Raw genomic sequence first — 72,089 nt, forward strand, 5'->3', positions numbered from 1 at the left:
ACCTTTGTGTGCCCTGTAGTTCCACCACTGTCAGTATTTTTATTTTTATTTATTTTTAGGTGCCCCATTGGGGGACTGTCCCTAGGCAGGATGGGGTCCCCGTCCCCAGAAGAGATGAGGTCCTTTTCTCCAGGGCAGATGAAGTTACTGCCCCGAGGTGAGAAGGGGTCCCTGTCCCCAGGGGAAGTGGGGGTCCCTGTCCCCATGTGAGAAGGGGTCCCTGTCCCCAGGGGGAGATGGAGGGGGTATGTAATGGTGTGTGGGGGATGGGGTCCTCTCACTCACCATGACCAAGCTGTAGGCCATGCACTCATCCATGTTGGCCTGGGCTCCATCCAGTGTGCTGCACGGGCGATCAGCATATCTCCCAGAAAGACCTTTCATCATCTGTGTATGATGGGAAGGAGGGGGGGCTGGCAGACAAGCCTGCAGTGTCCTCCGGGGAGCCGGCTCTCATAGGGCTGCACTGCATCTGTGTGCTTAAAGTTTGTTTACCCGGGAAAAGTTTGCAGTGCAGAGTGGGCCGGACTCGGGGTGGGCGGGACTCTGGCTGGGGAGAACAGACATCGGACTGAGTGGCAATGCATGGAGCAGGAGAGGGGTACTCTGAGGAGCCGGCTGAGGACACAGGTCATGCGGGGAATGCACAACTAAAGAGCAGCCATATGTAGAGGGGGCTGCATGGGCCCCCTGCATCACAGGGCCCGGTTGCGGTCGCAACTGCTGCACCCCCTATAGTTACGCCCCTGCTAAAACATCAGTAAATTGCTGCTAAAGCGAGCAGCGCTTTACCGACAACGCTGCGCAGTGGGAATGTAGCCATAGTGTCAGATTTGCCTGCCACAATGTTGCAGTCCGACTAAAAATCGCTGATCGCCACCATTACTAGTAAAAAAAAAAATTCTATAAAAATAACCCATATTTTGATTTGCGCAAAAGTTATAGCATCTACTATCGATATATGCTTATTGGGATTTTCTTTTACCAAAAATATGTAGAAGAATACATATTGGCCTAAACTTTTGCATTTTGTTACTGCAAATGTTTATAGCAGAAAGTTAATTTTTTTTATCTATATATCTTTTTTTTTTTTTTTTTTTTTAATTGTCAGTCTTCTTTTTTTATTTTTAGCTCAAAAAATAAAAAAAACAGAGGTGATCAAATACCACCAAAAGAAAGCTCTATTTGTGGGAAAAAGGGACATCAATTTTATCTGTGTACAGCATCACATGCCCGCGCAATTGTCAGTTAAAATAACGTAGTGCCGTATCACAAAAAATGGCCTGGTCATGAAGGAGGTAAAACCTTCCGGGGCTGAAAAGGTTAAAGTGAATCTAAACTGAAGAGCAGAAAATGTAATATATTGCAGTTTCTCAGTCCTTTAGTGCATTGGTGTCATTTGTTGTTATTTTCCAGACCTTTTCAATTTTTATTTTGCCCATGAAACTTAACAATTATACTAGTTATTACTTAACCTGTCCCTTTATGACTTATTTTGGTGGAAGCTCCAAGGTTAGCATCCTGCCTCCATTACTTGTTGGATGATTGGTCGGAGCAAACAAAAGCAGACCAGGCATTCTTTTCTCCCTGAGAATGATGAGTGGTAGAAGAGAAGACCTCCTCCTTTCTAACCATCTACTGGCTGTCATCTCTCAATAGGGCCCTGTTCAGGAGTATGGTACACCTTCTCCCAGCATGCACCATGTCCTACATTGAATATTTGGCTCCCAGTACACCAGTGTGTTTGTTTATAGCTTTAGTGTATCTGCTGGCACCAGGAACTAATGCTCCTCACTCAACATCTTCTGTGGAGCGAGCCCAATGTAATTCAGGGGGAAAAAAACAGATGCTTAATCAGCTTAAGAAGCTTAACCATCGTCTGTATTTACTGGAGACATTGTAAAGAAAGAATACATCGAAATGCAACTTATTAACACTTTAAAGGACTGATACATAGAACTATATTAGACAATAAAGTTAATGAACCTGCTTATACAAAATTGAATTTCCCCAAATTTCCAAAAACCCTTTACTCTACATGTTTGGTCATTATGGCCAAGACAATCATCCTATCTTTAAGGTCAACAGAGCTCTGCGATGTGAAGATTTCCTCCAACTCCTGCTACTGCCATGGCCTGGCCACTAGGGGCAGCGTCTACTGTCTGCACAGCTTTGTGGGACAAGGACACCTCTCCAAGGACCTGTAAAGGATAAAAAATATTTAACATGAATCATTTTTGTTTTTGAAGATGTTGGAGAGTTTATGTTTCCTTTTTATAGTGTCTCTTATATCTCTCAGTCCTGCATATTCACTGCAGTTGTTACAAAGGGTTAACTGGCTCAAACGTTGTTCCAGGTCAATAATTCACTACATAGGAGGACCAGCATGGAGATAAGAGTGCTGCAGCCTTGAAGCAGTTCGGTTTAGAGAAAAAAAACCTTAGCTGTACTGGAGACACACAAGAGGTCAGCTGCTTGGCAGGATGGGGAGTGTGACATCACTGTGCGGCCTCGTCACTTCGCCCAATCAGAGAATGTGAAAAGCATGCGCTGAATGGTGCCCACGCAACCTTCTGTGTCCATAATGCAGCTGGCCAGCCAATCAACGCAGAACTCTGAAGCTAATGGAAACTGCTGGAGTAACAATGTATACTACAGTGATTTCCAGCTTCTATAGGGAACCCACAGGTATGGTATATGCATAGTTACATTGGTATATGCTGGACCCATGTAACTATGTAAAACGTAGAATTCAACTTTAAGGAAAATGCAAGACAATGCACTGCCTCTCCGGCAACAGCCAATGAGGCAGTGAAACCATACAGAACTCCAGGGCAGTTAGAAACAATGCCAGAAACTATGGCAGATTGATCTCTGTAGCCACATAATGCCTTGATAAAGGGACCATGCACAGTCCCCAAACATTGGCTATTATAACTAGAGTTGTAATATATCACACGGCATACCAAGAAGGTGTACTGGCATAAATGTAATTTGTAAGCTTTAAGAGGAATAACACACCAAATGTTAACTCCACTAATCATGCTCCACCTCTAAATAACATACACTATGGCTAAAAGTTTATGGACCCATCACACTTATATGAGCTTACTGGACATCCCATTCCAAAACCATGGTCATTAATATGGAGTTGGTCCCCCTATAACAGATTTCATTGTTCAGGGAGAGCTTTCCACATGATTTTGGAGGGTGTCTATGGGAATCTGTGCTCCAAAAGAAATGGGCAGTTTACTATTCTTCAAACTTTAGAGGGGCCAGACTGTGGCCAGTGGGAGTAGAAAATGTCTTGGCATCAATAACACCATTTGTGAGAGCAATGGTGCCCCATCATTGTTGTCAGTGGGATGAATCATATCCCATTGTTGGTGTCAGTGGCCAGAATTGTGCTCCATTGTTGGTGTCAGTGCCAGGAATTATGCCCCATTGTTAATGTCAGTGGGAGAAACAGTGCCTTGTAACAGTGGGAGATAAAGTCCCCTAAGAGCCAGATAGAGGCAAGCATAGGGCTATATTTGACCCCCAGGCTGCAGTTTGGAGACCACTGATCTAAAGCATCTATGGATCTTAATCCAAACCCACCTGAGATATATCGCTGGAAAGACCGACAATCATAAATGGCCAAGGCATACCTCCACCCTACATATAGAAGGGGGTGTATACCTGTGGTTGCCAGACAGGGAATGCCTCAGCTGCTTATTATCGGCAATCCACAGCTTCCTGGCAAGATAGTTCTAGTGGGTGCTCACTAAGATCTTAAAATTTCTGAATTCTTCCATGCTTGTGGGCAATGCTGACCCTTTAGCCTAGGTTCACACTTGTGTGGGTTAGGAATGCTCTCAAATTTACACGCATTCCTGACCCACAGGCAAAATGTGCTGCTCTTAATTCTTAATGGCACCCCCACGCATCGGCAAAATGCCATGGCGCAATTTAAAAAAAACGTCAGCGATTTTTTTTTTCCACTTTTCTGCAGGTAGGGCATCCCGTTAACATGAATAGACTCCCTTACATGCAGAATGCCGTGCGCAGTGATGTGAACCCGAGGCTTAGAGAGTAATCAGCTTCAATCAGTTGTAGTTATCAGAGTTTCTCTGGGATTGGAGTTGATATGTACAATGGGAATGGGATTATCCAGGAATGTGACCTCCGCGCTGAATACTAAACACACACGCATGTTCCATACACAAACCCAAGACTGTGCGTCTTTGTTTGGAGTCACATTACATGTCTGAATTAGAGCACGTTATGTTCTATACCTTCCCCGAATCTTACACCTTCGCTCCTTGTTCAGAGTGTTGAGAAATAGGAGTAAAGCCTGTAATTAATCCTAGATTATCTGTGCTCACAGCAACCAGAAAATACAATAAAGACGCTATGTGACATAAAATACGATATCATCTAAATCTCCCCTAATACCCTTCTACCAGAGAGCCATTCAACGTAAATGTAAAACGCATTGTTAAAGTTATCTAAACCCTGACCATGAACTTCTCCTATTTGCTTCCTTTTGGCCTGGTCAAGTCTATTCTACCTGTAATGCCGCGTACACACAACCGGACTTTCCGTCAGAAAAGGTCCGATGGAATCATTTCATCGGATATTCCGATCATGTGTGGGCTTCATCTGACTTTTTTTTTTTCAAAAATTCTGACGGACCTAGAAATAGAACATGTTTTAAATCTTTCCGACGCAATCAATTCCTATCGGGAAAACCGTTTTTCTGTATGCTGTTTCCGACTAACTAAAAACGACGCAAGGGCAGCTATTGGCTACTGGCTATTGAACTTCCTTTTTCTAGTCCCCGTCGTACGTCATCACGTTCTAAACGAACGGACTTTGGTGTGATTGTGTGTCGGCAAGTCCGTTTCAGCGGAACTCCGTCGGAAAGACCGTCAGAGTTTATTTTGGTGGAAAAAATGGTCGTGTGTACGCGGCATAAATTTAAGTCAGCTAAATACATTCCCAGAGTATCAAAATAAAATTTGCGCAAAGTCTAAAAGTTTTTTTCTTTTTTTAAATAACATGTTTTATACGCACTTAGTCTGTGTAATAGTATTGCACAGAGCATCCCAATCCTCCTCTTCTTAGGTTCCCCGCCGGCGCTCCTGGCTCCTGCTCCCTTCTGAGTGCCCCCCAAGGAAGCCACTTTCTATGAGGGCACTTGTTTGGGCTCACTCCTGAGCCAGGCTATGTGTGTCTATTGACACACACACAGTGCCACTAAGCCCCGCCCTCTGCCACTACTTTTTGTGCTTTCCGGTGCAATTTGAATTGGTTGCCAGATTGCACTGCAGGAGATTGCACAAGAATCGTATAGAACGCAAAAAAAAAAGTTCCTGTGTGATTCTGGAATGAACCAGCCCTTAAGCCTAGTACACAGGGGGCGAATGTCGGGGGGCATCGGCAGGTTCAATAGAAACCGGCTAAAATTTCACCCGTGTGTACTGCAGCTGGTCCGACAGAAGCCAGGCATTCAGCCTGGCGTCTGTTATAGGAGCATGACCCAAAAAGTCTGCTGATTAGCTCCTGATCAATTAGATATGTGCACCACTGAAAAATGTGTTTAGTTTAATTTTCGGTTCATTTGTTTTTTTGCTTTTTTTTCATTTATCGGATCGGCATTCGTTACTTCGGATAATTCGTAACTTCGGATGCATTCATATTTGTTACGTTCACTAATGCCGCGTACACGTGACCGGACTTTCCGGCAGAAAAGGTCAGACGGCCTTGCCGACGGACTTTCGACTGAGTTACGACAGACTTCCGAACGAACGGACTTGCCCATACATGAACGGACTAAAGTCTGTTCGTTTTTAACATGATGGCGTATGACGGGACTAGAAAAAGAAGTTCAATAGCCAATAGCTGCCCTTGCGTTGTATTTGGTCTGTCGGACCAGCATACAGACGAACGGTTTTCTCGATAGGAATTGAATCCGTCGGACAGATTTGAAACATGTTCTATTTCTAGGTCCGTCTGAATTTTTTAAAGAAAAACTATCGTACTATCCCACACACGATCGGACTATCCGGACCTGTTCTGATGGAAAGTCCGGTCACGTGTACACGGCATTACAGTTACTTTAGCCAAATTTGGAAGGAAATTACAATAAAAATGTAAATCGAATCTATCCCAAATTAGCTGCTATGGTGCAGAGACCCAAATAGAAGAATTACTGACTTCAGCTATTTTACCTATAATTTCATAGTTCATAATAATAAATAATAAAAATTATAATAATAGTCAATAATTAAATTATAATAGAAGATATGAAAAACTAAATTATCCGAAAGTAATCAATTTGTTAAACTCATAGTTTGAATCCTTTTTCGTTCTTTCGGATTTTCATTTTTTCTGACAATTCGTTTTTAATATGCATTCATTAAAAGAAACTTTTGTTTATTCTGATGCTTTCAATATGCCGAATTTCATCCAAAAACTAATTTGCAACTAAACGAATTGGACATGTCTACTGATCAGCACTCTCAGCTAATGGCCGAGAGTGCTGACCGGAGTGTTCTGGTGGGGGGTGTTGCGTTCCTTGTCAGATCACAACAGCTTAGCAGGGTGGGTTACTGTACTAAAATCATGTAGTTAGTACATCGGCTCCTCCTGAGCTGTCAGGTTTTTTTTTTGTTCAGCCCTGCTGAGTTGAACAAAACAAAGAGTAGTCTGTACCAGGCTTTAGAGCACAGATATGCAATTAGCGGACCTCCAGCTGTTGTAAAACTACAAGTCCCATCATGCTTCTGCCTTTGGGTGTCATGCTTGTGGCTGTCAGAGTCTTGCTATGCCTCATGGGAGTTGTAGTTCTGCAACAGCTGGAGGTCCGCTAATTGCATATCCCTGCTTTAGAGTGAAGGTCCAATTTAATTTATCATCTCATCGCAGTACATGAATGAGAAGATATGCAGACAAATGGTTATTGTACTGGTGAGAAGTGCGTAGGTGAGATAATTATTATCTGTTATTATCTTACCTCTTGAGTCTTGATATTGGCTGCACGAGCGCTGCAAGTTCCGCTTCCCCCAGCCAGCACCACGCTATCCGTACAGAATCTGGCTGCGTACAGGAACTCGCCCTGAAGGTGGGCCGCTGGAAACGGGATGTCTTGTAGCAGATTACCGGTGCGGAAGTCCCACAGCTGCAAAGCGTTGCGTGCCACCCAGGAGGCGGTGAGGACATAGTTGTTCTGTATGTGGGAGAAAATATCGCAAATGACAAACAATAGCAACAGCACAAAAACCAATCAAAACCTTTGTCTCCATATGTGTGAATGCGGTTTGTGGTGGAAAAAGAAGCTTACAGTGCAATTGCTCTTCCCTGATGGAACGTGCTACAGAAGTCATATTGGTGAAAAAATTGTCTTCCTAATGCCGGAGATGCTCCGGGGTGAGCTCTGTTCACAGGCCTGGACTTCTCAGAGCTTTATACACTTCACTATCCAAAAGATCCAGAGTTAGGTTCTTTCACACTGCTTCATTGAAGAAAGAAACGCAGTAATAACGCATATGGGTTTTTTCTGCGTTTTTTTGCACTCCTGATTTCAATTATGCACCTGTGAAACTTAGACATGTGGCTCAAAAAATGCACCAAAATTGTGTTGTTTTTTTAATGCATTTTCCATTTTTTTTCAATGGGGAGGTGGGTTTTTAGTCCAGTTTTAACCAGTTCCTGCTCAGCCTATAGTCAAATGACGGCTGGGCAGGACTTTCCTCATTCTGGGTGGATGTCCTATGACTTCCTCCCAGAACGCGCCACAATCGTGGCCCTGCGGGAGAAATCTGCCACCCGCCAATGACAGATCACTGTACGGGCCCGCTGCCAGTACCATGTGATCGCTGTGATCAATCACAGCAGATCACATGACAATTGTAAACAATGGATGGTTTCCTTTCATGCCAACTAATGTATACAATTGTGTTGCTAGCTGTGATTGGTCACAGTGATCACATGGTACAGACAGGGCCAATCACAGCTAATCACAGCAGTACTCACTGAATGAATCAGTTTCATTCAGTAAAAATGATTGCTTTTAACAATAAAATGTATTGGTATAAGCAATCATAATGTGTAAAAAGAAAAAAATCCTGATCACTTCCACAGAGTAGTACAATGTTACTATGGTAAAAATAAAGAGTATTAAAGAAAAAAACTTACTACATTTTTTTTTCTTTTTACATAATGTCACCAGTCAGTGTCCCTGATCACAACCACACCAATTATATGATGACCCTGTACTGCACAGGTGACAGTATGGAAAAAAAAAAAGAGAGAAAAAAAAATGACAACATAAAAAAAATCATCATGCCTCTTACTAAATACCTTGAACCTACAGATCAAAAAGGGGTCATTTGGGGATAATTGTACTGTCTTGGTCTTAAAAAATGAGTAAGGCCATCAGTACATTGATCAATTTTCAGATACATACATTAGTTTGTGGACTCTCTAACTTTCTTACAGTCTAAAAAATATACACCGATTTGGGTTATTTTCACCAAAGAAATGTAGCAGAATACATGTTGGCCCCAATTCAGGAAGAAAGATTATTTATTTGCAAAATTTTAAAACAGAAACAAAGAAAAACACTTTTTTTGGCATAATTTTCAATCGTTGTTTATTTAGCAAAAGATAAAAAATCTAGTAGTAATTAAATACCACTAATGCCGCGTACACACGATCGGAATTTTGGCCAGAAAAAGCTCTGATGGTTTTCCTGACGGAATTCCGACGGGATTTTGCTTAAGCTGTCTTGCATACATGGTCACACCAAATTCCAACCATCAAGAACGCAGTTACGTACAACACGTACGAGGGACTAGAAAAAGGAAGTTCAATAGCCAGTAGCCAATAGCTTCCGTCTCGTAGTTGAATCTGAGCATGCGTGAGTTTTTGCACGTCGGAATTGCATACACACGAATGGATTTTCAGATAGGAACTTTTTCCGACCGAAAAATTGAGAACATGCTCTCAATCTTTTGCTGGTCGAAATTTGGCCAGCAAAAATCCAATGGAGCATACGCACGATCACATGATCACATTTTCTGACCAAAAGCTCTCATCGGTCTTTTGCTGCCTGAATTTCTGACCGTGTGTATGTGGCATAAAAGAAAGCTTTGTTTGTATGAAAAAAATGATAAAAATGTAGTATGAGTAAAATGTTGCATGACCATGCAATTCATTCAGTGTGACAGCACTGAAAGTAAAAAAATTGGCCTGGGCAGGAAGTGGGGGGGGGGGGGAGGTTAAGTGCCCGGTATTGAAATGGTTAAGCACGCACAAAAAAGGAAGTATGCAGGACTTTTAAAAACGCCCCGTACCCACAGCGCACTAGTGTGAAGAGTACCATAGGTTTTCAAGGGATGCATTTTTCTTCTGCTTTTTTACCCAAAAAACACATAAAAAAACAGATCAGTGTGAAAGAGCCCTTAGCAACACTGTACACAGTACGGCACCTGAAGGTACCAGCATGGCTGATCCAAGCCCATGATGAGCTGAGGGCTTAAACTGACACTAAACAATATCCTTATTCTCCAAAAATCATTGTAGCACCTTCTACCTTTAGGTAGGTGCTAGAGTAGGATTTTTCTGGGTCTTAGACCCCCTTCACACCAGGGCGTTTTGCAGGCGCTATAGTGTTAGAAATAGCGACTGCAATCCGCCCTAAAGAAGCTGCACCATTGTGTGTAATGTGAAAGCCTGAGGGTTTTCACACTACAGCGGTGCGCTGGCAGGACGTCAGGAAAAGTCCTGCCAGCAGCTTCTTTGGAGCGGTGAAGGAGCGGTGTGTTTACCGCTGCTCCCCATTGAAATCAATGGGGCAACGCTGTAATACTTTTACTCCCCGCTAGTGGCAGATTAAGGGTTAAAACCGCCGGCAATACGCTGCAATAGCGGCGTTTTGCCGGCGGTTTTAACCCTTTCTCTGCCACTAGCGGGGAGTAAAAGCGCCCCGCTAGCAGTCGAAATGCTCCGCAAATGCGCCCCAAATCCGGCGGTAAAACACTGCTAAAATTAGTGGCGTTTTACCGCCAGCGCTATGGGCGGTGTGGTGTGAAAGGGGTCCAAGATATCAGTGTAGACAAATTTAGACAGGCCTGTGCTTTAGGCTAGGCCTGTTTGTTTTGATTTGAGATTGGGAGTGTTTAGTGTAGTGGTGGGTGTGCTTTAAGCACAGAGACGCCTCCCCTGATTTCCGGAAGATTGTTCTGGAACAGAGGTTGGACCTGAGGTTTGAGTGGCAGGCAGCTCATGTGAGGAGCTTTGACCAATTACCATTCCTTGTTGGCAGGCGGCAGGCCTCTCATATAAGCGTCACATGCTGCCCGGGAGGTTCTGACGGTGTAGGAAAAAGGAGAATGGACTATTAGGTAGCTGCCACAGGGTGTCTCCATGTGGGGGGTGCGCCGAGCGCGGAGGAGGGCTGGAGGAGCTACTAGGATGTATTCCTCGATAAAGATCTTCACCATGGTGTTGGTGTCAGGCTGCTGTGACTGGGGAACACAGGACTTGCTCTTTGGGGAAGATCAGAGAAGAAGAAGCAACAGTAGGACTGAGGAGGGTAAAACAAAGTTCTGTGACCGGGGGACACAGAACTTGCCCTTTGGAGAAGGTCAGTGTGAAAGAAGCAAAAGGAGAATTGTTGAGAGTAGTGCAAAATGCTGTGGCCGGGGAACCCATTGTTTGCAGTTATAGACTGGCTGGGACTAGTAGTCCGCTTATTACCATGTGCTAGGCCGTCAGGGTGAGGTACCGAGTATCTCTGGCATGGTAAAGCATTCTGGTGATATCATTCAAGAGACTGTGTAGCTACCAAATTCACTGAGCCACCCGGGAGAGGTACTGTATGCCTCTGGCTTATTGATTTGCTCAAGCAACACCATTAAGAGACTTTAGTAGAGTAACAAAGTACAGCCAGCAAGCTGGGGTTATTCAGAGTGATCCCTTATTGTCTTACTGAAAGTGAAGCAACGGGAATCTAACAGTTTTGCAGTAAAGGATTTGTACAAGAATAGTGATAATCTGCAGGAGTGAGTGCAGAGGAAGAGGAGCAATAGTCTGCAGTGGAGAAATGCAGAGGAAATAGACTGTGAATGTTAGAAGTGCATCATTTTTCAGGGCTAAAGCTGCTAATCAATGTTCTACAAATGTGATGACAATTCAGTAAGTGCTATGGGCATCTTCCTTTACCCCAACCAAAAACTACGCAAATGACTGTTCATTGTCTCAGATGTGATAGATGGGGGTCTGGCCGCAGGGTGATTTGGTGGATGTTAGTAACTAGTGGTAACCAACCGCTACATCATCTATACACATTAACTACTTAAAGTGGTTGTAAATCCTTTACAACCACTTTAACCTACAGTTAAGCCTAGATTAAGGTTTACCTGTAGGTGCTTGAAATATCTCCCAGACCTGCACGGTCTAGGAGATATTTGCAAATCGGTGTACGGCAATTTCTTCTGCGCATGCGCCGGAGTTAGAAAGGGCACGCTGCACCATTTCCAGCTCGGGTCATGCCCTCAAAGGTGGCTCCCGCGCCCATTTGCGGGAGTGACGTCACGCGACTCGGGCCAATCACAAAGCCGGAGTTTGCAGCCCCGGAAAAAAGAGGGGTGAAGAAAGGACGCTCGCTGGTAGCGAGGAAGACAGGGACATCGCAGGCTTCTCTTGCAGGTAAGTGTCACATAATGGGCTACTATGCGATCCATGGTAGCCCATTTCAGGGAAACAAAGACGAAGTAACACCCATCAGGTAATTAAACCCAAGACACTATATGTGGTCTCCCACAGTACACAGAACATGGAAATGCAATAGTTTTAGTAAATAGAAACTGCTAAATACCTTTTCTCATCACAAGTATATTGCAGTCATGTGACTTCTATCAGTGTCTGGTTAAAGCTTCTAGGAGTAGTTTTCATTCTCTTCTGACTGTCCTATGAGGCTGTAGGACCTCTGACCCTCTGTCTGGACAGTGCTGATTGGCCCTCTAGCAATACACACCAAACTGAGCATGTGCAGCTTGTCCCCTAGGCTCTGTTCTATCAGCAGATGGATGGGGGAGAGTAAAAAGAATGGGAGAATCAGAAGACTGGGTCAAACAGCCTTTTTACACAATGTGGAGGATTTACCCCTTAGGTTCCACAGTGAGTATAACAAGCATATTTACTGCATATACAGACTGATTTTACTGTTGTGGGTTTAGTAACACTTTAATGTCCCTCTAATCTTGTTTTCATGAAATGTGTTTTTTACTGTATTTTTCTGCCTCCTTGTAATGTAATGAGCTCCTGAACCTATACCCCCACCTCTATGTATTGGGAAAGAGCAGCGCATGTTAGTTGCTCTATATACACAATGCATCCTGTAGTCCATAGTCTATCTGGGGAGTGAGCAAAAGGGGCTGGCTACATTCCTACATATAGAGGACAAGCATAGCCATCCTCCAATAGGAAGTCAGATCACAATAGCAAAAAAATAGCAATTTGGAGATATGGAGGAGACTGGGAGCAATAGAGGGGTGGATATGAATGAAAAAAAAAAAAAAGGAGGAAACTAAGGACCAAGTCAGAGAGGCAATTTGGCCCAGTACTCAACTGGAAATTTGTGTATCACACCTGTGGTGCCATTCATTGTTCATGTCGCTCCAAATGCACTAAGCAAGAAGTGTGGTTCTGGCATGTGCGGGAACACGCAGCAGACGCAATGAAACTTGCCATTAAAACCCGTATAAAAAACCCAAGGCACAAAAAACTGATTTTGACACATTTGTCATGTGTAGGGTGGCCCACTGAAATGAATACTGCCTTACATGCAAAGTCTGATATCGTATAAGTGTAAATAAAGGCTTATACAGTATAGTCCCATTATAGAAAAACTCAAGCCACTAACGAAACAACCTGTATTCAAGCAGTTATTATTATACTGCCATCTAGTGGTCAGAATAGATATATATTTTCGGTAAAGATTTTTTTGCTGCAAACTGATCTTTCTGAGCCATTCTATGTATGGAGTTTTCATGTTAAAGTGAAACTCTCCCAATCATCATTCATTATTTTTAACCCTCATGCTGATAGCATTAGTAAATAGATTGTATAATGTAAATATATTACTAGATTACTATTACTACTATTAATTACTTGTTTTAAACTTCGTTTTTTTTTTTTTTACAGTTCTTCAGTTACTTCTTGGTTGCTTGCATAGGCAAACAAAGTCATACATCCCAGGAGACTTCAGAAGGGGAGGAGAGGAGAAAGGGTTTTCCCAGCTAAGCACACTCTCCTGCATGCATGCTTGAGCTAGGTGCAGATGGATTCCAGGAAGTAAATGCTACATGAACATACTTGCCAACAGTCCCGATTTTTCCCAGGACAGTCCCAATTTTGGGACCCTCATCCCGATCGGAGCTCATCCCGATTAATTTCTCGGGATTTTGCCTTTGCCCTGGGAAAAATCTGGAATGTTTTAGGAAAAGACGGTTCAGTGGAGAGGGGAGGGAACTGCCGGGAACTGTAGCTGCCACGCTGCTGGGGGACACAGATCGCTCTGTAAGGAGGGCTCTGCTGCTGCTGCCAGGGACACTGAAGTAAGGCGGGCTCTGTTGCTTGAGGACACAGATTGCTCTGTAAGGAGGGCTCCACTGCTGCCAGCTGCTGGGGACACCAGATATAAAGGAGGGATCCGCTGCCAGGGACATCAGATGTAAAGGAGGGCTCCGCTGCTGGAGGACACAAGATGTAAAGGAGGGCTCCGCTGCCAGGGACATCAGATGTAAAGGAGGGCTCCGCTGCTGGGGGACACCAGATGTAACGGAGGGCTCCGCTGCTGGGGGACACCAGATGTAACGGAGGGCTCTGCTGCTGGGGGACACCAGATGTAAAGGAGGGCTCCGCTGCTGGGGGACACCAGATGTAAAGGAGGGCTCCGCTGCTGGAGTTTCCAGATGTAAGGAGGGGCTCTGCAGCCATGGACACAGATCTGTAAGGTGGGTCTCTGCTTCTGGGGGAACCTGATGTAAGGACAGACTCTGTTGGGGGCACCTGATGTAAGGACAGACTCTGTTGGGGGCACTTGATGTAAGGACAGACTCTGTTGGGGGCACCTGATGTAAGGACAGACTCTGTTGGGGGCACCTGATGTAAGGACAGACTCTGTTGGGGGCACCTGATGTAAGGACAGACTCTGTTGGGGGCACCTGATGTAAGGACAGACTCTGTTGGGGGCACCTGATGTAAGGACAGACTCTGTTGGGGGCACCTGATGTAAGGACAGACTCTGCTGGGGGCACCTGATGCAAGGACAGACTCTGCTGGGGGCACCTGATGCAAGGACAGACTCTGCTGGGGGCACCTGATGGCATCTGGTGGCAAGCGACGTGGCAGGTGACACACTCAGGGGTCCAACTGATTCTGGATTATGGTGAGTTGAATGATTTCATTCGATATTATAATGTAATAATAGTAATAATGCGCTTCAATCATCCTGACACCACAACAACCATGGTGTTGGGATGATTGAAGCGCTAACATCAGGTGTTTGGAGTATCTTTATCTGCTGATTTGTTTAATTCTGGAATAAGCATTTCTATTGTGGTGTAGGATCTGGGCCTGCTGTCCCTCCATCCCTCTTTCCTTCCTTCTCTCTGCTTCCTTCCTTCTTTCTCTCTCTTCCTCCCTCTTTTCCCCTTTCTTTCTCCATCTCTCATTCATCTCAGACTCTAACCACACCCCATTTGAACCACACCCATATAAGCCATGCCCACCATTCCACGTAAACCACGCCCATTTTCAGCACGTCACGTCACTTTTTTTTCCTGCACCTCCCCCTTTTTCACTTTAGATTGTAAGCTACACGAGCAGATCCCTCCTAATTTTACTATAGTGAGCTGTATTGTAATTGTACAGTCTCCCTTTATATAGTAAAGAGCTGTGCACACTGTAGGTTCTATATCATTCCATAATAATAATTATAATAATATCGTCAATAATATGATGCACAAGCCTCATAGTAAGGAAAAAAAAAACTTCCTTCATCTTCTCTTACTGAGCCAAATCCTACTTCATTTATGTCTCACATGCTCCCCCTCCCAGGCTCTGCAGCTCACACTGGGAGGGCCTCAACAACAGAGGCAGTGTTGTCAATCTAGAAAGCAGTGGACTAGGTGTGGCCAGGTGCTGACTGACAGGCTTGTGACTCAGCAGTGACAATAATGATAGTTAAACCCCTGCAACATTTGTATATTGCGCTGTAGCGTAAGCAGGCACAGCCAACCTGAGAGTGACAACTCTACTCTGAATTCAGGAGCAGTGCAGCATTGTTGCCATCCCATCACAGAAAGCTGCATGGCATTTGTATGGGTTTCCTTCCACACTCTGAAGACATGCTGGTCAGTTAGTTGGCTCCTGTCTAATCTGGCCCTAGCCATGTGTGTATGCATGTGAGACTCTAGATTGTAAGCTCCTTGGGGGCAGGGACTAATGTGAATGTACAATATGTAGCACACTGCATGAATTATCAGTGCTTTATAAACTGCTATAATAAGAAATATGTTATTAATTTTTGGTTGCATTTTTCAACCAAAGTGCCAATGGTAGTTTTGTATAATTGTGCAACCAAACAATAAATGTCCACCACTTTTTTTTCCTATTTTGTCACCGTACTGGTGACCCCACAATAGGGGGTGTACTTTAACCTCAGAGCTGTCCTAGAAATGAAAAGTACTATTCTGCCTCCAGTAGGCAAATCCGGACTGCAAAATTAAATTTGGCCACTAGATGGAGCCCTGCATTAATTCACTGTTTTGCAGAAGCCTAAGACTGTTCAACTTTAATAAAATCTCCCATCATCTTTCAAGCTAAGAAAATGAAACAGGTGCATCATGGGAGCTCAGGCTCCATTTTAGGTACTGGCATCATATCTGCAGCAAATGTTGTGGACTGAACTTACATTCCCTGCAAGCAGCATTGCTAGTAAGCATGGACGTGTTCTGTATGTTTTATACATTGTATGCATCATACTTCACAACTTTCTGAGATGGGAACGAGGGACACCTATTAGCAAAAGTATGTAGGCATAGGACACAACCATTGCCACGGCCCTTAAAGGAGAATTGTACAAAAAAAAAAGTTAAGTTAAACCCACAAGTGCTTTTTTAACCACTATTATTCCTTTATATTGGCTTTACAAATTTGCAAATGCAGCAATTTAGAAATTGGATGAAAAATTTAGCACTGGGAAATACTTTTTTGAAAGATAAGTAGTGCATTTTATATACAATTCTATAGATCAGACCAAAATGAGGGACAAATGAGGAAGAAAGAGGGACAGGAGGACAATTCTCCAAATCAGAGACAGTCCCTCGAAATCAGGGAAAGTTGGGAGATGTATGCATACCTCCCGCCTTTTTGAGATGGGAACGAGGGACATCTGTTAGAAAAAGTATGTAGGCATAGGACACACCCCCGCCACACCCCGTTAAATGCCAAAAAAAAAAAGATTAAGAACCCACAAGTGCTTTTTTTCCGTCTATTATTCCTTTATATTGGCTTTTCAAATTTACAAATGCAGCAATTTAGAAATTTGGTGAAAAGGTTTAACACTGGGAAACTTTTTGAAAGATAAAAAGTGCAAATTATATACAACTATATAGATCTGACCAAAATGAGGGACAAATGGGCAGGAAGGAGGGACAGAGGGACATTGCTCCAAATCAGGGACAGTCCCTCAAAATCAGGGACAGTTGGGAGCTATGATTGTATCTATTTCTTATCTGTTTTTTTTCTAATAGTTTTACCTCCCAGCCTGTTTGTTAACTGCTTACCGACCGCCCATCTGCAATGTACTGTGGATGAGTGGCTGCTGTAAGCAAAGCACATACCTCCCAACATTTTGAGATGAGAATGAGGGACACCTACTAGCAAACTAGAGTTGCCACCTCATCCCTTTAAACCCAAACACATATTAATTACACATGTTCTGAGGCTAATTAAATGCAGATAAGGCACCAAGTGAGTTTAATTACCTCCTTAATCAGCCTCAGAACCTGTGTAATTAATATGTGTTCAGGTTTAAAGGGATGAGGTGGCAACCATATAGCAAACGTAAGTATAGGGCATGTCCCCTGCCACACCCCCTTAAAGGAGATTTAACCAAAAAAAAGGTTAATTAAATCCACAAGGGTTTTTTTTTACCACTACTATTCCTTTATATTGGCTTTTAAAATTTACAAATGCAGCAATTTAGAATTTGTATGAAAGGTTTAGCCCTGGGAAACACTTTTTGAATGATAAAAAGTACATTTTATGTACGACTATATAGATCAGACCAAAATGAGGGACAAATGAGGAGGAAAGAGGGACATTGCTCCAAATCAGGGACAGTCCCTTGAAATCAGTGACAATTGGGAGCTATGAAAGCAATGTGCCTGTATGTCGCTACCTACTTCCGGGTTTAGGGCACGCCCATGTGTACAATCATGGCCTACAGCTCTGTGCTGGTAAGAGAAACACTAAGGCTGGGTTTACACTGGTACGACAAACGCTCCGACATTGGGAGCTCATGTGACATGACGTGTGCAAATCAATGTGTCCTTATGGGAGCCATCTTAACTGGTCCAACTTTGAAAATGCTCCCCGCACTACTTTGGTCCGACTTTGATTCTACTTCAGCCCATTCAGTATTATTGATGTTGGATCAAAGTAGGATCCTTGTCCTAACCATCCAAATTGTGACATCCGACATTGTGATTACAGCAGCAGTAGAATTTATGTCACATTGGGACTGTTTTGATTGGTCACAAAGTTGGATCAAAGTAGTATCCCGTTCATTCAAGTCGGATGGATGTAGGACCGATGTACTGTAGGACTGATGTAGGACCGATGTAGGACTGATGTAGGACTGATGTAGCAGATCAAAGTAGGATGACAGTTGCATGACTGTCATGTAATATCAGTTTGAAACCAGATAAGTTGATAAAAGCAGCACTCTGTATACACATTACACATAGTTAGATACATATTTAACCCCTTAATCGCCCTAGATGTTAACCCCTTCTAGATGTTAACCCCTATTCCAGTATGTATACCATAGTTTGTAGGCGTTATAACTTTCATGCAAACCAATCATTATACGCTTATTGGGATTTTTTGTTATCACAATCAAATATGTGGCAGATTACATTCTGGGCAAAATTTATGAATAAATTACATTTTTTTAATTGTATTTGATGTGTTTTATAGCAGAAAGTAAAAAATATAGATTTTTTTTTTCAAAAGTTTCGTTTTTTTTCCTGTTTATATCTCAAATAATAAAAAACCCAATGGTGATCGAGTACCACCAAAAGAAGGCTTTATTTGTGTAAAAAAAAAAAAAATATATATATATATATATATTAATTTTGTTTGGGTACAGCATTGCATGACCGTGTAATTGTCTATTAACCAATTTTCAGCTTTCAGCGCTGTTGCACTTTGAATGACAATTGCGCGGTCATGCGACACTGCACCCAAACAAAATTTTTTATAATTTTTTTCCACACAAATAGAGCTTTCTTTTGGTGGTACCTGATCATCTCTGCGTTTTTCCAAAATTTGGAAGAAAAAAAAAGTTTTCATAGTTTGTTATAAAATTTTGCAAACAGGTTATTTTTATCCTTCACTTATGTGCGCTGATGAAGCTGCACTGATGGCCATTGACAGGCTGCACTGATAGGCACTGATGAAGCTGCAGTGATGGGCACTATTAGATCGCACTGATAGACTGTACTGATGGGCACTGATGCGGCTGCTCTGATGGGCACTTATAGACTGCACTGATGGGCACTGATAGACTGCACTGATGGGCACTGATAGACTGCACTGATGGGCACTGATGAGACTGCAGTGATGGGCACTGATGAGGTGGCCCTGGTGGGCACTGATGCAGCGACTCTGGTGGGCACTGATAGGTGGCACTAATGGGCACTTATTGGTAGCACTGATGGGCACTGTTGGGACTGCACTGATAATCAGTGCCCTGGCTGCACCTGGAGTACGTTGTCCAGTTCTGGGCACCAGTCCTCAGGAAAGATGTACTGGAAATGGAGCGAGTACAAAGAAGGGCAACAAAGCTAATAAAGGGTCTGGAGGATATTAGTTATGAAGAAAGGTTGCGAGCACTGAACTTGTTGTCTCTGGAGAAGAGACGCTTGAGAGTAGATATGATTTCAATTTACAAATACCATACTGGTGACCCCACAATAGGGATAAAACCTTTACATGGAAGGGAGTTTAGTAAGACACGTGGCCACTAAAAGAAAAGAGGTTTAACCTTAAACTACGTAGAGGATTCTTTACTGTAATGCCGCATACACACGATCGGAATTTTGGTTGGAAAAAGCTCTCTTGGAATTCCGACAGGATTTCGCTCAAGCTGTCTTGCATACACACGGTCACACCAAATTCCGACCGTCAAGAATGCGGTGATGTACAACACGTACGACGGCACTAGAAAAAGGAAGTTCAATAGCCAGTAGCCAATAGATTCCGTCTCGTAGTTGAATCTGTGCATGCGTGAGTTTTTGCGTATCGGAATTACATACACACGATCAAAATTTCCGATAGAAACTTTTTCCATCAGAAAAATTGAGAACCTGCTCTCAATCTTTTGCTGGCGGAAATTCAGCCAACAAAATTCCTATGGAGCATACACACGGTCGCATTTTCAGACGAAAAGCTCTCATTGGTCTTTTGCTGCCCAAAATTCTGACCGTGTGTAAGCGGCATAAGAGTGGCAAGGATGTGAAATTCCCTTCCACAGGCGGTGGTCTCAACGGGGAGCATCGATAGTTTTTTGAAACTATTAGATAAGCACCTGAACGACCGCAACATACAGGGATATACAATGTAATATTGACATATAATCACACACATAGGTTGGACTTGATGGACTTGTGTCTTTTTTCAACCTCATCTAATATTTAACTATGATTATCAGTGTACATGTCCATTTTATCAGCTTTCTTCTCCTCTCCTCATGCTGTCAGCATGAGGAAAGGAGTGCCGATAACTGGCTTTTATTTACATCTGTGATCAGCTGTGATTGGACACAGCTGATCATATGGTAAAGAGCCGCTGATTGGCTCTTTACCTCAATCAATACCTCCAGACAATTTAATCACAGACTGTGCTGCCCACACCCCGCAGGGGGCGTGATCACGGGAGGCCGCCATATGGCGGCCTCCCAGGACTAGCCGCCCTTGGCTGTTAAATGGCCTGGTCCTGAAGGGAGTAAAACCTTCCGGTGCTGAATTGGTTAATAAAGCTTCAAGATTACATTCAGTCTGGCTTATTGCAGAATAGGAGGGATTAGCTGCATGTTGAGTTGAACATAGGGAAATGTATAGCGTGGACTGAGCAAGTACCTAGGAGCACTTTTATATTAACTTTCTTATGGGCGCAATTATTATGCAAATGCCGATTTACATTCATTTTTTTATGGGCTCGTTTATTAATAATAAATCTGTACCTAAATTACTTTTAAGATAGGACAAGCAACAGATTAACGACAGCACATAAAAAGACAGTTTTTTTCATTAATGTCCCCCTGTGTACCATGAGATCAGTCCGAGACACACTCACCCTGATGTCAATTCCAGGGCCGCAGATGTGAGGGCCGTTAATGACACGCCGCGCTTCTTTCGCCATGCGCTTGTCCCAGATCTACAATCAAACAAAACTTCAGCCAATAAAAATTTAACAAGGTATAAATAAGGACACAAAAGAAGAACACAACCATCTTTATTTCCAGTAAGTCTAGGTTCACACCTACTACAGCTGCGTCTGATGTGTTCTTTCAGGCATGTTTTTCAGTGCATTTTGCGTTTTTCAACGAGTGTTTTTTTAATGTGTTTTTCCCTTTTTTCATGCAGTTTTCGTGAATTTTCTGTTACTTTTTTTTCTCTCTCTTTAAACACACTGTAAAATGCACTGTATAAAGCTGATTGCTAAGGAGGGGGCCGGAAATCCGGCCGCTGAGTCCTAAGCAACTGACGAGTCATCAGTTGTCAGCAGGTTTACCAGCTGAAAGCTGAATGTCCAGAAAAAAAATTTGTGAAAAAAACAGCATAGGGTCCCCCCCCCCCAGGTCCACACCAGGCCCTTCGGGTCTAGTATGGATTTGGAAGGAACCGCCACGCCAATATTTTTTTTAAAAACGGCGTAGGGTCCCCCCTCCAAAATCCATATCAGACCCTTATCTGAGCATGCTGCCTGATAGGTCAGGAAAGGGAGGGGATCAGCGAGCGCCCCCCCTTGAACCATATCAGGCCTCCTACCCTCAACATGAGGGGGGTACAGGTGCTTTAGGGCAGGGGGGGCTCTGCGCCCCCCCACCGCAAAGCACCTTGCTCTATGTTTATGAGGACAAGGGCCTCTTCCCGACAACCCTTGCCTAGTGGTTGTCAGGTGGTTGCCAGGGTCTGTGGGCAGAGGGCTTATTGGAATCCCTCCCAGATCCCAGCCCCCCACCCCACAGGAATGGGTATCGGGTACAACCACACACCATAGTCTACCCTCCACCAAATGATTTGGACCAGTGCACAAAGCAAGGTCCATTAAAGACATCGATGAGCGAGTTTGGTGTAGAGGAACTTGACTGCCCTGCACAGAGTCCTGACCTAAACCTGATAGAACACCTTTGGGATGAATTATAGTGGAGACTGGGAGCCAGACCTTCTCATCCACATTACTGCCTGACTTCACAAATTTGCTTCTGCAAGAATGGTCAAACATTCCCATAGACACACTCCTAAACCTTGTGGACAGCCTTCCTAGAACAGTTGAAGCTATTATAGCTGCAAAGGGTGGGTCAACTCAATATTGAACCCTACAGACTAAGACTGAGATGCCATTAAAAGTTTATGTGCATGTAAAGGTGGGTGTCCTGATACTTTTGACAATATAGTGTATGTCAGAGCTATATAAATGTATAATAAGAATAATGTGACTGTGGTAGGAATATTAGAGTGTGAGCTCCTCGGAATACAGAGAGTGATGTGATTGGCTCAGTATAGTGTGAGCTATGTCAGAGCTATATACATGCATACAGTACAATTATCCTCACCTTGACGGAGTCATCCCATCCCCCAGTTAGGAATATGTGATATTCAGAAGGGTGGAACCTCAGAGCGAAGATTCTGCGTGTGTGGCCGCTGGTCAGGCTCAGGTCATAGTCATGGTGGAAATCTGGGGCCATAAAGATGTTCAGAATCTGAAAAAAAACACCAAATCTCAGTCAGTAATAAAAGACACATTGGGGGGTGATTTACAAAAGCCGTTCGCCATCAGTAGAGACGCAAGGTGAGCCGGGAACAGAGTGCGAATCCCCCATCTACTATAGCGATCTCGGCGCAGGGGAGGATCTGTGCGCCACTATGGATATGGCACACAGCATCTTCAATTCAATATTAACAGAAGATGGAGGTGCCAATATTATGGGGTGATGTGAAGAAGTTTAGTAACAACTGCCCAAGTAACAGACATGCCCAAAATAGAATGAGAAAGTAACTTTTTCAGACCAAGCGTGCTGTGCCTGCAAATACGTTTAGAGCTGCGCGAGATCAATGTAAGCACTGCACATGCGTCTCTTGCACTCGTTCAAATGCGTTTGTTCACTGCGCGGCCAAAATCTCAGTAAATGTCAAGCAACGCAAATGCAATTGCGTGGGTTGAATGGGCGCACCTCTAAACTTGATTTTTTTTTTTTACACTGGTTCACCTTTATGTATTTTTTTAAGGAGATTTGCACACAGGTCATGTTAGCATGTTACGTTGTCAACATGTGACGGGCACCTTGTTAAAATTATGTAAAAAAGACCCTTGCTCCTCTAGCTCCTCCTAAAAGGGCATTTACACGTCCCCCTCTAATGCATATGATTTCCATGGGCTAACTTTTGCTTTTTTTTTGCGCTATAAACAAAAATAGACTGACCATTTTGAAAAAGAATAATTTTGCTTTCTGCTATAAAACATATCCAGTAACAATCATTTGCAAACATTTGCAAATATATAAGAAAGCCGCAGGGCCTCCCCAAGGCTCCTCTCTATACTGCAGTCCTAACTTCATATTTGAGAGTCTCCAATTTGGAGTATATAATGTATATATGTAGCGCTGGCTCCTGATGATGCGCTATATGTTTTTCAAAGTTAAATCTCCTGAAACCACAGTTGGGTTTTGGGGCTAATTTTACAAAATGTATGGTTTCAGTACCATTCTGGCTGGGTTGCACTGGGTTCTCCTTGGCCGCAGGTGTCGCTGTCACCACCGACAAGAGTAAGAACGCAGTCTAGCTGGGTGGATTGAATGTAACGTTTCTTTCGGAACCAGCACATTGGGAGTGTTCTCCTGCTGTGCATTCTGGGGGGTGGTATTTAAGGTACTGACATCACGTGGTTCTGAGTTCTGTTCCGGAGATTATTTTCTGTCGGTTTGGTTCTGGTCCTCCTGACCAGCCCCCATGTCCCTCCTGGCCTGGGGTGCTGAACCATGCATTTTCAAGTCTCGGGGTTGGCTAGCCTGAGGCGACGCAACTGCAGGGACAGGCCTGAATGGATATCGAGGCCTATTGATCCAAAGGTGGTCTGGTGCCGTCTCATCTAAGGGAAAGGACCAGCAACTGGAGAAACCCCAGGGGAGGACTCTTCAGGAGAAGGCCATGCGCAAGGCTGGCTTCTCTGAAGGAGCATGGAGGCTCGGTTGAAGGACACTTCATGGATCTTCACTCATACGGTATCACCGGATCGGTTGAGAGATACTGGTACCGTATGATAGCCTATGTCCCTCAGTTACAATCAAGTCTGTGGCAGAGACTTTTACTCAAGTATTCTACATTCAAGTCTGTGGCAGAGACTTTCCTTGGCAGCCTGCCGACTGCTAGGCGTAGTGAGAAGAGGCCTATCCGGGGGTTGTAAAATCCACCTATTCTCTGGATTTTTTTCTACAAGAGACTTTCCACTTTTGTAGTCTGAAGTACCTGAACTTACTCCTAACCTTCTACCCTAAACTGAGAGACTACTTTAAATAAATAACCCAAAAGAAGATTCAGTGTCAGTTTCCACATTTCTTTGGACCATCTACCATGGGAACCCCTAGACAGAGAAGCAGTCAAGAAGGTAACGGTAAGCCCAATAATACCAGCAGCTCCTTCGGGGGTCAGTGCTACATATATATAATATACATATAGCAGTGGGTAAATTGAGGGTAGGCATGCTACATAAAAAAAGTGAACTTGAACACTCAAATATAGAGAGTTAGGACTGCAGTATACAGAGGAGCTGTGGCGAAGCACTGCGGCTTCCACATATCTTTGTAAATGTTTGCAACTAAACCCTTTGAATTGTTGAGATCCACGTGTTGTTATTCATGTGCACCTTACTGCAAAGGCTAGTTATACATTGGGGTGGTTGCCATCTTTTTGTATAGCGAGTAAATCAACAACCAGCCCATGTACAGTCAATGCTTTCAAAAAAGCTTGTATATAACAAATTGAGTGTTTCCACAACCTCAAAACAGTCCATTCAGAAATGAAAATGTCATTGAAATTTACATTTCATTGCAGAGTCTTACTTGCTGTGGTTGAGTAGCTACTAAACAGACCACTCAAGTAGGGGCTCACACACAAGTCTGTTTAGAGAGAATATCTGAGTCTCCCCACTCTTTAACTCTTGAAATAAACCTTTTCACAGCTTTCCATTTCATCCCAAAGGTGTTCATTAGGGTTGAGGTCGGGGGCTCTGTGCAGGACACTTGAGTTCCTCCACATCAATCTCATCAAACCATGGGAAAAATTCATTACGGGGGTTGTAGACACCATTTGGATTCTGTCAGCAACTGCAACGACATTTTCAGAGCATGCAGCTGATTCAAGTATCACAGATAGGTACATGAATCTGTCAGTGCCGAGCACTGTGGTCTGACTGTTCATAACTTTCCTGAAGATAGTAAGACTGAATTCTCAGTATAGCATTTAATCAATACAAAAGGCACAAAAAAAAAAAACATTTTGTACTTGCAGTGCCAGGTCTAGTTGAATTACTAGCTAGCTATCATGATCTAGATTAGGGGTGTCAAACTCAATTTCATCATGGGCCACATCAGCAGTATGATTGCCCTCAAAGAGCTAGTTGAATCTTGGGTGTGCTACATACTTACTGCAGAGTTCAGGAGTGCGTTACATGCAGAGATCAGGAGTGCGTTCCGTACAGAGTGCAGAGTTCAGGAGTGCATTCTGTGCAGAGTTCAGGAGAGCGTTCCGCACAGAGTGCAGAGTTCAGGAGAGCATTTTCCGCACAGAGTGCAGAGTTCAGGAGAGCGTTCCGCACAGAGTGCAGAGTTCAGGAGAGCATTTTCCGCACAGAGTGCAGAGTTCAGGAGAGCGTTCCGCACAGAGTGCAGAGTTCAGGAGAGCGTTCCGCACAGAGTGCAGAGTTCAGGAGAGCGTTCCGCACAGAGTGCAGAGTTCAGGAGAGCGTTTTCCGCACAGAGTGCAGAGTTCAGGAGAGCGTTCCGCACAGAGTGCAGAGTTCAGGAGAGCGTTCCGCACAGAGTGCAGAGTTCAGGAGAGCGTTCCGCACAGAGTGCAGAGTTCAGGAGAGCGTTCCGCACAGAGTGCAGAGTTCAGGAGAGCATTTTCCGCACAGAGTGCAGAGTTCAGGAGAGCGTTTTCCGCACAGAGTGCAGAGTTGCGCTACATACAGAGTTTAGGGATGTGTTACATACTGAGTGCAGTTTAGGGGTGCGTTACATACAGAGTGCAGAGTTTAGAGGTGCGCTACATACAGAGTGCTGAGTTTAGGGGTGTGCTACATACAGAGTGCTGAGTTTAGGGGTGTGCTACATACAGAGTGCTGAGTTTAGGGGTGCGCTACATACCGAGTGCAGCGTTTAGAGGTGCGCTACATACCGAGTGCAGGGTTTAGAGGTGCGCTACATTCCAAGTGCAGGGTTTAGGGGTGCGCTACATACAGAGTGCAGAGTTTAGGGGTGCGCTACTTACAGAGTGCAGGGTTTATGGTTTGCTGTGATTTCCTTTCAATTCCTGTTTGGCTATGGGGCAGGAATTTAAGGGAAATCTCTGCAATGAAACATATGATTAAAAAAGAATCTGATGAGAGTTATAACCCCCCTTTGCTCTATCAAAATGAGAAAGAAAAAAAACGTTTTACCTATAGTTCTATTTTAACCTTTTCTTGTGATAATTAATTACCAATCTTCCAGAAGAGTCCACATGGAGGCTCCTTTTTATTTAACAGATGCCTCTCCTGAACATGTATTTCCATTTTGGGGATTCATCCCTTTTACTGTTGTTCCCTTGACCTGACCACTGCTTAAAGCAGTGCAGAAATCTACAGAAAACCCCAATGACCATCATGAGAATGAGGCAATCATATTCCCCACATGTGCTAAAATAGGTTGCTTGACCCTTTTGGATGGATATCCACTAACCTTATGAATGCACGTTTACGCGTACTACACTTTTCATGATAATTTCCATAGACGTACAACAGAACATAAAATCTTAGAAGAATCTCTCTTGTTTTTATCTCTCTTTTTCACCTTCACCTAGAGCACCACCGGCTTATGGGAAAAAAAAATAATATACAAAAACAATATAGAATTTATTCTGGGATCCTCTCCTCTAAAGTCATATGGCTCGGTGAGACTGGCACCAGAAGTTGCCGCTATGGTATTCTACACCTGAGCCATTCATACATAAGACCATTGATCATCATGTGACAAAGGACAATGTGTTACCTCACTAGTTTGACTGTCATACAGACGAATGTGGCGGTCTTTCCCAGCCGTGGCAAAAACACTACCGTCCATGCTGTAATCCATGGCATGGATCTCATTCTCTGGCTCTGTAATGATAAAACAGTTAGTTATAAATGTACTATAACTTCAATCAGCTGGAAAATAAACAGGCTATGTACGGCGATAAGGTCCAAAGTCAAAACACCTGACTACTATACCTACAGTACAGTGGCATACTAAGTGGGGGGTGGGGGGGCGGGCCGCCCCGGGTGCCACACACTGGGGGGGTGTCAGGCCAGCGCCCCCCCCCCCTCCGCAACTGAAGAGGAGGCAGCGCCCCGCCTCGGGTTCGCAGCCCACACAGAGAGAGCCCTAGGCACTGGGTGGCATTGCAGGGGGGAGGTGCGAGCAGCACCCGAGTGGAGTGACACCCGCCGGCTCAGTGATCCGGGACCCGGCGCAATAATCCCCTTCTCTCTGTGGTCGCGTCGCACGGCCGTTCTGATCAGTCTCGGCAGCGGCTGTCACTCACAGCCGAGCAGAGTGAAACCGCCTCCCCCTCCTCCTGCATGCACAGCACTGTGTAGACATAAAGGAGGAGGGGAAGGCGGCTTCACTCGGCTGTGAGTGAAGTGATCAGAACGGCCGCGCGATGCGACCACAGAGAGAAGGGGATTATTGCGCCGGGTCCCGGATCACTGAGCCGGCGGGTGTCACTCCATTCGGATGCTGCTTGCACCTCCCCCTGCAATGCCACTGCCTTGGGCTTGAGGTGCATTATGGGTCCTTAGGGGGGTCTGTGCACTGTAGGGGGGTTCTTTACTGTGGGGGGTCTGCACTGTAGGAGGGGTCCTGCACTGTAGGGGGGTCTGCACTGTAGGGGGAGGGGTCTGTACTGTGGGGGAAGATTCGGCATTGTAGGGGAGGATACTGTACTGTAGGTGGGGGTCTGTACTGTAGGGGAGGATTCTGTACTGTAGGGGAAGATTCTGCACTGTAGGGGGGTCTGTACTGTAGGGGGGAGGGGGTCTGTACTGTAGGGGAGGATTCTGTACTGTAGGGGAGTCTGTACTGTAGGGGAGGATTCTGTACTGTAGGGGAGTCTGTACTGTAGGAGGGTCTGCTATGTAGGGTGGAGGGGTCTGTACTGTAGGAGGGTCTGCACTGTAGGGGAGGATTCTGTACTGTAGGAGGGTCTGCACTGTAGGGGGGTCTGCACTATAGGGTGGAGGGGTCTGTACTGTAGGAGGGTCTGCACTGTAGGGGAGGATTCTGTACTGTAGGGGGGTCTACACTGTAGATGGGGGGTCTGTACGGTAGGGAGGGGGGTCTGCACTGTAGGGGGTCTGTGTAACATGCAGGGGGTCCAAAGCTGTGAGGGGCTGTGTAATGTAAATGGGTGCAGAGGTGCAGGGTGCTGTGTAATGTAAAGGGGTCCAAAGGTACAAGGGCTGTGTAATGTAAAGGGGTCCAGAGGTTCAGGGTGCTGTGTAATGTAAAGGGGTCCAGAGGTACAAGGGCTGTGTAATGTAAAGGGGTCAGGAGGTTCAGGGTGCTGTGTTATGTAAAGGGGTTCTTAGGTGCAATGTCCTGTGTAATGTAAAGGGGTCCAGAGGTGCAGGCTGCTGTGTAATGTAAAGAGGTCCTTAGGTGCAAGGTCCTGTGTAATGTAAAGGGGTCCAGAGGTGCAGGGTGCTGTGTAATGTAAAGAGGTCCTTAGGCACAAGGTCCTGTGTAATGTAAAGTGGTCCAGAGGTGCAGGGCGCTGTGTAATGTAAAGGGGTCCAGAGGTGCAGGGTGCTGTGTAATTTAAAGGGGTGCAGTTGTGGAGAGGGGGGTACACAGTAGTGACAAAAAGATATTAAAGGATGCAGAGGTATGCGGGGGGCACAGTGGGGTGTTATTACATTTTATGGTGGGGGGTGCCAGATATAGGATCCGCCCCGGGTGCCAAATGCTACAGTATCTCACAAAAGTGAGTACACCCCTCACATTTTTGTAAATATTTTATTATATCTTTTCATGTGACAACACTGAAGAAATGACACTGCTACAATGTAAAGTAGTGAGTGTACAGCTTGTATAACAGTGTAAATTTGCTGTCCCCTCAAAATCACTCAAAACACAGCCATTAATGTCAAAACTGCTGGTAACAAAAGTGAGTACACCCCTAAGGGAAATGTTTCCCTCTCCAGTGTCATGTGACTCGTTAGTGTTACAAGGTCTTGTGTGTGAATGGGGAGCAGGTGTGTTAAATTTGGTGTTATCGCTCTCACTCTCTCATACTGGTCACTGGAAGTTCAACATGGCAACTCATGTAAAGAACTCTCTGAGGATCTGAAAAAAGAATTGTTGATCTACATAAAGATGGCCTAGGCTATAAGAAGATTGCCAAGACCCTGAAACTGAGCTGCAGTGGCCAAGATCATACATTGGTTTAACAGGACAGGTCCCACTCAGAACAGGCCTCACCATGGTCGACCAAAGAAATTGAGTGCACATGCTCAGCGTCATATCCAGAGGTTGTCTTTGGGAATTAGAAGTATGAGTGCTGCCAGCATTGCTGCAGATGTTGAAGGGGTGGGGGGGTCAGTCTGTCAGTGCTCCGATCATACACCAGACCCTTCATCAAATTGGTCTGCATGGCTGTCATCCCAGAAGGAAGCCTCTTCTAAAGATGATGCACAAGAAAGCCCACAGTTTGCTGAAGACAAGCAGACTAAGGACATGTATTACTGGAACCATGTCCTGTGGTCTGATGAGACCAGGATAAACTTATTTGGATCAGATGGTGTCAAGTGTGTGTGGCGACAACCAGGTGAGGAGTACAAAGACAAGTGAGGTGGTGAGGGTGTCATGGTCGGGGGCTGCATGATTGCTGCTGGCACTCGGGAGCTACAGTTCATTGAGGGAACCATGAATGCCAACATGTACTGTGACATACTGAAGCAGAGCATGATCCCCTCCCATCGGAGACTGGGCCGCAGGGCAGTATTGCAACATGATAACGATCCCAAACACACCTCTAAGACAACCACTGCCTTGCCCAAGAAGCTGAGGGTAAAAGTGATGGTCTGGTCAAGCATGTCTCCAGACCTAAACCCTATTGAGCATCTGTGGGGCATCCTCAAATGGAAGGTGGACATCCACCAGCTCCGTGATGTCGTCATGGAGGAGTGGAAGAGGACTCCAGTGGCAATCTGTGAATCTCTGGTGAACTCAATATATATCATTTTATTTTTATTTTTTCTTCTTCTTTTTTTTTGTATGCTATCGCTTTGTACATAGAAGAAAAAAATACTCACGTTCAACCATGTATCATATGCTTATGAGGTATGCTTTGTTTATATGCCAATTAAACAATTTTACAATTTCTCCTACCACGTGTCTTGTGCATCATTAAAATTCCCACAAACCCCTTTCTTTTTTTCTAATTTAGGGATGGAGGTGCATGTTACCGTGCACCTAATTTAAAGTCCCAAAACCCCCTTTGCTTTCCATGTATGCAATCTCAGACTGTCCCATGTGCCATGTATGCAATCTCTGACTGTCCAATGTGCCATGTATGCAATCTCTGACTGTCCAATGTGCCATGTATGCAATCTCTGACTGTCCAATGTGCCATGTATGCAATCTCTGACTGTCCAATGTGCCATGTATGCAATCTCAGACTGTCCCATGTGCCATGTATGCAATCTCTGACTGTCCAATGTGCCATGTATGCAATCTCTGACTGTCCAATGTGCCATGTATGCAATCTCTGACTGTCCAATGTGCCATGTATGCAATCTCTGACTGTCCAATGTGCCATGTATGCAATCTCTGATTGTTCCATGTGCCATGTATGCAATCTCTGATTGTTCCATGTGCCATGTATGCAATCTCTGACTGTCCCATGTGCCATTTATGCAATCTCTGATTGTTCCATGTGCCATGTATGCAATCTCTGACTGTCCCATGTGCCATGTATGCAATCTCTGACTGTCCCATGGGCCATGTATGCAATCTCTGACTGTCCCATGGGCCATGTATGCAATTTTTGACTATGCCATGCAGGTAATCTCTGACTGTCCCATGTGTCATGTACACAAGCAGTCTTTATATAAATGTTATTTTAAACTTATTTGTACTTGTAGAACTAGTCCAGAGAGTAGACAGAGTGCTTTTTGATGGTTTTAATTTGAAATGTACCGTGGTGTCCTTCACTAAGGTCTGTACTTTGGAAAATGTCCATCACAGCCTTGGTCTGTGCCTATCCCTGATCTTGCCTTCGGCGGCTGGGGGATCATGTGATGTTAGCAATGTTAACAAAGCTGTTATAAATGAATTTCATTCATAACAGCTGTGTTTCCTGTGGAGTGATGCTGTGGTTAGCTATCACATGGTACTTAGGCCAATCAAAGCATCTTTTACCAAGTGATTAACTGTAGCCAATCACAGATCACTGTAATCACAGCTGTTACGACCCATTGGTGACAGTTCAAAACATTCCTGATTACCCCCGCCCCAGAGTAGGACAGTGTTAGGCCCCTTTCACACTTGTCCTACAACTTGGGACTGCAAAGTCGCATGACAAGTCGTACTGGTTTTCAATGAGTTGCATTCATATCTGTGCAACTTCAAATCGCAGTGACTTCAAAGTAGTCCCTGCACTACTTTGGTCCGACTTTGAGGCGACTTGAGGTCTCTAGACCTCAACATTACACAGGCATTGCTTCAAGACGCGTCAAGATTGTGGCAAAATCGCATGACTTTCAGGTCTTTACTATGTTGACACTGAACTACTCTGATGACAGTAGGTAAAAAAAAAAGAAAATGTTAGGGTAATGTTTAAAAAATTTAATAAAACAAATTGTATTTCTTTTTAACATACAGTTACCAGTCAGTGTTCCTGCCCACTGACATACCAGTCATATGCTGCACTGCACTGGTGACAGTATGTGAAAAAAAAGGTATTTCATTTCTTAATTTTACAAAAAAAAGTGAAAAAAATGTGCAACTTCAAAAAACTTGCCATGCCTCTAACTAAATGCCTCAGACTGTCTACTTTTCAAAAAGGGGTGATTTGTACTTTTCTGGTGTTTTCGGGCCTCATGAAATGAGATGGGCAGTCATTACATCTGGATTGATCAATTTTTTGATATATGAGGGTTCTTAAAAAAAGTTTCCACATTTTTTTTTTTAACTCAAGTATAAAAAAGTGCAGAAACTTTTTGAAGACCCCTCATATATAGAAATTAGATTAGGCCATCAGTACATCAGAACTTATCAGAATTGATCAAGTTTCAAATATATATATATATATACCATAGTTTGTAGACTCTATAACACAAACCAATTAACCAGTTCTGGCCTTTTTTTATTTATATAACAAAAAAGAAAAAACCCAAGTGGTGATCAAATACCACCAAAAGAAAGCTCTATTTGTGTGAAAAAATTATATAAATTTCATTTGGGTACAGTGTTGCATGATGATGCAATTGCCAGTTAAAGGACAAAGTGCTGAATAGCAAAAAATGGCCTGCTTATGAAGAGGGGAAAACCTTCCAGAGCTCAGGTTGTTACTAAAGGAAATTAAAGTGAACCATCTAGATGACGTCATGTATGATGAAACGCGTCGGGAGGAGTTACGCACACACGCTACTATCGGAGTTCACCCATTTTGCTCAAGGGACACTGATCAGCCCTGGATACAATGTGTATGCTTGCCTTTTAATGCCATTTTCATGTAAGTTCACTACGATTTAATTAAATGTGAAGCTTCTACAGTATTGCACTATGTGGAGTTTTATGTCTTTCATGCACCATGGATATTGAGTGTTATGGAGTGTCTCTGGATGTTGCTTCCTGGCTTGCTTGTCAGTTCACCATTATATATTATTTGTGGCCATCCCAGAGGACGCACGGGATACACAGGCTCCTATTGAGTGGATTTGAAATCCAATTGAGCGCTGTATGACCACCAGCGTAAGGGTGGTCTCTGGTTTTCTGGTAAGCCTTCAACTGTTTTTGTGGGGACGGTGGCACGCTGGTGATTCTTCTGTTTCATACTTACCACAAGGATTGGGACTTTTTTTTATGGACTTTTGATTATTTTTGTTTGATTACATTTATATTGACTTGTGTACTTTATATAGCAATTTTTGCACTTGAATTTATGGAATTGCACATTTAGCGCTGCACTTTGTTTATATATGTTTTATGTGCCTGAAATCTGGGAAAAGTGTACAGCTGCTTGTTTTTGATTCTGAGCACAGATATACACCTTTTCTTCTATAACATATGCATGCAAGGTCCACTTTAATCCACCTCTGCATAGCTTTCTTCTTTACTCTCTGCTGCAGGCCGATAGTATGGTGAGAATAGGCTCTCCCATTTCTACAACCCACAACACAGTACCTGACCTGTCACCAGACCTGGGCAATTGTTGAGCACCAGAGAAGCTGGAATTGGCAGAGCATTTTTTGGAGAGACAGACTGTCATGTTAATGGTATGACCTGGCATCTCATAGTGTCTATCATCCTACAGAAGCCTTACTATGTTACCTATTTATTCATAGCAGACTTTCATATTGTCATGTATGTGTATATATAGTCTAGCCATACAATGATGGACCATGCGATCTCTCGCAGAGCCATGAGTACCATACCTGTTAGCGTGAGAACATTTATCTGAGCCTGGAGGTCATAAAAGGAGACCAGGCCGTCCGCTCCGGCCCCCACCAGGATGTTGCTATTCTTTGGGTGGTAACTGAGCGTGGTGATGGCTTGCCTGGTGCGATGTCCAGAGAAGAGAGTTGAGGCCAGGGAGCCGCTCTCTGTGTTCACAATCTGAAATAATCAGTAGAATTAGCTTATGAAGAGCCGTCACATTCTACAGACCTACTGATATACAGAAAAAAATCCCTTTACTTACAGCCAGGCAACTAGCATTTTTAGAAGCAGAGGTAAACAATTAAAGCCTCCACATTTAAGTAATAAGAGTTTCCTGACATCTGCCATTTGCTTCTGCTACTCTAAACCACTCTGTCTTATGTACTGTTGTCCAGGTTCATCTATGTTCAAAACATAGAACTATTTAAAGCTAAAGTTTAAACCTGCTTATTTTTTCGATTCCCTGTTTCCCCTCTCCCCCTCATCAACATGTAGCACCCTGCTAGTGGGGAGTAGGCAGATTTTGTTTTGCGGCTTTGCTGTTTTCTGGAGATTTCCAGAATATAGTGGGTGGAAAAGTCAGATAAGCAGCCTGAATGTTTATAATGCTCCAGCCAATCCCTTGGGGGGGGTGTGCCCAGATAGAGGTGGGGTAGTACATAAATAGTTTAGCTTACTAGAGAGTAGGGTTCTTTTCCAGAAGGAGAGGTTCCCAGCCAGAAGGGCTACCAGCCCTTCCTGGCCACCCTACTGAAGGTTTTTGTCTGTCTCATCAAGGTCCCAGCTGTGCTTAATCCTTTGGGAGCCAAAAGAAGGGTGCCACTGAGAATCTGGGATCCCTGCAGAAGAGCCTGCCTGCCTGAGTCTAAGGGAGACACCTAAGCCCCAGGAACACCGAGTACAAATCTGACGGAGAAAGGATTTCAGTGACTGTTGCTGTTGCTAAGACCTCGCTTCACTCATTTTAAGGCTTGCATAGCCTGGGACACCAGCGCTGTCCACTTCATGTCCTGACGCTTGGAGAACCATAAGGTAATCATGTCCTCACATTCCTATTTAGTGTTCTGGAGTAGCCCACAGCTCCCTAAACCCTATAAAAGTTATTCTATAATAAACCCCTAAACTGTTTTTTGAGGAGTGAAAGTTGTGGTTTGCCTGGCTTTTTCTGTTCTAGCAGGAAGAGAACCTGAGACGAATCAGCGGCCCTTTCAGGGGTGAGTGCTACAACATGCTAGGGAAATTGTTAAATAAAATCATCCCATTTTCATTACATACCTTATCATAGATCCAGTTATGTCATCCATGAGTCTTTGTGCTTCTCTGTGCGATGCAGGCAGATCATGGCTGGTAGGAGGGGCCGCCAGGGTACTGTATATAGCTTCCTGAAATTTCCCAGCACCCTGCCTCAGTACCAGTGGTGTCCCAATGGGGGTGTGGACTCCACCCAGCAGACACGCGCCAGAGGGGTGACACCATCAAGTAGCACTATGGCAGGCTGGGGGGGTCCGCACTGATGTGCCAGCATGCTCAGTGTCCTGCTGTCACTTCGCAGGTTACGAGGTGTTTACCGCACCAAAATGACAACCACCCTAGTGATGCCACTGCTCAGTACTGCTCTCAAGAGCCCTGATGCAAGCAGTGGACTGGCTCTTATGAGGGGTTATGCAAACACCAGAATGCTTTGATGGGTGAATGTCAGTCTGGAAAAGTGGATGTTCCTAGACAGGCTACATTTGCACACAGAGCACCCTTGGTAACACCTAGCTGTGATGGTCTCCCAGGATTGAACTGAAATCCAAGGATCCATAGGGCGGGCTGGGATGGAAAGAGCTAGGTGGTCCTGGGTGTCCTCCAGCAAGGAAATGATGTGGGCTCCATCTCACTTTGCTCAGCTTCTAATATAGTGATCTAATTCTAGTGAAATCATGTAATTTGAGTACAGGAAAGAAGCCTGAATGGAAGGCTGGAGTTCAGCTTGCTCTCTGTGTGGAAGCAGCAGTATCTATACAGCGGTCCACCACACCCCTTGCTGAGCCATACCTATAGCTCTTTAGTCAGCAGGGGGCAGTACATTTCCTGATAGCAGAGCTCTAGCTGCAGCCTTACAACGCTTAATAAACATTACTATTGTTACTTCCTTAAAATGTGATTTTTCAAATTTTCCTTTAAAAAAAAAAAAAAGCTTGATGTGGACAATCTCTTACCTGAATGGCACCATTTCCAAATCCCACAGCCAGTTGTTTTCCACTAGGGGAGAAACGGAGGCTGTAGATACTGTGTGTGTCTTTGGTCAGTGGGATGCGGTGTCTTACAAAGAGTTCTCCATATCTCTCATCATCGTCAGAGCCCTCCTCTACGCTCTCTCCAGAGCTCTCCAAATCCTTGGATCTAAGAATGGCTTCCTCCAACCGTCGCCGAGACATGGCGGCTGAGATGATCCCAACTGCAAACCAAACCATTTTACAGATATGAGACAAAATTGACTGAACCATGCTGCATAGGTGGTCTGTGATAACTTTGAAGTGACACAAGATGCCATCATGGAGAAAGCCCACAGCTGGACCTGCCACCCACTATAATGTATCCAATAGGCCAGCCATTCTCAACCAGGGTTCTGTGAAACCCTTGGGCTCCTCTAGAGGTTGCTAGGGGATCCTTTGTGTTGTGGCTGATTGACCTCCTATATGATGATGCCTACATAGTTCTGGGTCCAACACCACTTTGAAGGAACAAGCTGCATGACACAAATGATCTATTTGACCATCTATAAGGGAAGCATTTACCCTTTTATGATCATCATTAGTGATGGCCGAACGGTTCGCCCGGCGGTCGTTTCGCGGCGAATTTCCGACTTTCGCCGTCCGCGGGTTCGAACGCCTTTTTCCGTCGTTCGCCCCGGCGGACTTACGTGTTTAATGTATACAAGAACTTTAACCTTTCGTGACACGTTTATCATGTGTTACAGGACAACCAATTGAGACATGACAGCTCATGGACACTTGGACATTCCCCCTAACCTATAAATACACCCGATCCGGTGGCCATTTTACATTCTTTCTTCTGTCACTGTAGGGAAAGGATCCTGTGTGGAGTAGGGACAGAGAAAACGCTAGCTATTTGGTACACAAAAGTTCTTTTCAGGACTGGTATAGGTGTTAGGTCAGCAGCCTGAGTTTCTTTTGTCAGTTTAGATAAAGGGACAGAGCGCTGTATGCTGCTATTTTAGGGACAGCTCAGCCAGATTAGTCTTTCTTCATCATCATCATCATCATCATCATTAGCTGTTACTATCAGGTCCACAAAAGAGCTGTTCCAGCTAATCGTTCCAGCCTACTCTTTTTTGCCAATTTGTATAGGGACAGGCAGGAAGCAGTGTGTCAGGCAGTGAGGATAATTTTAAAGACTTGCTGTTACTATTAGTTCCACAAAGGTTCTTTTCAGGACTGGTATCAGTGGTACGGTAATAGGCTTGTACACGTATAATATTCTTTCTTCCAAATATAGAAAGAATATTATACTTGACTGCTGCCCTTCTGCTGCAGTCTGCTAATCATTCACAACTCACTTGTTCCACAAAGCTCTTTATCAGGACTGGTAACTTGGTCTGTCTAGGGTGCTACGGTACATAGGCTTGGGTGCGGTACAGTCTGCTGTTCTGTAAGGACCGCTATCGGTCCACAATACATAGGGTTGCCGTGCACTACTGCTGACCGCTGCCCTATACTGCAGCAGTCCTTCATTGGTATAGGGACTGACGTACAGTCTGCTAATCACTAACACACAACCTGCTTGGTCCACAAAAGTTCTTATAAGGACTGGTAACTTGGTATAGGGTGCTACGGTACATAGGCCTGAGTGCGTTACAGTCTGCTGTTCTGTAAGGACCGCTATCGGTCCACAATACATAGGGTTGCCGTGCACTACTGCTGACCGCTGCCCTATACTGCAGCAGTCCTTCAGCGGTATAGGGACTGACGCACAGTCTGCTAAACACTAACACACAACCTGCTTGGTCCACAAAAGTTTTTATAAGGACTGGTAACTTGGTATAGGGTGCTACGGTACATAGGCCTGAGTGCAGTACAGTCTGCTGTTCTGTAAGGACCGCTATCGGTCCACAATACATAGGGTTGCCGTGCACTACTGCTGACCGCTGCCCTATACTGCAGCAGTCCTTCATTGGTATAGGGACTGACGTACAGTCTGCTAATCACTAACACACAACCTGCTTGGTCCACAAAAGTTCTTATAAGGACTGGTAACTTGGTATAGGGTGCTACGGTACATAGGCCTGAGTGCGTTACAGTCTGCTGTTCTGTAAGGACCGCTATCGGTCCACAATACATAGGGTTGCCGTGCACTACTGCTGACCGCTGCCCTATACTGCAGCAGTCCTTCATTGGTATAGGGACTGACGTACAGTCTGCTAATCACTAACACACAACCTGCTTGTTCCACAAAAGTTCTTATAAGGACTGGTAACTTGGTATAGGGTGCTACGGTACATAGGCCTGAGTGCGTTACAGTCTGCTGTTCTGTAAGGACCGCTATCGGTCCACAATACATAGGGTTGCCGTGCACTACTGCTGACCGCTGCCCTATACTGCAGCAGTCCTTCATTGGTATAGGGACTGACGTACAGTCTGCTAATCACTAACACACAACCTGCTTGGTCCACAAAAGTTCTTATAAGGACTGGTAACTTGGTATAGGGTGCTACGGTACATAGGCCTGAGTGCGTTACAGTCTGCTGTTCTGTAAGGACCGCTATCGGTCCACAATACATAGGGTTGCCGTGCACTACTGCTGACCGCTGCCCTATACTGCAGCAGTCCTTCAGCGGTATAGGGACTGACGCACAGTCTGCTAAACACTAACACACAACCTGCTTGGTCCACAAAAGTTTTTATAAGGACTGGTAACTTGGTATAGGGTGCTACGGTACATAGGCCTGAGTGCGTTACAGTCTGCTGTTCTGTAAGGACCGCTATCGGTCCACAATACATAGGGTTGCCGTGCACTACTGCTGACCGCTGCCCTATACTGCAGCAGTCCTTCATTGGTATAGGGACTGACGTACAGTCTGCTAATCACTAACACACAACCTGCTTGGTCCACAAAAGTTCTTATAAGGACTGGTAACTTGGTATAGGGTGCTACGGTACATAGGCCTGAGTGCGTTACAGTCTGCTGTTCTGTAAGGACCGCTATCGGTCCACAATACATAGGGTTGCCGTGCACTACTGCTGACCGCTGCCCTATACTGCAGCAGTCCTTCAGCGGTATAGGGACTGACGCACAGTCTGCTAAACACTAACACACAACCTGCTTGGTCCACAAAAGTTCTTATAAGGACTGGTAACTTGGTATAGGGTGCTACGGTACATAGGCCTGAGTGCAGTACAGTCTGCTGTTCTGTAAGGACCGCTATCGGTCCACAATACATAGGGTTGCCGTGCACTACTGCTGACCGCTGCCCTATACTGCAGCAGTCCTTCATTGGTATAGGGACTGACGTACAGTCTGCTAATCACTAACACACAACCTGCTTGGTCCACAAAAGTTCTTATAAGGACTGGTAACTTGGTATAGGGTGCTACGGTACATAGGCCTGAGTGCGTTACAGTCTGCTGTTCTGTAAGGACCGCTATCGGTCCACAATACATAGGGTTGCCGTGCACTACTGCTGACCGCTGCCCTATACTGCAGCAGTCCTTCATTGGTATAGGGACTGACGTACAGTCTGCTAATCACTAACACACAACCTGCTTGTTCCACAAAAGTTCTTATAAGGACTGGTAACTTGGTATAGGGTGCTACGGTACATAGGCCTGAGTGCGTTACAGTCTGCTGTTCTGTAAGGACCGCTATCGGTCCACAATACATAGGGTTGCCGTGCACTACTGCTGACCGCTGCCCTATACTGCAGCAGTCCTTCATTGGTATAGGGACTGACGTACAGTCTGCTAATCACTAACACACAACCTGCTTGTTCCACAAAAGTTCTTATAAGGACTGGTAACTTGGTATAGGGTGCTACGGTACATAGGCTTGAGTGCGGTACAGTCTGCTGTTCTGTAAGGACCGCTATCGGTCCACAATAGATAGGGTTGACGTGCACCACTGCTGACCGCTGCCCTATACTGCAGCAGTCCTTCAGCGGTATAGGGACTGACGTACAGTCTGCTAAACACTAATACACAACCTGCTTGGTCCACAAAAGTTCTTATAAGGACTGGTAACTTGGTATAGGGTGCTACGGTACATAGGCTTGAGTGCGGTACAGTCTGCTGTTCTGTAAGGACCGCTATCGGTCCACAATAGATAGGGTTGACGTGCACCACTGCTGACCGCTGCCCTATACTGCAGCAGTCCTTCAGCGGTATAGGGACTGACGCACAGTCTGCTAAACACTAACACACAACCTGCTTGGTCCACAAAAGTTTTTATAAGGACTGGTAACTTGGTATAGGGTGCTACGGTACATAGGCCTGAGTGCGTTACAGTCTGCTGTTCTGTAAGGACCGCTATCGGTCCACAATACATAGGGTTGCCGTGCACTACTGCTGACCGCTGCCCTATACTGCAGCAGTCCTTCATTGGTATAGGGACTGACGTACAGTCTGCTAATCACTAACACACAACCTGCTTGGTCCACAAAAGTTCTTATAAGGACTGGTAACTTGGTATAGGGTGCTACGGTACATAGGCCTGAGTGCGTTACAGTCTGCTGTTCTGTAAGGACCGCTATCGGACCACAATACATAGGGTTGCCGTGCACTACTGCTGACCGCTGCCCTATACTGCAGCAGTCCTTCAGCGGTATAGGGACTGACGCACAGTCTGCTAAACACTAACACACAACCTGCTTGGTCCACAAAAGTTTTTATAAGGACTGGTAACTTGGTATAGGGTGCTACGGTACATAGGCCTGAGTGCAGTACAGTCTGCTGTTCTGTAAGGACCGCTATCGGTCCACAATACATAGGGTTGCCGTGCACTACTGCTGACCGCTGCCCTATACTGCAGCAGTCCTTCATTGGTATAGGGACTGACGTACAGTCTGCTAATCACTAACACACAACCTGCTTGTTCCACAAAAGTTCTTATAAGGACTGGTAACTTGGTATAGGGTGCTACGGTACATAGGCTTGAGTGCGGTACAGTCTGCTGTTCTGTAAGGACCGCTATCGGTCCACAATAGATAGGGTTGACGTGCACCACTGCTGACCGCTGCCCTATACTGCAGCAGTCCTTCAGCGGTATAGGGACTGACGTACAGTCTGCTAAACACTAATACACAACCTGCTTGGTCCACAAAAGTTCTTATAAGGACTGGTAACTTGGTATAGGGTGCTACGGTACATAGGCTTGAGTGCGGTACAGTCTGCTGTTCTGTAAGGACCGCTATCGGTCCACAATAGATAGGGTTGACGTGCACCACTGCTGACCGCTGCCCTATACTGCAGCAGTCCTTCAGCGGTATAGGGACTGACGCACAGTCTGCTAAACACTAACACACAACCTGCTTGGTCCACAAAAGTTTTTATAAGGACTGGTAACTTGGTATAGGGTGCTACGGTACATAGGCCTGAGTGCGTTACAGTCTGCTGTTCTGTAAGGACCGCTATCGGTCCACAATACATAGGGTTGCCGTGCACTACTGCTGACCGCTGCCCTATACTGCAGCAGTCCTTCATTGGTATAGGGACTGACGTACAGTCTGCTAATCACTAACACACAACCTGCTTGGTCCACAAAAGTTCTTATAAGGACTGGTAACTTGGTATAGGGTGCTACGGTACATAGGCCTGAGTGCGTTACAGTCTGCTGTTCTGTAAGGACCGCTATCGGTCCACAATACATAGGGTTGCCGTGCACTACTGCTGACCGCTGCCCTATACTGCAGCAGTCCTTCAGCGGTATAGGGACTGACGCACAGTCTGCTAAACACTAACACACAACCTGCTTGGTCCACAAAAGTTCTTATAAGGACTGGTAACTTGGTATAGGGTGCTACGGTACATAGGCTTGAGTGCGGTACAGTCTGCTGTTCTGTAAGGACCGCTATCGGTCCACAATAGATAGGGTTGACGTGCACCACTGCTGACCGCTGCCCTATACTGCAGCAGTCCTTCAGCGGTATAGGGACTGACGTACAGTCTGCTAAACACTAATACACAACCTGCTTGGTCCACAAAAGTTCTTATAAGGACTGGTAACTTGGTATAGGGTGCTACGGTACATAGGCTTGAGTGCGGTACAGTCTGCTGTTCTGTAAGGACCGCTATAGGTCCACAATAGATAGGGTTGACGTGCACCACTGCTGACCGCTCACCTATACTGCAGCAGTCCTTCAGCGGTATAGGGACTAAGAGTTTTGTCACAGGGTCATTTAAAAAATGACATGCAGAGGAAGAGGCAGGCCCTTCCGCAGGGGTGGTAGGGGTAGGGCAGGAGCAACAGGCTTGAGCCAAAGTGGGAAGTTGCAGAAGGTGCGTTCAATTACTTTAAAGGATGCACCAGACTTGGTTGAGTGGCTCGCTCAGCCTTACTCTTCTGCACCCTCCTCATCCTCTCGATCTGCACCCTCTTCTTCACTCTCTGCTATGTGCACCCCCAAAGACACTACCACCAACAACACGACCACCACCACCACCACCACATACCTTCCGCTTGAGTCACTGGAATTATTTTCCGATCCATATCAAGAGGACATTTCTGATGCGCAGCCACTCTTGGTATTGGATCAGGAAGAGGAGGTAGCAACAAGCGCTACTCAGCAGTCTGACGCCAGTACCCAGATCAGCCCAAGGAGGAGGTTGGTCCCCGGTGTTGCTGCCTACTCTACTTATAGCGGTGGGGAAGGTGACGTTGATGATGACGTGTCTAGTGATGTCACGTGGGTGCCCACAAGAGAGGAAGAGGAGGGGAGTTCAGAGGGAGATATGGACCAGCAGATAGGGAGGAGAAGCAGCAATGACTTACATTGCACAGCAGGGACAAAGCAGACTGCAAATGTATCAGGAGCGAGTCATCGACCATGTACGGTCACATCTGGCGCTCCCAGGACACCGGCACATGGCTCCGCAGTGTGGGCTTTTTTTAACGTGTCCGCTGCTGACAATAGCGTTGCCATCTGCAATCTTTGCAGTCAACGCGTTAGTCGCGGTAAGCCCAATACTCACCTAGGGACGACCGCCTTAAGAAGGCACATGAGCAGCCATCACCGAGCCCAGTGGGAGCAACGGAACACACAAAGCCACACTGCAGGCTCTCACCGTCCAGCCTCGTCTTCTACTTCTCCTTCTCCTCTCTCCTCACAATTGTCCTCCACTCCACCTTCCATCACGCCAAGCTCACATTTTTCTGCAAAAAGGCAGGCTTCCGTGGGCCTAATGTTTGAGCGTAAAAAAATGATGACGCCGGATAACCCTCTTGCCCAACGGTTGGCGGCTGGCTTGTCAGAACTCATAGCCCGCCAACTACTGCCATATAAACTGGTGGACTCGGAGGCCTTTCGCAAATTTGTGGCCATTGGAACACCACAATGGAAGGTCCCAGGAAGGAAGTATTTCTCAGAGAAGGGCATCCCAGAGCTATATGGCCATGTTCAGCGGCAAGTGAATGTATCTCTGGCACACAGTGTCGGTGCCAAGATACATCTGACCACAGACACGTGGTCTAGCAAACACGGGCAGGGAAGGTATATCAGTTTTACTGCCCACTGGGTGAACCTTCTGACGGCCGTCAAGCATGTAACCCGTGGCACCCGTGTAGATTTGGTTTTACCGCCACGGATTGCATGCAGGCCTGACTCTTCTTCTCCTCCTCCTACTCCATCCTCCTCCCTCTCCTCCTCAGCTGCCTCCTCCTTTTCCGCTGCTAGCGTCTCTTCCACTGCACCGCCCAAGCTCCCCAGAACCTATTCCACATGCCAGGTGAGACGTTGCCATGCCGTGCTGCGTCTGTTGTGCCTGGAAGCAAAGAGCCACACTGGCCCGGCACTCCTTTCAGCTTTGCGTTCACAGGCAGATGAGTGGCTAACACCGCTCAATTTGACAGTTGGTAAAGTGGTGTGTGACAACGGTGCCAATCTGCTTAGCGCATTGAAACAGGGCAAAATCACGCACGTGCCGTGCATGGCACACGTCTTAAACTTGGTCGTGCAGCGATTCCTTGTCAAATACCCTGGGGTCCAGGACATCTTGCGGCAGGCAAGGAAAATCTCGGCCCATTTCAGAAGATCTTACACGGCCATGGCTCGCCTTGCTGACATTCAGCGGCGACACCATCTGCCGGTCAGACGTCTTATTTGCGATTGCCCGACGCGATGGAACTCAACCTTCTATATGCTTGATAGGCTGCTCCAGCAGAAACGTGCAGTTAACGTCTACCTGTATGAACTCTGCGAAAGAAACGGTTCTGGGGAGCTGGGTTTTTTTTCACCGCGCCAGTGGCTGCTCATGCGCGACACATGCAGACTTCTGCGGCCATTTGAGGAGATCACCAAACTGGTCAGTCGCAGCCATGGCGCCATCAGTGACATGGTACCTTATGCCTTCTTTCTGGAGCGTGCATTGCGTCGTGTCATTGATCAGGCTGTGGAGGAGCAGGAGCGGGAAGATGAGGAAGTCGCAATGCTGGATGAATTCCCAGGGGGGGCTACTCTATCTGAGACAAGTCAACAACAGGAGTCTGATGAGGAGTCAGAGGAGGATGGTGCCGGGGCGGATGAGCAGGAGCAAGAAGAGCATGCTTTAAACCTTTCTGGGATCCCTGTTGTGCGAGGATGGGGAGAGGAGAATGAAGAGGACGACATTATCCTGGATGATGAGCAGGAGCCAGGCCACCACACCGCTTCCACTTTAGTGCAAATGGGGGCCTTCATGCTCCAGTGTTTTAATAGGGACCCCCGTATAAAAAGCATGAGGGTCAAGGACCAGTACTGGGTGGCAACGTACTTAGACCCCCGGTACAAACACAAAATGGCGGAAATGTTACCGCCGTCGCAGAGGGCTGTCAGAATGCAGCACTTCCAGGCCTTGCTTCGAGAAATGCTGCATTCTGCTTTTGCGTGCGCTGGCAGAGGAGCAATTCCCACTCCCAGAGAAGGATTTGCGGGTACCAATCCAACAGCGCCTGCAAGAAGAGGCCGGTTTGAAGATGTGTTGGTGACTTCGGATATGAGGTCATTCTTTCAGCCGACCCATCGACAGGTGTCATCCGGATCCAGCATCAGGGAACGCCTAGACCGTCAGGTGTCCGACTACATTGGGTTAACGGCCGATGTGGACGCTCTGAGGAGTGATGAACCCCTAGACTACTGGGTGGGCAGGCTTGACCTCTGGCCAGAGCTTGCCCAATTTGCAATCGAACTGTTGGCTTGCCCCTCATCCAGTGTCCTGTCCGAAAGGACGTTCAGCGCAGCAGGGGGGATTGTGACCGATAAGCGTACTCGCCTAGCTCACCACAGTGTTAACTACCTCACATTTCTAAAAATGAATGAGGCATGGATCTCGGAGGAATTCAACACATGTGATCAGTAGACCATGTATATGTCTATAAACAATTTTTGGAATCAAGCACACAGACCTTCTTAATTCATTTGGCTCACTTCCCTGACCCAAAAAAGCACACCGTACTATATGCCCCTACCCTCCTCTTTGAAGAGGTTGAGCGGTGTCATATTTCTACTGGGGCTGCTTATTATGAGGGGTTCCCACCATCCCTGTGCTGTGCTGACTTCCTCCTGGGTGTTCTTATTATGAGGGGCTCCCACCATCCCTGTGCTGTGCTGACTTCCTCCTGGGGGTTCTTATTATGAGGGGATCACACCATCCCTGTGCTGTGCTGACTTCCTCCTGGGGCTGCTTACGGTGCTGCTGTCAGCGCTGTATGTCACGGAGCTGCTGTCAGCGCTGTATGTCACGGAGCTGCTGTCAGCGCTGTATGTCACGGAGCTGCTGTCAGCGCTGTATGTCACGGAGCTGCTGTCAGCGCTGTATGTCACGGAGCTGCTGTCAGCGCTGTATGTCACGGAGCTGCTGTCAGCGCTGTATGTCACGGAGCTGCTGTCAGCGCTGTATGTCACGGAGCTGCTGTCAGCGCTGTATGTCACGGAGCTGCTGTCAGCGCTGTATGTCACGGTGCTGCTGTCAGCGCTGTATGTCACGGAGCTGCTGTCAGCGCTGTATGTCACGGAGCTGCTGTCAGTGCTGTATGTCACGGAGCTGCTGTCAGCGCTGTATGTCACGGAGCTGCTGTCAGCGCTGTATGTCACGGAGCTGCTGTCAGCGCTGTATGTCACGGTGCTGCTGTCAGCGCTGTATGTCACGGAGCTGCTGTCAGCGCTGTATGTCACGGAGCTGCTGTCAGCGCTGTATGTCACGGAGCTGCTGTCAGCGCTGTATGTCACGGAGCTGCTGTCAGCGCTGTATGTCACGGAGCTGCTGTCAGCGCTGTATGTCACGGTGCTGATGTCAGTGCTCTGTATTACGGTGCTGCTGTCAGTGCTCTGTATCTCCTGCACCCTCTTGTTTGCCTACCCTGGTCCCTGACCTTCCCTCTCCTCCATTGCCTTCATTAGCTCCATAGTCCTGAATTGTCAGAACAATTTCCCAAATAAAAAAAAAATGCTTGTAGTTATCGATCCCAAATTCACCTCATACATGTATTATGCTATTGTCCAGGTGGTGGGACTACGTGCTACCCCCTAATAATTACCCCGTGGCCGCAAATTCGACCTAAAGGTTTGCGAAATTCGCCTCCCATTGAAGTCAATGGAGCCCGCGGCGAACGGTCGTTTTCGCGAACGTTTGTGTCCGTTCGCGTTTCGCGTTCGCGAAACGTCCCGTCGGAAGTTCGTCCATCACTAATCATCATCATAACGGGCATACTACACACTTATTTATTTTGAATAAATACATTTTAGCTGGGGTTCTCCGAGACCGGTTAGTTATTTCAATGGTTCCTCTGAGGTAAAAAGGTTGTTAGGCACTGGATACATCTAATAGGTTCCAAACAACTGGCCACTGCTCCCACCCATAATTGGCCTTCGCATCAAGAAACACTTGAAAGGGGCGAAGCATGTCAAACAAAACCAAATAAAATTCCCAGCTCAACTCACCAGCCAGCCTGCAACCAACCAAATTATCCTTTCTAACAGTTTGCGATAAAAACAGGGGGTTACTGTAGTTTGCACACATTTGCAAACACAAGCGTAAGCTCTTGAGCCACTTCACGAAACCCCAGTATTATCTGCAGCCCTAACTCTTGTAAGTTTATGAGAGCCTCCATAGTATAAGTACATGCATATAACGTGAATCACTTCCCCAGAGCAGGTAACACTGTATTGCTCTGGTTATAACTTGTTAAAAAAAAAAAAAACGTAAAAAAATTATAAAAAATTGAAAAAAAAATAACATTTCTTTTTTACATACTGTCACCAATCAGTGTCCCTGATCAATACCACACCTGTTATATTATGATGCTGTACTGCACTGGTGATAGTAAGTAAGAAAAAATAAAAAAAAAGGAAAAAGAAACAATTTATTATAAATGTCTTTATTCCAAGAAACCGTGACAAAAAATGACAACTAAAAACTTGTACTCTTACTAAATACCTTGTACTGTCTACTTTCCAAAAAGGGGTCATTTGGGGGATATTTGTACTGTTTGCAGACTCTAACTTTACTACAGTACAGACTAATTAATATACACTGGGTTGTTTTTTTAAATTAAGCAGAATACATTTTGTCTTAAATCTATGAAGAAAGATTATTTATAGTGGAACCTTGGATTATGAGCATAATCCGTTCCAGGAGAATGCTTCTAATCCAAAGCACTCGCATATCAAAGTTTCCTCATAGAAGTCAATGGAAACGAAGATAATTTGTTCCGCATTGACTTCTATTGCATGTAATACCACATGTGGCCAGAGATGGGGGGTGCCGGAGAGACTCGGAAAGCTTTGAAAGGGCTCGGAAACACTCAGTAACAGAGCATTTCTGAGTGTTTCCGAGTATTTCCGAATGGCTAAGAACTATTCCGAGTGTCACCAGCACCCCCGCACCTCTGGCCAAATGCGATACTGCACACCACAGAGGTTTGAATCCTGCTCGTTTTGCGAGACAACACTTGCAAACCGAGTCAGGATTTAAAAAAAAGAATTTCTCGTATTGGAAACTTCTTGTTAACAGCGTTACTCGCAATCCGAGGTTCCACTGTATTTGCAAAATTGTATAATAGAAACTGAGAAAAACGTGTTTTTTTTTTTCAAAATGTTCAGTCTTTTTTCTTTTTTTAAGCAAAAAAAAAAAAAACTCAGTGGTGATTAAATACCACCAAATGAAAGCTTTATCTTTGTGAAAAAAATTATAATAATTTCAAAATGTGACAGCGCCGAAAGCTGAAAATTGGCCTGGGCTGGACAGGTTGAAATTGCCCCATACTGAATCGGTTAAAGTGCAGGTAAACTGGTACTAAACAGGGAGTATAGTCCTGGATGCTAAGAAAAAGCTCTTCCAAATGAAGCTAAAAGTCTCCAAGTCTGAGAGGCTGGTACTCATTGTGTCCTGAATACTGTGTCCTGGATCCTTAGATGAGCTCTCTGCAAAATTTCAGGAAGCTAGGCCAGAGCTCCACCAGCCAAAACAGAATCTAGGACCCAAAAAAAGATTCTTGAAGACTGCAGGTAGTCTCCCAGGGATGCCACAGACCTCAGGCTGGATCTTACTCTTCCAGGAATAAAAGACCTCTGCTCTAGGTTCCAGCCTGTTTATACCCCTCTCAGCCCCCTGCTGGTCACACACTCCACTAACCAGGGATTGACTGAAGAGGCAGTTTCCATGCAGGCACGGGGCTGTGTTCTCCCATATACCCCATACCTCAATGGGATGTAGGAGAAAATAAGTGAGCCTGCACCAGCAAAATCCAGAGCAGACACTATTAACCACTTGCTTACTGGGAACTTAAACCCCCCTCTTGCCCGGACCAATTTTCAGCTTTCAGCGCTCTCACTCTCTGAATGACAGTTGCGAGGTCATGTAACACTGAATGAAATGACATTTTTATCATTTTTTTTCCCCACAAATAGAGCTTTCTTTTGGTGGTATTTGATCACCTCTGGGTTTTACACTTAAGGGCACTGATGGGTGGCACTGATGGGTGGTAGTAATGGGCACTGGTAGGTGATACTAATAGGCAGCACTGCTAGATGGCACTGATGAGGCACTGATTGGCATCGCTGGTGGGCATTAATAGGTGGCACTCTTGGGCATTGATAGGTGGCGCTGATATTCACAGGTAGGCACTGATGGGACTGTGGGCACTGGCAAGTGGCACTGGCAGGCAGTACTGGTTGGCACAGATGAGGCGGCTGTGCCTCTTCCTCTGCAGGACCTGAGCTTCTGTTTACATCACATGATCAGCTGTCATTGGCTGACAGCTGATCACATGGTAAGGGGCCGGGATAGGGCCATTACTCCGGCCATTACTCCGGTCTGTGATCACCCGAGACTTAATGACTCAGTGATCACAGGGCTCGTGGGGAGCGTGCAAAGGGGAAGACAGCTATTGACGGGATCCCAGCAATGTAGGTCTGCGCTGTAGCCATCATTCGGCTATAGCGCAGACTGGAAGAGGCTAAGCAATTATCGCTCTCCCTGGCTACAGAGAAGCCAAAAACGAAATTTAACACTAGTAGCCTACTAGGGCGTTACATGTAAATGAAGCATTCTTCTCTGACCACCAATATAAGGGGCATACTACCCACTTACCCCCAATAAATTAATTTTAGCTAGGGTTCCCCAAGACCTGGAAGTTATTCAGTGGTTCCTCTGGAGTAGAAAAAGTTGTTAGGCACTGGATACATCTAATATGTTCCTTGATTGTGTTACCTATTCCCTCCCTCACTTATTTTCCTCATTGGAAACCCTAGGGGTACTAGGGGGTTGTGGCTTAGTGACCAAATCAATCAGCATAGGTGGTCTGTAATAACTCCACTGTGGCACAAGATGCCATCCGGTGGCGAGAACCCACAGCTGAACTTTCCCTTCACTACACAGTATATACTATATACTTTACTAAATAGCCAATAGGCTAGCCATCCTCAACCAGGGTTCTGTGGAACACTAGGGATCTTCCAGAGGTTGCTAAAGGGTCTATTGAGTTGTGACTGATTGACCTCCTATATGATAGTACCTGCATAATTCAGGGTCTACTGCTAATTGGCTGAGCAAGCTACATGACACCAATGATCTATTTGTCTGTAAGGCTAGCATTTTGACCACCACTGTAACTGGGACATTATTCTCTGACCACTAATATAAGGGGCACACTACTCAATAACTAAGGTTTAGCCTAATTTCAGTAGTTCATCTGGGGTATAAAGGCTGCTAGGCACTAGGTAAGGTATATCTAAAGGGTTCCATGATTGGGTTACCTTTGCCCTCACCCACTTCCCTTACTCATTAGAGGGGCCAAGAATAGTGGCATAGCAGGTTAGAAATCCATGTCAAGTACTGTATGCATTTTGCCAGTTATCCCCTCCAACGGGTTACAGCAAATCAGAAGGAAAGTCTGGACAGACGCTGCTCAGGATATGATAAAAGTGTGTATTAGGACACTCTGAGTAATAGACCAAGCAGATATCAGTCTATGTAGAAATAGAAGAGGGTCTTCATGCACTTCCGGCAGCACTTTAAAGAGGAAGTAAACCCTGATGGGTTTACTTCTTCTTTGTCTCCCTGCAAAGGTAAAGCATAATGGGCTACTATGCATCGCATAGTAGCCCATTATCTGTCACTTACCTGACACAGGAGCCAGCGATGTCACCCCGTCCATCTTCTTTGCTGCTCTGGACACTCACAGCGCCGGAGCAGCGATGACATCACTCCCGCGCATGCGCCAGGGAGCCGCCACGAACGGCATGCGCCGTTGACAGCAGTGCCTGTCTTTTAGTAAATAAATATCTCTTAGGTGTAGGTTTAGGAGATATTTCTTGGACCTACAGGTAAGCCTTAAACTAGGCTTACCTAGAGGTCAAAGTGGTTTGTATGGGTTTACAACCACTTTAAGAGAGAAACAAACTCTGAAAGTAAAATGAAAAGAAAAAAAGGTGCCTCTAAGTGCAGAATTAAAACTTTATATTTCCCAAAAGGGTTAAAAACACTTACAAACAAGTGGATAGGTAGGAGCACATCATATAAGTAATATGGCAGGTGGTCCGGCATTTTGGTTGTCCCAAGTAGTCTCACGGCTATCCGGAGGTATAATTGTAAGGTAGCATATTCTGAAGTGGCCGGCAGATGGAGGCACGTAGAGGCATTTTTTTTTTCCTTTTCATTTCACTGCTCAAGATATGAGATGTGAGTGACATTTTTTTTTTTTTTTTTTGGGATAGGGTGGCTCCATAATAAAATATTGCACAAGGCTCTAACTTCCTGAATAGGCTAGATGTGAATAGCCATGTTGGTTGGTGACAACCGTGACTTGGCTGAAAAGCTTTGCAAAGATGCCAGGTCTCATTTTGCAATGCAACACAGTTACAAATACTTGACAAGGGATACGTGTCTCATGCCACACAGGAAGGGGAACAAAGGAAATAGCAGTTGGAAGTATATCTAAACCTGAGAAAAATATATTCCAGTTTACTAGATACAGGGGCAGCATCAGTTTTCTGTTTTTATTTTGTTTTGTTTTTTCGCCCAGTGATCCTGCCAGTAACACACCTCCTGTCCTGGGGTGAAAACAATCACTCATTGTACTGTACCTTTGGAGAAGTAGCACTGTCATCATAAGACAGGACTACAAACCCCACCCCTCTACACCTTCATCTCCATAATATAGCATGGAGGTGTTCTGTAGTCTTCAGAGAAAGCTGTGAACAATGTAACTGATAAAATAGCAGCACAGGCAGAGAGTACAGGATGTTAACAGCTCTCCATATTTCTGATAAGACTGGCATATATAGTATGTGGCAGTATGGCGATGGACTTTAATGCCATGTTGCCACTTGTAGGCGTGAGGTGTCACCAACAGGTCACTGTTTATGATAAGTAGCATTTCCCAGTTTAAAGCTGTCAAACTCCCGTGGCTCTGGTCAGGGTAAAAAATAGGTCAAACCCATTTTATGCTTGCTCTCCTAAGGTGGAGGGTAGGGAAAACAAGATGGGTCAAATAAACCCCTAATATCTCAATAAATCTCTGATGTCTCAATAAATCCCTTATGTTTCAAACCCCGGTGGCTCTGGCCAGGGTAAGAAGCAGGTCAAGACCAGTTTATGCTTGCTCTGCTAGGGTGGAGGGCAGGGAAAACAATAGGGGTCAAATAAATCCCTAATGTCTCAATAAACCTCTGATGTCTCAATAAACCCCTGATGTCTCAAACCCCAGTGGCTCTGGTCAGGGTAAGAAGCAGGTCCAGCCCATTTTATGCTTGCTCTGCTAGTGTGGAGGGCAGGGAAAACAATAAGGGTCAAATAAATCCCTAATGTCTCAATAAACACCCTGATGTCTCACATGCCGGTGGCTCTGGTCAGGGTAAGAAGTTGAGCCAATTTTATGCTTGCTCTGATAGGGTGAAGGGCAGGGAAATCAATAGGGGTTGAATAAACCCCTGATGCCTCAATAAAGAGAACCTATTACTTCCCCAATGCTATCACAATGGGGGTTGTCGACCTTTTTTTGATAGCGAAAAACTTAAGTGAACAAAAAATTTTTAAAAAGTGTTTTAAAATCATTTATAATATATAGCGGGGGGAAAAAAGGACCCGCCATGTCCACCCCCGATATATATTATTGCACATACACACACTTAGGATACGTGTTCAGATGTAAACGGTGATCAGGTAACACATATTAGGTATTGCTGCTTATGTTGAAATGAGAGGAATCATTTTAGGGTAAACTTTAAACCAAAGCACCCTGGTTTACAAAAGATACAATTTTTTACAAGTATGTATTCTTCACTTGAAAAGTCCTTCTATTGCTTTGCAACCTCCTCCAATGTAGCCACCTTCTCTTGCTCACTCCTGAGATGGATGTCAGGAAGCTAGTTGTTAAGTAATTTGGACTGGGTATAATCCCCAATCCTCATTAAATTAGCAGGTGCCATGCCCTGTGGGGGTGGAGATGCGACTCGGTGTACATCTTGCGGCATGTATGCGTTTCTTGAACATCCGATCAAGGGCGAATACTGCTGTGCAAAATGTAAGTACATTGTTTCCCTGGAAGCCCAGGTTCTGAATCTGGTGAAGAAACTGCCAGCATTGAGAAGGCCCTCAATACTAAAGGAGAGCCAGGAACGTACACGGCAGAGGCAAGCACAGAGGCGGGTGGAGACAAGGAGGTGTAGGCACTAGGAGAGAGTCGATGGGTGGCAGTCAGGGAGGGTAGAGGGGGAAGTGCCAGGGAGGCCGATCCAGGGCTAAAGCATCCCAATAAGTACACTCCATTGAGTGGCATTGGTGATACCAGTCAGGGACCAATACTGAGGGTCTCGCCTAGTTGCCAGGGGAAGAACTCCTCTAGTGAGAATGGGGGGAAGCAAAGGGAAAGGAAAGATTCTGGTGGTAGGTGACTCAATTCTTAGAAGTACAGAGAGGGCAATCTGTAACAAAGACCTGAAGCGCCGTATGTTGTCTACCGGGCGCTAGGGTTTGGCACATCATAATTTCATAGTTAGTAAGGTTGAATAAAGACACCAGTCCATCCAGTTCAACCTGAGTGAGTGTCTACAATGGTCCCTATCCCTGTACATTACACACTCACATTGGTCCCTACCCTCAAGGAGCCCACGATCCAAGATCCCCATTCATATACTAGGGCCAATTTTGGACAGAAGCCAATTAACCTACCTGCATGTCTTTGGTTTGTGGGAGGAAACCGGAGTACCCAGAGGAAAACCACGCAGGCACAGGGAGAACATGCAAACTCCAGGCAGGTAGTGTCGTGGTTGGGATTTGAACCAGCGACGCTTCTTACTGCTAGGTGAAAGTGCTAACCACTACACCACTGTGCCGCCCAAAAATAAAATAGCAGCACAGGCAGAGAGTACAGGATGTTAACAGCTGGATCTGGTGGACAGATTACCCAATAAGAGGATAGTATGCGACCAGTCTAAATTACATGGCATGTTCACCAATGCCAGGAGCCTTGCGGACAAGATGGGTTAACTAGAGATACTGTTGTATGAGGAGGATTTGGATTTTGTGGGAATTTCAGAGACCTGGTTCAACAGCTCTCATGATTGGCTGGCAACCATTCAAGGGTATCCCCTTTATCGCAGGGATAGAGAGGGTAAAAAAGGGGGAGGGGTATGTCTATATATCAAGAATAATGTACAAGTGAATGTGAGAGATGATATCACTAAGGGAGCTAGGGAGGAGGTGGAATCCTTATGGGTAGAGCTCCAAAGGGTTGAAGCTAAAGGGAAAATAATACTGGGAGTATGCTATAGGCCCCTGAACCTGAGGGGGGAGGGAGAGACAGATCTCCTATCACAAGTTGGATTAGCAGCAAGGATGGGAAGTGTTATTATAATGGAGGATTATAATTATCCAGACATAGACTAACCGGAGGGAATCGCGCATTCGTCTAAGGCTTGCCAGTTCCTAAATGTCTTGCAGGACAATTTCATGGTTCAGATGGTAGACGCACCAACTAGAAATAAAGCTTTGCTGGATCTACTGATTACCAACAATACAGACCTGATCACGGATGTGGAAATACGGGGCAATTTAGGAAAGAGCGATCACAGGTTAAGTGGCTTCAGTATAAATCACACAAATAGGAAACATAAGGGGAATACAAAGACACTGAATTTCAAAAGAGCCAACTTCCCTAAACTACAAACCTTGCTAGAAGGTATAAATTGGGATAAAATCTTAGGAACAAAGAGCACGGAGGAGAGATGGGTTTACTTTAGGAGCATATTAAATAAGGGCATTTGCCAATGCATCCCATTGGGTAATACATTTTAAAAGAGCGAACAAAAGTCCTGGATGGCTTAACTCCAATGTAAATATGAATATAAAACAAAAGAGAAGGCCTTGAAAAAATACAAGATTGAGGGATCATCATCAGCATTTAAACTTTATAAAGAATGCAACAAGAAATGTAAGTGTGCAATTAGGGCGCTAAGATAGAACAAAAAAGACACATAGAGGAGGAAAGGAAAAAAAATCCCAATAAATTCTTTAAGTATGTAAACAGTAAAAAAGGGAGGACAAACCATATTGGCCCCATAAAGAATGAGGAAGGACATATGGTTACAAAGGATGGGGAGATGGCGAAGGTATTGAATTTATTCTTCTCAGTCTTCACGTGGGAATCGGGGGGCTTCATTAACCAAAACTGCAGTGTTTATCCTCATGACACATCACAGGAAGCACTTCCATGGTTAACAGAGGACAGAATTAAAATTAAACTTGGGAAACTTAACATTAATAAATCATAGAGACTAGATGGCTTGCACCCGAGGGTACTTAGGGAAAGTAATTGCCAGACCACTGTTCCTAATTTTTACTGACAGTCTACTGACTTGAATGGTACCAGCTGATTGGAGAAAAGCCAATGTAGCACCAGTAATCGCTTCCCGACCGGCGCACAACGATGTACGTCGGCAGAATGGCACGGACAGGCAAATGGGAGTACAGGTACGTCCCTTTGAATTTGCCAGTGGCAGCGCGTGCATGTGCCGGTCGGGACCTGTGGACTCAATCGCTGTGGGTATACCCGTGATCGTCTCACGGGGAGGAAGAACGGGGAAATGCTGATGTAAACAGCATCTCCCCGTTCTGCCTAGCAACAAGTGACACTGATCTCTGCTCCCTGTGATTGGGAGCCACGTCGCAGGACCGCGCAATTGTCAGTTAAAGTGACGCAGTGCCGAATCGCAAAAAGTGGCCTGGTCTTAAGCCAGCAAAATGGTCCGGTCTGAAAGTGGTTAAAATGATAATTTTCCCGCTCTACAAGACTCTGGTCCAGTCTCACCTGGAGTATGCTGTCCAATTCTGGGCACCAGTCCTCAGGAACGATGTACTGGAAATGGAGCGAGTACAAAGAAGGGCAACAAAGCTTCTTTAGTTATGAGGAAAGGTTGCGAGCACTGAACTTATTCTCTCTGGAGTCTCTGGAGAAGAGATGCTTGAGAGGGGATATTATTTCAATTTATAAATACCGTACTTGTGACCCCACAATAGGCATACAACTTTTGCAGAAGGGAGTTTAATAAGACTCGTGGCCATTCATTAAAATTAGAAGAACAGAGGTTTAACCTTAAACTACATAGAGGGTTCTTTACTGTAAGAGCGGCAAAGATGTGGAATTCCCTTCCACAGGCGGTGGTCTCAGCGGGAGGCATCGATAGTTTCAAGAAACTATTAGATAAGCACCTGAAAGACTGCAACATACAGGGATATACAATGTGATACTGACTTATAATCACACACATAGGTTGGACTTCATGGACTTGTGTCTTTTTTTCACATTACCTACTGTGTAACTACTTACTTACTGTGGGATTTGTAGTGTGCATAGAGCAGCATACATGACCAAACAATTTCATGAAACATAGATTACAGGACCATTAAGCAGTGAATGTGTAAGGGCTATTTTCAGGGAATAAGAATATTGTTTAGTGTCACTGTACCCACCAGGTACATTTATAAATGACATGGTGGACAAGTGAATAAATCAAGCCAGCTGCAGCTGTGAGCTTTGGACTTTCCTATAAGCCCTTGTACACACGGTCGGACATTCCGACGGAAAATGTCCGATCGGACCATGTTGTCGGATAATCCGACTGTGTGTGGGCTCCATCGGACTGTTTCCTTCGGAATATCCGGCGGACAAAGTTATAGAGCCGGGCTATAAAACTTTCCGACAACATGATCCGATCGGACTTTGTCCGATTGTGTGTAGAGAATTCCGATCAAAGTGCCACGCATGCTCAGATCAAATTCCTAGACCAAAGCTATTGGCTACTAGCCTGAACGTAGTCCCGTCGTAACGAAATAACATCATCACGTTATGTACGATCAGATTTTCTGACAACTTTGTCCAACCGCGTGTATGCAACACAAGTTTCGGACAAAATCCGACGGATTTTGTTGTCGGAATGTCCGACCGTGTGTACAAGGGCTAAGAGTGACACTAGCCCAGGCAGAACTTGGAGAACATCCATTCCTAGTTCCTCCTGCGACTAATGGCCCCAGAAGTGACATGTATTACGTCACTTCCGGGGTCACAGCTCCCATTCCTTGGCTAGGATGCAGCTATTTAATTATAATCCGTGCTGGAATAGCTTCATTACAGGGCTGAAGAGTCATAGGGAGTCTAATAAACACCCAATGTCTCCATAAAGAGTACCTGTTACCTGCCCATGCTACCACATTGGAGGCTTTGTAGTCCCCCAGTTTAAGCCATAACTTAAAAAAAAAAAATAACAATAATATTTAAATAGAAACATTTAAAAAATTGTTAAAGCACTCCTGTCACCCACGTACACACTGCATATAAAAATAAACAGCGAGCACATGTACCGTATGCAAACAATAATCGCTCCGCACATGTGAGGTACCGTCATGAGCATTGGACTGAGAGCAATCATTCTAGCACCATAATTTACAATTAAAGGGTAACTCCACTTTCGTGGGGAAAAAAATAGCAAATAAAGAAATAATAATATAGTGACACTAATCATATTGTAACTGAATGTTATTAAAAATGACCTTTCCTTTTCAATCTGCAGCTAATGTCATTTTCTGAGAATGCATTGCAATAAGACTATCTGGAGTTTTCTGTACACAGTGTGTACTGACCACCAGTGGCGTCGCTAGGGGGTGGCTTTTGGGGCTACAGCCCCGAATCTGGGGCCCATAGCCCTGAGTCTCTGCAGGGGTCCCCAAGAGGAGGAGAGGTTCTTTGGAGACCCTGATGCAAGGGGGAGGCTCTCTGGGGACCCTGATGTAAGGAGGAGGTGCTATGTGGACCCTGATGTAAGGGGGGGCTCTCTGGGAACCCTGATGTAAGTGGGGGGCTATCTGGGACCCTGATACAAGAGGGAGGCTCCCTGGGGACTGTGATGTAAGGGGGGCTCTCTGGGGACCCTGATGTAAGGGGGGCTCTTTGGGGACCCTGATGTAAGTGGGGGGCTCTCTGAGGATATACACACACACACGTATATTACTGTGTATTACATGTGTATGCCTGCCCAAGTGTATGACTTTCTTTACTACGCTGCTATGGGCTCTAGCCCCAGATCTTTTGTAGACCAAGCAACGCTCCTGCTGACCACCTCCCAGAAACATAATTTCCTGCTTGAGTGATTCGCTCACCAATTTTCCCAGAAGTCTGCCTAAGATACAAGCCAAATTTCAGGCATCCCCTGCAACAAAAATGTCATTTTTGGAGAGATACTTTCAATAGGAACCCATCTAAAGGGATGCAGGTCCAACAGAGTTCCTCAATAGTGCCCTGTAGCTGCACACCTGACAGTTAATTATGAAACCACTCCCATTAGACCCACTCAGAACAGAGGCACAGACAAACACACAAGGATTTCTTCAGAATAACAAAAGGTAGGAATCTGCAACAAAGGTTGTTATAATCTTTTCAATGTACATAGGTCACCCAGAGGGCAAAGTTTTTTTTTTCTCAACAAAAGTGGAGTTACGCTTTAAGTATAATGATAACTTACAGTTTAAAATCTTTTAAAGCCTCAGTGATAGAGAATTTTGGGTACTATAGCTTTTTACCCATCCACGGGCATGTGCAATTTTAGGACTTGACATGTTTGCTATCTATTTACTTGATGCAACCCCATCTTTTATTTTTTTACCCCAAAAAAGAATTAGGTATAATATTGATTGGAATTTCTTTTGTTTGTATAAATAACTGAGCGAACATAAATGCTTTTTGCTTAATGGGAATTACATTGTGTTTTGTGCACAAAATGTATTTTTAATGTATTTTTATGGAAAATTAAAAAATACAGTTGTGCAACTTAAATGTTTGCAAATACTCTTTATTTTATAGGTCTCAGAGAATGTATATTTTGGGTGTTTTTTAAGTCCTTTTCAGATTTAAAATGATTCCAAATGTTTTTTAATATGCATGCGAAAAAAGAAAAAAAAACAGCTCAGGCAGTGAGAGGATTAAAGAGGATTTAGTTTGTGGAGACTTACCTTTGTTTGGACTCAGGAATCCTGGGCTGACATTGCCGATGGCATTGGTCAGTGGCGCAGGGTGTCGTTTGCCATCTCCTCGGCTCTCAGAGAAAGTTGTTGGTTCAGCTAGAATATAAAGACAGGCAGAGTGTAGAGGAAAGCAGGGAGGAGAGTGTGAGCCAGGAATGTGTTATATGCATTTCCCAGGCAACGGCTTGGACACCTTCTACACACAGGAGACAAAAACTACAAACAATGACAGTGCATGACACCTCCCCGCACCACCCTCCACACAGTGCATAGAGGAATCTCTGCAAGCCAAAAATTTTACACTGTAAAACTAAAACAAAAAAGAAACTGTACTTATATTTAAAATATATAAAAATAACAATAAAAAAATATAAGTGCTGTCTATGGAAAGAACCCTGGGGCCATCATAATTTTTTTTTTTTTTTTTTTTTTTTACAGAATTATGAGTTTGAAAGTCAATTCTGACTGAATCTCAGAATTCTGACTTTTAATCTCAGAATTCTGTAGAATTTTTTTTTTTTTTAAATTTACAATTCTGACTTTCAATCTCAAAATTCTGAGTTTCAAAGTCAGAATTCTGATTTTTAGTTTCAGAATTATGACTTTCACACTCACACGCTTTTCCATAGCTGTCTGATTTCTGACTACAACCAGCAAACTGTTGGTGATGCATAAATCCTGTATAATAAAGCTAGTAATAATAATAAAAATAGAAGTAGTAATATTAAGAATAGCAATAAAATAAAAAAAGTAGTAATAATAATGAACAACGAAAAATAGTAGTAGTAATAACAACAATTATCATAATAATAATAATAAACATAGTAGTAGTAAAAAAAATGATAGTTATAAAAACAATAACAATAATAAGATTAATATTAACCGCTTGTGCTTATCTGCCCGCAGTGCACTGCAGGCGGGCCGTCGCTCTAGGCAAAGCGATGTACCCCTACGTCGCTGCCTACTTCCCGGTTCAGGGCCCATGCATGCGAAGGGTTGCCACGTGTCCCGGATTCACCCGGACAGTCTGGGTTTTGAACCTTGTGCCCGGGTTTCCGGCCGACTGAAACCCAGATATATTATTCAGACCGGGCTGTGGCACCTCAAGTAACCAAGCCAGTCGCACACAAATCTGTTGCCATGCGCGAGCTGTGGGCGGCTCTATGAGGGCAGGTTCGGCATCACTGGGGGGTGGGGCATTGATGTCGCCAAGAACAATTTGGCCACACCCACTGCATGCTATGCGCACCACATTACTACTCTCTTTGGAGGGCCAAGGCTGCTAAAGTGTTTGGGTTTGGCTTGAAGAAAAGGTGGCAATCCTGCGCATGCGTGACCCCTGCCCGGCTCCCACTGTGATTATACGCCTGTCAGCAAGTCCCGCTTAATGATTCATGGCCTGGACCTGCTGATCTGCTGTGTCCAGTCACAGCCTAGAGCTCTGCATTGGTAAACAACACAGAGCTCTGTACAGAGGGAGAGATCTGTCAGTTTCTGATCCCTGCAAAGCAAAGCAGGGATGAGAAACTGAGAGATCAGTTAGTAAAGCAGCACACTGTACACATATACACACATATTTAACCCCTTGATCTGCGGTCTCCTTTCTGCTCCAAAGCTGACAGGACAGGCTATGCGGCTACTGATTGGTCTGTGTCACCCATGTGAGGGCGCTGACCAATTAGAATGCGCCAAAATATCCCCGTGACGAGAGACGTTTTGGACATTCACTTCCGAGGATTTCTAAGCCCGGGCTCCAGCCTCGTCAGCGCACATCAGTGAAGGAGAAAAAATACTTATTTTCAAAATTTTATAACAGAAACTAAGAAAAAGTTTTTTTCTAATTTTTATTTTATTTGTTTAGCAAAAAATAAAAACCCTGGTGGTGATTAAATATCACCAAAAGAAAGATCTGTCTCAAAAAAGTGATAACCATTTTGTTTGGGTACAGTATTGTATGACCGCACAATTGTCATTCAAAGTGTGACAGCACTGAAAGCTGGAGATTGGTCTGGGCAGGAAAGGGGTGAAAGTGCCCAGTAGGCAAATGGTTAAAGGGGAAAGGTGCTCTATAACCCATAAACATAAATGTGTTAAGCTTGTCTGGTGAGTTTTCTCATACAGTGAGGGGAAAAAGTATTTGATCCCCTGCTGATTTTGTACATGTGCCCACTGACAAAGAAATGATCAGTCTATAATTTTATTGGTAGGTTTATTTTAACAGTGAGAGGCAGAATAACAACAAAAATATCCAGAAAAACGCATTTCAAAAAAGTTATGAATTGATTTGCATTTAAATGAGTGAAATAAGTATTAGTAGACCCCTTTGCAAAACATGACTTAGTATTTGGTGGCAAAACCCTTGTAGGCAATCACTGAGGTCAGACGTTTCTTGTAGTTGGTTACCAGGTTTGCCCACATCTCAGGTAGAGGTGCGCATCTTCACTGTTCTCACAATTTGATTTGATTACGATGATCCTGTCAACGATTCGATTGGATTTCACACTGCATCACAATTAATGCCCATCGTTTTTATCTGAAAACTCAAGCAGTCAGAAGAACTCCATTTTATTTATTTGCATTTGCTCTTTTAATCAGATTTTATTTAAGTGTAAATATAAAATAGCCATATCACATAAACCTATAAAAAAACAAAAACCTATAAGACTACTTTTACAAAAAGACATATTTATAGTCTGTAATTCGGCGGTACCTACTCCACTAATGGGGACATAGACTTTGTCCATTGTGTACAGGTGGCATCAAACTTGCTTATTGAGTTTCTTAACAAATATGTATGTTTTTCAAAGCAAATAAGCCGGTTAAAGTGATTGTAAGGGTTTTTTTTTGTTTTGTTTTTTAAATAACAAACATATCATACTTGCCTTCATTGTGCAGCTTGTTTTGCACAGAGTGGCCCCAAACCTGCTCCCCGGTGGCTCTCGCGGCTCCTCCTCAAATCTGATAACCCCCTCGGAGAGACATTTCCCCGAGGAGGTTACCTTGCAGGCATGCTCCCGAGTCCAGCATTTGTGTCCATAAAAACGAATGCCATACTCGGCCCCGTGGGAAGTAGGAACCACTTCAGAGATACTGACACCCATAGTGGCTATTCCATTTAGGAGAGGATGAGGAGTGCCAAGAACACCGCTGGGGCCGGGAACAGTTGAGCACACCGGCACCACCATCTCTTAGACTAGGTAGACCCACGTATCCTCGGTTCAATGTCTGCAGGTCATGAAGGCCGTCTCATGGCCACAGGGTGCATCAGTGGCAGCCTTAGCAACCAACAGTCCAGCTCTTAAAGAGGCAGAGGGACTTCAATGGATTCAGAAGTGGAAGTCATCCAGTGAGGAGGATCATTGATGTGGGGTCACCCTGATTTCAAGCACCAATTTGGGTCCCTGAAAGAGGGAATCAGTGATTGGAGGTCAGAGGCTGAGACTGAGTGGGATTGGGGGCCCCGAGGGAAGAAGAAGCTCCCCAAGCTCAACTTCAGTCTCTGAAGAGACAGAGGTGGCATTCGTTCACTTGAGGGGTGCAAGGAATCTGGGGTTCTACGAGGCCTATGCCAAAAGGGTCCCTGATCTATCTCCACCCGCACATGTTCGGGCTCAAGCACAGAATGACGCCTACAAAAAACTGCTCACCAAAGTTGAGACACCATATGCCCCACCTGGGAGAGGTGATAAGCAGAAACTCCCACGGTTCTCCCGTATTCAACGGCTTATTCAGAGGAAGGTGGCAATGGAATATGTATATGACTGTTCATATGCCCCAAGGATGACCATGGAGAAGATTGAGAGTAAGAGGGATGCCTGGTGTGATGAAGCCGTTTGGGAATTCCTATATGTCCCCAAGCCACATCAGAACTCATCCAGATTATCCCTATGGGACATCTTCCTCTTCATCAAAGAGAATTGATATCTGGGGCGGTCGATACACATTGACAGAGTAGATATCTATCACCCAGATAGGAGAGGCCAGGCTTGGTCTCTCAGCATCATAAGTCCGGAAGGCAAGATAGTGCAGAGATCCCTCATTCAGACCAAGTCCAAGCCGGATTCAAGGACTGTAAGTAAAAAGGAGGTGTTGAGTCTGAAAAATTGCCACAGCTGGCTTGTTGTTCACAGGCTTAAAGGCCCTATTTCTACAATTTTCCCATCCCTTCTATCCTTGCAAACAAAGAAGGGAACTCCTGGAGGGGGTAAACCCATGGTTCACAAAGATACTTTGCTAAGGACACTTTATGACGACCTGTGGGCAAAAGGGCCCTTATGTTTGTTCCAGTGCTGTTCGGAAAAGAAAGAGAAAGGACGATTTGCAAAGATACTTCATTCAGCGAAGACACTTTGCGAAGATTCCTTTGAGCCAGTGGACCAGAGTAATGTCCCCATGGCCCTGTACATATGTTACTTCCCTTTTCCCCCTTTCCAAGTTTGTGGGATATTCCGTGTATATTTTTGTATGGGTATTTTTGTAGGGGAGGATGCCCGAAGCCAATGAGGACATGGCTTGTTTTTGTGGGGGGTGGATGTAGCACCCTCCTAGGTAGGTGCTAGAAGAGAGTATAGTTTTTGATCTTTCTGCTTACTATAGGGTTGACACTTTTTCTTCAAGTCAAACCAGAATACTTTAGCGGCACACAGTAAATAGTTTTTGTTTTAGTATACACTATAGGATTGTAACAGACTGGGACACCTTTGGGTATTCCAAAGAGAATTATAATAAGGCACACATAGTGCCCTCTCACCTCCTGCCAGGCCCTGTTCTGAGCCACATTCCTGTCTGTTTCAGGTGTAAAACCCGGACACATGATTCAAAACCTGAACTGTCCGGGTGAATCCCGAGCAAGTGGCATCCCTAGCTTACCAGGAAGATGGTCAGGTAAAACTTAGAGTGCTCTTTTCCTACCAGAGAGCAGGATCTATTAGTTAGGTCTGCTCATTGTACTCAGGTGCAGCTCAGCTTGTTCTGATTGTCCCCCACTGATCCAATAAGGAGACATATTGGACAGTGGGAAGGGACCTGACAAGTGAGCGCACAGGCTTTGTTACAGTCCTGGCAAATGGCAGAGGACAAGTGCCGCATTGTATGTTGGGCTACTGTATATAAAGCTAGAGTACATGTTCTCAGAGTTAGTTGAGCCGGGGAACAGAGTCCAGGAGGAAGGGGGTGGCTGCCCTCTCCTCCGCAGAGGCAGTCGTGTGGCCCTGGGTTAGAGAGAGAGAAGCTGAACTCAAAGGTCCTGCGGAGCTGACTGGATGGAGACACCAGGAAGGATCTGATTCTGCCTACTGTGAGTACAAATCTGTGTCTTTGGGGCCTGTGAAATGAGGGCCACCCCCTTCAGCTAGAAGAGTCAGTGGACGGGTGTCACTAAAGGAAATGCTAGAGAGTGTCCTGAAGGTAATGTAGTGCATCAAAACAAAAACACAAATACCCTGGACTGATTATTGAGAGTGATGAGCAGTGGAGGCCCCGCCATTAGGGACGCCCGGGCGCTGCCCCCTTTCCACACTCCATCCCCCTACATGGTAATGGTTAGATTCATGATAGCATGAATCTATCCAAAGCTGCCACGGCCACCCCAGTCATGCGTCTGGCTCCTTTCAGGGCACAGAGTGCATGAATTACAGCAGCAGGTTTATTTTTTTAAGCACCTGATTAGAGCCAGAGGCTCTAATAGGCTGCAAAATCGGGTCGGCTCGGGACACAAAGGATTCGATCCTACCCAGATGTGTTACAACAGCGAATGAATATTCGCTGCTGAAACACTGATCCTCAATCCAGCCAATCAGAAGCGGGTGTGAGACCCATTTTCTGATTGGCCAAAAAGAGAAGACTCCCAATTGGTCACGAGGAGGAGGGAGGAAACAGAAGCCACCGTGATGATCCGGATAACGAGAGGCCCCAGGAGAACAGAAAGCCACCGCCAGTGATGGGGTTAGTGTGACTGACCGCCCGACCAATCTGAGGGGGAGGGATACTGTTTGATGCCCCCCAAAAAACAATTTCCACTGGCCGGGAGTAAGGGTGGAACAAGCAAGAACTCCTAGCAAATAAGCAGAAACCCCCAGCAGCCAAGCGGGAACCCTCAGCAACTAAGTGGGAACTATTAGCAACCAGCTGCAGGTAACCAGAGAGAGGCCTATGAAGTCCACACTCAGCACTAAGCCCTATGCTACAGTGACAATAGTAGTGACAATAGTAACATAACATGATACAGTCACAGACTGTGGGCATGATACAAGAGATGGTTAGAGGCTGTTGACATGGTACAAGAGATGGTCAGAGACTATGGGCATGGTACAAGAGATGGTCAGAGACTATGGACATGATACAAAAGATGGCCAGAAACTGCAGACAAGGTACAAGAGGTGTCTAGAGACCACAGACATGATAAAAGAGATGGTCAGAGACTATAGACATATACAAGAGATGGTCAGAGACTATGGATATGATACAAGGGATGGTCAGAGACTGCAAACATGATACAAAAGATGGTCAGAGACTGCAAACATGGTACTAGAGATAGTCAGAGGCTACAAACATGATACAAGAGTTGGTCAGAGACTATGGACATGGTACAAGAGATGGTCAAAAACTGCAAACGTGATACAAAAGATGGTCAGAGACTGCAGACATGATACAAGAGATGATCAGAGACTGTAGACACAATACAAAAGATCAGGTCAGAGACTATAGGCATGATACAAGATATTCTCATAGATTGTGTATGTTATATAGGAGTTGCAGGAGACTGGGAAAATGTTTCAAAAGAGTTATATACTGCGGACACATTACACAAGACTGCTAGAGGTCACTGCTATAACAGGGCAATAGGGAGATAAAAATGAGTGTCTGCAGGGGCACTGAGTAAATTCCATAGTAAAAATGCCATCTAGGCGAGATCCCACGGTCCATTGATGCGGCTGCCCGAAGCCTCGCTCCTCTCCTTGGCGCCGGTATTGCAAGTGTGGGCACCCGACTGTGACAGCTTGCGGCTTCAAAACCGTGGGATTTGCATGTGTGAGTCGCGCTGCGCTGTCTTGAATGGCCGGGCAATCTTCTGGAACCTGTGACATGTCCCAGAAGATTGCAGGGAGGGAGGGGGGAGAGGTGAACTTCCGCCCACTGCTGCGGCGCCATGAGCGGAAGTGGGAGATGCCTGTCAAAACTAGGTATCCACCCCTCCCACCCCAAAAAAAATTACATTCCAAATGTTGCATGACAGGGGTCACGAGTACTTAAAGCGGAAGTTCCACTTTGGGGCGGAACTCCGCTTTAAGAGTTCCCTTCATTGGAACTGAGGGGCCAGGCCCAACCCCTGCAAGACAACCTCACACCATAATCCCCCCACCAAATGTCTTGGACCAGAGCACAAAGCAAGGTCCATAAAGACATGGATGAGTGAGTTTATGGTGGAGAAACTTGACTCGCCTGCACAGAGTCGTGACCTCAGCCTGAACACTTTTGGGATGAATTAGAGTGGAGACTGCGAGTCAGGTCTTCTCGTCCAACATCAGTGCCGGACCTCACAAATGCGCTTCTGGAACAATGGTCAAACATTCCCATAGACACACTTCTAAACCTTGTGGATAGTTTTCCCAAAAGAGTTGAAGCTGTTATAGCTGCAATGTGTGGGTAAACTCAATATTGAACCCTACAGACTAAGACTGGGATGCCCTTAAAGTTCATGTGCATGTAAAAGCAGGTGTCCCAATACTTTTGGTAATATATTTTATATGCACAAAGACATTTAGGTGCATTTTGAGTGTTCAGTGTTTTTAATGCCCAAACGCTCTCCCTGGTCTGATGAAACAAAGATTGAACTCTGTGGCCTGAATGGCAAGCATCATGTCTGGAGGAAACCAGGCGCCACTCATCACCTGGCCAATACCACCCCTACAGTGAAGCATGGTGGTAGCAGCATCATGCCGTGGGGATCTTTTTCTGCAGCGGGAACTGGGAGACTAGTCAGGATGGAGGGAAAGATGAATGCAGCAATGTACAGAGTCATCCTCAATGAAAACCTGCTCCGAAGTGCTCTTGACCTCAGACTGGGGCGGAGGTTCATCTTCCAACAGGGCAATGACCCTAAGCACACAGCCAACATAACAAAGGAGTGGCTATGGGACAACTCTGTAAATGTCCTTTAAGTGGCCCAGCCAGAGCCCAGACTTGAACCCGATTAAACATCTATAGAGAGATCTGAAAATGGCTGTGCACCAACGCTCCACATCCAACCTGATGAGCTTGAGAGGTTCTGCATAGAAGAATGGGAGAACCTGCCATAAAATAGGTGTGCCAAGCTTGTAGCATCATACACAAAAAGACTTGAGGCTGTAATTGGTGCCAAAGGTGTTTGTTTGTTTTTTAAATAAATTTGAAAAGATTTCAAATATACTTCTTTCGCGTTGTCATTATGGGGTGTTGTTTGTAGAATTTTGAGTAAAATAATGAATTTAATCCATTATGGAATAAGGCTGTAACATAACAAAATGTGGAAAAAGTGAAGCGCTGTGAATACTTTCCAGATGCACTGTATATCTCCTGCCATATACTCACTGATTGTGGATATTTAGCGACTACACTTTGTACATTATGTCCATTTATATTACATTGATGGGGGGCTTTTTCTTGTGCTTTATCAGTGGTTGTTATATGTTACATTTCTCATCAGATTAGGCCTCACGTTTGTGCTAACCTATGGTTTTAAATTGTTCAATAAAAATGTGTGGTTTTTAAATTATTTATAGTTCTTTTTGGGGAAGTATGAGCATCATTTGAAAGTCCCATACTCTGCTCTTCATTTGTTTCATACTGATTTATAGGGATGTGGTACATTTTGTCCTTACCAACACCAAGTTTCAACACTAAAATCTTCATTAAGCACTGGGACTATATGCAGGGCGCTGCAAGATCAGTTTTCTCTCGTCTGTATATTGTAGCTCATTTCAGATTATTGACCCAGAGATTGAAATACTCTGTACTGCTGGAGGACTCTGCTGATCTTTTATTAAAAAGAATCAAGCAACAAATTGTATACAAAAGTAAAAAGCCATAGTACAATCATACTTCAACAGAAAACGAAAGAATACACATCCATGTTCAAAATATATACATAGTCCATTACCATATTTAGAACTGACTCCCAAAGGAGCGGCTGCTTTAATTGGGCTTACCGTTACCTTCTCGGCCTCGTGTATGTCTAGGGGTTTCCCGAGGTAGATGGCCCAAGCACTGTAGAGACTGACACCAGATCCACTTAAAGGGATTTTTTGTTTGCAAAAATAGTTAACGAACACAGTCTCTCAACATAGGGTTAGAGGGTTTAGGTTGGAGAGTCCGGGTACTCTTTAGTGCTAATTCAAATAGGGAAAGTCTCTCACATCAGGAAATCCAGAGAATAGCCATTCACAACTGGATCCTCATCCTTATCGGATAGTCCTTCTCTCAGAGGCGATTCAGTTCGCATTGTGCGCTATACAAGTATTTCATTCATTCATTCATTCATTCACCAGGCCTAGCAGCCAACAAGGTGCTTCAATCAGACCAAGTCTCTGCCACAGACTTGCTATAGAACACTTGAGCAAAACTGAAAGTTTGTAGAACAGTTTGAGAACTCTTGTATGGTACCAGTATCTTGCAGCCAGTCCGGCGATACCACATGAGACCAGATTCACTTGGGGTCTTTCAACTTGTCCAGGCTCTTGCAGAGAAGCCAACCTTTGCGTGGCCTTCTCCCGTAGAGTCCTCCTCTAGATACCTTCACAGTTGCCGGGCCTCCCACAAAACCACCAGGTAGACTGTACTTACTAAGTAGCAACCACAGGTACTCATGGTTGACACAATCAAAAACCTTTGCCTGATCCAATGCCAGCAAATACTTTCCCCAGCCTGCAGCCCTGCACCGCTCCAAGGCCTTCTGGACTGCTAAAACCACTGTGAAGGCGCTCCTACCCTGGACCGAACAGTGCTGATGGCGAGAAAGTATAAACTCTGCTACTGACGATAAGTGGCAGAAAAGTATTTTCGCCAGCACCTTTCAATCGACATCAGGATTAACCCCACTGGCCTCCATGGCTTCACCAGCAAGGAGCCAGGAAGGCTGGGATATATTTGACTGCATTTTTTTCTCACAAACAGAACCTGGTGCTTCTTCAAAATCTCAGCACCTGACAGTAGGAGAAACACCTGCTCTCCTAAAACACACGTGCTGCTCATTGGAGGACTCTGCTCTGTCCTCTAACTCTACTGTCATGAAATACTCTGTACTGATGATGCTCTTTCCACTCTCTGGGCTCGTTAACACCAGAATGGGGTGAGGGAAACTCCTTTAAAATGCGCTGGGCGTGGTATCTGCTGTGTGTGTCAGCGTAATCCTAACCACACCCCAAACACATATCGCAAACACAGTTAATTTGCTGCACCGCACTACTGTGCGATTTGGTTGCAGTGAATTTCTTTTGGTGCAAAACACTAAGATTTGAGCTCATTAAAATGAATGGGCAGAAAATGGCATTACACCGATTTGCACATAAATTCCTGTGCAGTTCCGGTGTGAACTGACACCCCTCCTTTCTCCACCCTCTAATGCAGCCCTTCTCAACCTTTATACCCCAGAGTCACCCTTGAAATAATGTTCAAATCTTAGGGAACCGCTTCTAAATCCAATTCATGGGGGTCAGTGGGAAAATGTCCCTTTTAACAAGATGTTCAGAATGCCTCCCTTATAGACAGCTAAAAGATCATTCATGTCCCTGGTGCCTAATATGTGGCCCAAGGGTCACATATAGTCCTTTGGTATATGATGACCTCAGCAGTCTTTAGTGGGAACATTGATTAGGGTAATAGCGTTGATCTCTATTAGCCTCGGGTAACATTTTCCCAGTTGTTTATTGTCTTCTGTAGAATATCCCCAGCCAAAAATAGAGCATGTCCACACTCTCTAAACCCTCATTTCCTCTATAAGGTCTGCAGTTTCTGTCCTCAAGCATTACATATACTGAGCATTATGTGCAGCCCGTTGGTAATGCCAGGGGCTGCATAGCCCCCTTTAGTTCGTAAGTTGGCAACCACTGATTAATGTCATGCAAAGGGGTAGGTCAATCAGCCATAATTCAAGGAACCCATACCAACTTCTAGAAGAAGCCTAGGGTTCAACAGAACCCTGGTTGAGAAATGCTGCTCTAATGCATTAAACATGGTGGTCCTGCTTAAATTTAGAGGGAGATGTATGAGTGGACAGATCTATTTAACCACTGAAACTTCCCAAGCTAATGTGATAAAACTTTGCTTCATTGCTCTTGCTGTGTTATCTGAAATTCAAAAACGAGATAAAGTGGAATATTCATCTCCAGCCACGAATATTATGGGAAACATTTCACTCTGAACTTTCACGGGAGCCGTTGCTTGGTTTGATTCATTTCCTCATTAGCGGCAATTTGCGTGCGCCGCCGGTAACTTATTACTGCAGAAAGCAATTGAGGACAAACAGAAAAACAAACCAAAAGTCAGAGAGAGAAGTATTTCTCAATGCATATTTACATTCACACAGAGCGCGTCTCTGAAATGCAAACTCAGTGGAACTTATTCATATTATAGAGGACTTGTCATTAAAATTCACACTTCACGTGGTCACATGGCAGCATAACAAAATCACATTATAAAAAACAGCTCTTCTCTCAAGAAAAAAAAAAAAATCCTTAGGCTAGGCCGGGTGACCAGATGTCCCCAATTTGCATACACAGTCCTCAATTTTAGACTGACCCCAGGAAAAAAGTGTCACTGATTTCATCCCTGGTTAAAACCATGTAAAAATAAAATAAAACAATATCGCGCTAGGACAAAGAAAAAGCTGCAACTAAAACACCATCAAATATCATTATGGAAAAAAGATCAAAGAAATATATAATGTTGCGCTAAATATATGTGAATGCTGTGATGCAATCAAAAAATATGATACTAAAAAAATTAATTATTAAATTTGCATAAATCATATAAACGGATTCTGAACTGTCCCATATAGAAAACACCCTAACATTTGAAAAGTAGACTCATATTAATTTCGAAAGGTCAGGGTGAAATGATATAAAAACTGCAAACGTGCATCTAGTCCCAAAACGAAATGGTCAATCTTTTTCTCTGCATTTGATGATGTTTCCAAATCTTGAACAGTTATGCCTTCCTGGTATTACAAAGAAGGTTGGACTCTTACCGCAGCTGATGGACTCCAAACAAACGGAGTCGGTAACACCAGCAGAAATAGCCCTCTACAGGGATTGCCGTATGTCTCTAATGTCTCTAATGAGGTCCTCATTATCCATGTCAGCATAATCAGAGACGAAGCGAGGTGAATCGTTTTTTTCCGGAAGGTGACAGCTACGTTCGGGAATCTCCGGGCTGTTCGCACACGAGGACACTCTGACGGTTTGGAAGATCGTGGCGGAGCGCATATATGGGAGACATACGGCGATCCCTGTAGAGGGCTATTTCTGCTGCCGCTCTTTTTTTTATATTGCATAAAATAAAAACCGCAGAGGTGATCAAATACCACCAAAAGAAAGCTCTATTTGTGGGAAAAAAAGGACGTCAATTTTGATTGGGTTCAAGGTTAAAGTACTTTTTCCAGCAGGAACTCACCTATGTGATCTTTTATTAAACTCTCCAGTATCTTCCCAAATATAGAAGTTAAACTAACAGGTCTATAGTTACTTGGTAAAGACTTTGATCCCTTTTTAAGTATAGTCACCACATTGGCCCTACGTCAATCCAGTGGTACTATGCCAGTCATTAATGAGTCCCTAAAAACAATGGCTTTGAATAGACAGAGCTTAAGGCTCCATGCACACTGGAGCTCATAAACTGCAGTTTATTGGAGTTTGGGCATTTTTTTTTTAAAAGCCCATTAACTCCACTCTATGTTAGCCTATGTGTCCATGCACACATGGACGTTTTTTAGCTTTAATGAGCAGTGGAGTTTATGGGCTTTTTTTGTGAACACCAGAAATTCACGTTCAAAGTGCCGTTTTTCACCTCCAAAAAATGACAAACGCCAATAAACGCTCATAAATGCTTAAAAATGCTCATAAACACGCGTTAATTAGTGTTCGGCATTCTATTTTTTCAATGCACTGTGGGATTTTTGGAGTGTCCTCTGTGTATTTTTACTGAAAACGCCCATAAACGCAAAACGCTGTTAAAAGCACGTTTTTCAACCAGCGTTTTCTGCCAGCAATCTGGCATCCAGAAAAAGCTTTTTTGAGCTTGAGTGTGCATGGAACCTAATTCTTTTAGGAACTCCCTGTCCCTCCCCTCCTGCGTTGTGCAGAGTTTGTTGGGAAAGTTAAGGATGTAGATTATTTGGCACCTTGCCCTTGCTTGTGATGGTGACCTGAAGAGCACTCCTGAGCACACTTGAC

General features: G+C 44.9%; 1 protein-coding gene across 1 annotated transcript; it reads right to left on the reverse strand.

Annotated features, from left to right (window-relative positions):
• Positions 1-1,863: 1,863 nt before the first annotated feature.
• Positions 1,864-58,837, reverse strand: LOC143989001 (uncharacterized). Its single transcript, XM_077488983.1, has 8 exons — positions 58,654-58,837; positions 35,668-35,906; positions 33,460-33,640; positions 26,810-26,916; positions 22,121-22,267; positions 20,638-20,718; positions 7,001-7,213; positions 1,864-2,201 (listed from the first exon to the last, which is right to left on the reverse strand). Exons 2-8 carry the CDS (start codon positions 35,884-35,886, stop codon positions 2,082-2,084), a joined length of 1,068 nt encoding a protein of 355 aa, XP_077345109.1. The 5' UTR covers positions 35,887-35,906; positions 58,654-58,837; the 3' UTR covers positions 1,864-2,081.
• Positions 58,838-72,089: the final 13,252 nt, after the last annotated feature.

Source organism: Lithobates pipiens, unplaced genomic scaffold, assembly GCF_037356315.1.
Source record: "Lithobates pipiens isolate NorthernLeopardFrog02 unplaced genomic scaffold, aLitPip1_a1.2 Scaffold_18, whole genome shotgun sequence".
NCBI lineage: Eukaryota > Metazoa > Chordata > Amphibia > Anura > Ranidae > Lithobates > Lithobates pipiens.

Bases quoted from the DNA above. Each gene is read 5' to 3' on its own strand.
- LOC143989001 (XM_077488983.1), bottom strand. From the start codon at position 35,886: ATGTCTCGGCGACGGTTGGAGGAAGCCATTCTTAGATCCAAGGATTTG. The intron at 33,641-35,667 runs GTAAGAGATTGT...TGATTATTTCAG, and splicing joins TTGGAAATGGTGCCATTCAG to ATTGTGAACACAGAGAGCGG. The intron at 22,268-26,809 runs GTAACACATTGT...GTTTTTTTTCAG, and splicing joins ATGACAGTCAAACTAGTGAG to ATTCTGAACATCTTTATGGC.